This window comes from Corvus moneduloides, chromosome 4, assembly GCF_009650955.1.
Source record: "Corvus moneduloides isolate bCorMon1 chromosome 4, bCorMon1.pri, whole genome shotgun sequence".
Taxonomy (NCBI): domain Eukaryota; kingdom Metazoa; phylum Chordata; class Aves; order Passeriformes; family Corvidae; genus Corvus; species Corvus moneduloides.
In genome coordinates, this window is record NC_045479.1 from 21,283,311 (window position 1) to 21,353,040 (window position 69,730).

A 69,730-nucleotide genomic window follows, 5' to 3' on the forward strand; every position below is an offset into this window, starting at 1 on the left:
TATTGGAATCACCCAGCATTTATGGACTGGGTCTCAAAAGAAAAATCATTGCTACTAAGTGCAGTTCTCTAAGCTATAATATCCATCATGCACAATTGCTTCCTATTTCCCTTCCTTCCTCATTTTCCAGCTATATTTTCTTAGGTACTTCTGCTGTTGAGCCTCCCCACAGTGCACTGCTATCTTGTGATTATTATGTACACGGTGGGACGGAAGGTAGAGCATGTGTGCCCCCTCTGGGTATGGCTTCAGTAAAAACAAGTCTGGCTCCACTTTGTTCTGCAAACCTCCACTCTGTAAATGTATACATCTGAAAAAACCCCCAAACATACCCAGGAACCACAGCCACTGGTAAGTAACCTGGCTTTCTTCCTCTTGGCTGCATAAAACTCCCCTCTGCCTGTCCTTTGAGAATAGCAGCCACTTTCACAAAACTTCCCTCAGAATCTGGAGGAAGACTGACTGTCAAACTGCAGCCGATTCACGCGTGGGAGAACAAGGATTTCTTGAACACTGTTAAGAGAAGATGGCCAGCAAAGCAAATACAGCCCAGCAAAAAGGCAAGCATGCCAAAATGCAGGATTGCAGTTAGGACTAGGATGTCCATGTCACAGGGTGCTACAAGGAAGAGCTAGAAGGAAACAACTTTGGTCTTGGTATGTTTATGTCTACATTAGGACAAAACACAGCATACTGGTGAAATGAACGGGGTAGTGAAGAAGTAGTAGTATTTTGACAGATTTTTATTTGTCTCTCATGCCAGAACCACAGAAGAATCAGGATAAAAAATTATGAAAATGCCACAGTGGTGTTGTCTAGTGACATGTGGATGGAGTAACAAGGCCATTTGATCTGCCAAGATGAAGTTCATCTGCCGAGTTGAGAAACGCTCGTTCCTCTACCTCAGCTTCCCATCCGTGTACTCTGCACTGAATCAAGATTCCAGTGATGGAAACAGCAGTGATTTCTGCATGTTAATAAGAGTACCTTCCTGTACATTCCAGCTGGCATTTTATCCATTTCCTCTGATTTAATGAGTTACCTCGTGTAGGAGGGCAAAAAGCAGCCGCTCCTGAGGAGACGCCGAGCCCTCACGACTCCCTGCACCTCCCTGTTGCCATTGACTCTGTGCACTGGTCTCTTTTCGTTGGATAAGATTTAGGGACCAGTAACAAAAAAGGCCTTCCTAAACTTCTCATTTCGGTGGGTTGCCGCTGGGATATTTCAGTGGAAGTGAACAGCGGGCAGGGCAGGTCTCTCCTAGCGCGTTAGGGAGGCCGTGACCCAGTGCAGGGAGCGGAGGGCTTGAAGGTTGTACTCGGTGATCTCCGAGGCTTTATTCCAACCTAACTGATGCCGCGGATCTGCGCGAATCCCGGATACGGGGCGGTGCCAGCGCCCCATCCCCGTGAGGCGACAGCGCCCGGCCCCGCCCCTGCAGGCCCCGCCCCATCCGCGTGGGCTCGCCCCGGCGCCCGGGGATGACGTCACGCGGCGGGACCGCCTCCTCCGCCGCTCCTCGGCGCTGCGGGCGGGCCCTGCTCTCGTGACGTCACTCGGGCGCGCCCGGCCGCTCGCACGTGTGGCGGTGAGCGGGGCGCTGCCGCCATGAGCTGCCCGGTGCCTTGCGCCGCCTGGGTGCGGCGCGGCGTGGCCAAGGAGACGCCCGACAAGGTGGGGCCGGGGCTGGGATCGCGCTGAGGGACCCCCGCCCGCCCCCGCAGCCGCCTTCACCCCTCTGTGTCCGCCCCGCAGGTGCAGCTCAGCGAGGAGGAGCTGAAGGGTCTCATCGAGGAGGCGCAGGAAAGGCTGGGGTGAGCCGGGGCAGCGGGAGGGACGCGCCGCGTCTCCGGGCTCTGCTGGTACGCGGCTGGAGCCCCCCGGGCCCGGCCGCTCACAGAGCTATGGAGGGGAGGGGGCGTCCCGGGCGCGGGGGGAGCGCAGGCCGGGGGCTCCAGGAGCGGCCCGGGGAGCAGCAGCGAGGAGCGGAGACCGGCAGCAGCCAGCACGAGTTCCTCCTGGGACTCCTCCTGGGACTCCTCCTGGGACTCCTCCTGGAGCTCCCCGTGCCGAGGGAGCCTGGCTTCCGGGAGGGTGGGCGGTCCGGGGGGCGAGCGGGGGAACATCGGATGGAGCCGATCCTGCCGTCGTCGTGGCCATGACAACACGGTTGCGTTCCCATGGGGTTCCTCAGGTGTCAGCTGCGGGCGGTCAGGCTGGAGCAGCATTTCGGAGCCTGGCGCTCTCTGGAGCTGCTGTTCCCGCCTACAGTGAGAATTAAGGCGCTGGGTTTGTACCCGTGGATGCTTTGGAGACGTGGCAAACCGAGATGAGAGTCCCAAACTGACTGGGAAAAAGTGGTGCTGAGGGTGGGACAGGACATTCTAGGTCTGGAGGCCACGGTGGAGATCAGAGTGATGTGGTATTTGTGCTTTGGTAAAAAGGGCAAAACATCACTCAGGGGTGTGTTTATGGTTCACAGGTAAAACTAGAGACATCACAGCTCTCCCCTCAGCACTGAGAGCCCTTAGTTATGTAGCTGTGTTAAGTTTTGTCACTCTGCTTTTAAGAAGAATGTATTTACAAAAACCATAAGTGACATATTAAGGAAAAACGATCTACAGAAGACAAGAAAGAAAGTCTCTCTTTGGTCTAGAAAAAATAAGGGATTGGGATCTCACTTCATCTTCTGGGCTTTTTCTGATAGATCTGTTCATAGATTAAGGCTTCTGAGTGTTTTGGCTGTGTAGGGTGTGTGGTTGTGCCACGGTGTGTGTGGTTGAACAGATGCAACAGGTAGCAGAAAAAGTTTTTGTAGTTGGATGAGTATTATCCACCCCATTTCTGTTGGATGTATCAGTGACACTCTTGCTGAATGGAGTGTATCATCCCAGAATGTCTTTTATTCTGGTTTTTTTCTGGTTTTGGTTATTTGATGGTTTCAAAATTATCTTAAACACTTGGAAGATTCTCACTTTATGTTATTTACTTAACTGATTAATGTTCCTGTTTTCTGTGGACTTGTTTCCCCTTTCTATGTGTAAACTTTTGGAGTTTTGAGTGATTTCCTTTCTTTTGCAATTTCAAAAGCATGGAAGGATTTGAGGTGTTGTTTTTTATGCATTCTGTAAAACTTCAGGATGGAAATTTGAAGACCATCTGAAACAACTGATCTATTTATAATTTGTTGTACTTTGTAGAATTTTTTGCAACACTTCACTTTTTTCCCTGTGCAAAGATCACAAATCAAACTTGGATTTAGTTATTTTATTTAATTATCTTGCTACTTGTCTCTAGTTATGTTGTTAATGTGAAGTGTTTATTTTACTGAGCAAATCAGGAAAATTAGGTTTCTGCTATTTAATTTAGAAACTGTATCTGAGAACTGCCTTGGCTCGTTACCGCTTGGGAATTTTGCGGGCCGAAGGACAGAAATACAGTGTGTTCATGAGGGATGAGTTCCTGTGGAGCATGCTCCCTTGGGACACCTTGGCTCTTTTGTTAGCTTCTCAGCCAGTGCTTAATGTACACTGTTTAATGTCTTGAACTCCTTGCATGCAGAATTGTTGCCACAAAGTTCTGAGTTTTTTTAGATGTTGCATCATTTACCCCATAAGAATAATTCACAGTATGTCCTTATCTAATGAATTCTATATTATTTTTACTTCACTTAAGTATGGGAAGTATGAGGAAATGAGGTCTTAAAAAGCTTGAAGAAGTGTAGAAATCCTCACGTGTGACAGTGCCTGTGAATGAGGGAAAAAAGGAAGGAATGACATGGACACGTGAATGCACAGAAGTGAGGCGGAGAGCATTATATCCACAAAAAACCTGTAAGAGAAAGGGACTTAGACACACCATTTACCTTGTTGAGGAAAACTTATGCCACATTTTGTCACAACAACTTTCAAGGAATAACTTTCTCTGAGTGCCTTGTATTTTGAGAAAAGATACAGAAGGAGTGAATGGATTTGGAAATTTTTGGCGTAAAGACTTGACACCCATGTGAGCAGCTAGAACTGCGTGCTGCAGCAGCACTGTGGAAGCATTCTGCGTGTCTTCTCAGGGCTGTGTATCTTTCCACAGGGATGCTGCTGGTGACAGTGGTGAAAGCCAGACAGCACATGACACGAATGCACCCGTTCCTGGCAGCAGCACTAAGTCTTCCCAAAACAATGAGGAGCTGTCTGATCATGAACTGGATGAGTACGATTTGGACAATTACGATGAGGAGGAATACACGGGTAAGAAAAATCTGTGTGTCAGATGTGCAGAGTGTAAGTGAAGAAGCTTTCCACTTCTTGTCGTACTTAAGACCTTAATATCCTAAAGCTAGACAGTGTTAAGTTTCAGATGCTGGAAATTCACATTTGCTTGTCCTATCCTGGGAAGTCATTTAGTGAGGGAAGCAGTTCAGTGTCCCCCTCCCTGACACAAGAACCAAGAGCATGTTGGAAAGGTCACTGTATCTGCTGTAGTGCTGGAGCAGAGCAGCAGAAGTCCCTGAAAGCAATTTATCTCACTGAGGTTTGGAACTTGGAAGTCCATTTAGCTCACTCCTGATGTTTTGCTATACAGGTAACACAGGTATTGGTACAGGAGTTTCTAACTTTGCCTGTTACTGACATGTATAAAAAACGTTCTGAAATTCCCATCCAGGTGTTTTAAAACTTGGAGACTCTTTGGCAACTCTGGCAGTATATGGGAGCAATGAAAACGATCCTTACATCACTCTAAAAACCACTGTAAGTACTTAAAGAATGTTAAATACCTTAAAAAGCATAAACTTAAAAATCAGTTAAATTTTCCACTCTGCCTCGAGGTGTGTAAGTGCTTGCAGTCCTTTTTCAAAGGTGTGCCAGATTTTTTATTGGATGGTGCTCTTTTCTTTTAAGGAGTGGTCTTTGTGCAGTTCCTTCTTTCTGTCCCTTTTGCATTTAAGTGAGAGGTTAAGGTGAACTGGCTCCTTTACTTAAACCATGCACTTCTGTACATGGAGAGGTTTTTCACCTGCCTAGTAGGACACAGAAAACACTTGAAGAAATAACAAGTCTCAAGCCACTAGTGGCCAAAATTAGAAAATTTCCCTGATTGCAAGAGTCTTGCACCTTCCACCAGTTTGTGTTAAAAAATCAGGCTAAGGTGGACTCAGGCAATGTGTCAAATTAAGGATTTGGCATGAGGAAATACCCCTCCATTAAGCCTAGATGGACAGCATTTTATATATATGTCCTTATATATATGTATATATAGATATGTGTATATATATGTAAAATACTGTGTTGTTGGCTGCTTCTATCTGTATTAGTTTCCACTATGAGATGGGGAGCATCTTTGCAGAAGCTGGGTTTGTAGATATACAGAAAATGAACACCTTTTTCTCAAGCCCTTCTTCCTATGCTCAAGTTCTTTCCCCAAATTCTGAAAGTTCCTCAGCGTGAATTTTCTGTTGTCTTTTGGTATTTGCTACTGGAACTGTTGAAGACTAAGTATTGTATAACCTTAAGTTAATTCAGAGAATTGCAGGACTTGATTGAATTCAAATGTTGAAGTATGCTTGAAGTGAATAAAAAAGAAATAAAAAGCTTGCAATGAGAAGTCCGAAAAGTCTTGTATGTGTTGCAGATTGGAAGGATGGTGCTCTGCATAAGATTATTGACTTATGGACAGTTCTTAATTTTTCACTAACAAAAATTCCCAAGTTCCTTCCACTCCTCATTAACAGTGAAAATTAGATGAGAGGTTACATCTGTTCTGGTACAGCTGAATGCCCAGCAGAGCTGTAGGCAGCCCTTTTTGGGAAATATTTTCCAGGAAGTAGACAGTGGAATTATTTCCTGTATGTGAGGAGCAGCTGCAGCATCGTTATTGGGTAAAATGCTGTTATATTATGTAAGTGGTCAAGGCACAGGAGCACAAGGGAAATAACCTTTGTGGGCTCCTGGTGGTGATTTTCTTTTCAGCAATCAGGTGTATCATGATAGCCTTGAAATATGGTTTCATTTTTGATAATTAAACACCTCTACAAATCCACCTAGGTTCACATAAAAGTCCTTCAATCTAATTTAATGACTATTTACTCTCCCCAGGATCAGGTCTGGTTCCTGCCTTTCTCTGTTTAGCACCATAAGATGGTTTTAGGTGGGTGGGCATCGAGGTGTTGGATTTTGAGTGTTCAGTTGTGGTTCAAATTTACTGATTCCACCTTTTGAACATGTGTAGTTTTGGTTTTTTATGTGCAGTGCTTCACGGCCCTTGTCCTCTCCTTTTTGCTGTTCAGGAGCAATATGAACAGGAGGACTTCTTGATTAAGCCCAGTGACAATCTTGTCCTTTGTGGAAGAGTTGATAAAGACTGCTGTAGTTTGGAGGTCCATGGTGAGTAAAATAGGGTTTGTTCTTTACAGTGAACATGGGGAATGTCTTGCCTAGCATGTGCCATGTGGCTGTGTTGAAGAGGGAGTGGGCTGGCTTTGGGAAGGATTTTTCTCCCCTTCTGCCTTGTGTTTTGTCCTTTTCCACGTCATGGTGCTTTAGCTGCTTTCCAGGGCTGCAGTATTTGCTGTGCTGTGCTGTTACTTAGGATAAATAACATATAAAGGATAGCTTGCCTCTTTCAGCCTGCATAGCAAGTCCTTTCCTTATTTCATTTCTTAAAACATTTAGAAAATACTATGGCATTTTTAGTCTCTGAACATAACACTCTTCATTCTGGTCTTGCTTTCCATATCCTGCAAGCATCCTCTAGTGGTTTGTTGTTTTGGGGTTTTTTCTTTAGCTTTCTCCTTGCTTCTTTAAATGGGCTTCCCACTGCTAGGACTAGAAGAACCAGCGCCCTTACCATCATGGTTTAGAAGAGATAGGGCCTGAATACTGCTTGTTCTAGCCATAGGTTTAATTTTGCTGTGTAAAAGATTTTTCTGTTGCAGCCAATGAATACTACTGAATGTGCTGAAATTACCATCTTTTCTTACTGTGGTTCTTTTTGGGAATGTTTCTGGCTGCTTGTGCTGTGGTCCATGTTTCTGTAGGCAAAGTATTTCATTTTAACCAACCAACATTACCAAAATGCGTGAAAGCATCTCTTCAGATACCAGCATGTGGCATTTTCTGTGTCTGGAGGGGTTTACAAATTTTATTAACTGTAAGTTTATACCCAATATAAACTTACAAAACAATAGCAAAGGCTTCTGCAGTTTCTAAAATTGCATAACCTTGTCTTAGTTGATTACTAAGACAACTTATTTAACTGGAGACTTCAGTTAGTATCTGAACATCTGTCACATGCACTTAGAAGTAGCACTGTGATTTTGTGTGTGACAGTAAGATGTCATTAAAATAATGAACAGGTTTTCTCTGCTGTCCAATTGGTAAATTATTTTATTATAAGGAGAAAAATAGCTGGCTGCAGGGAATTTGTGTTTAGTATATGGCTGCTTTACCAAACTTTTCCTGTATCTCAGTTACCACCTGCTAAAGGTAAGTCCTTCTGACCTCTTCACCTTCCTCTGGTTTGTCCTTTTATCTTCGTTTTCCCTTCAATTTAATATGGAGTAATTTTTTAAATTGCTAATCCTGTAAAATGAATGTATCCTGATGTAGAAAGTGCTGGATGTGGAGCATGTATTATGAAGAGACCTTACCAACAAAGTGGTTTGGTATGCTGGGGATAAAGTATTGAACCTTTACTGAACTTGTCACTTCTTTAGCTGAAGTACACGGGAGAATGTTTATTTTGTGTAATTCTCTGCAGTATGACATTTGTACCTGGAGGGTCTGGCCTCTGCTGTAAAACTCTGAACACTCTGTGAATTTACCTTCTACATCTCCTTGACAATTTAGTTCTTGCCACAACTGCCTTTTGTAAAGTGACCTGTTTAGAGTTGTTTGCTTTCCCTCTTCACCGATGTCTTGCATAACTTTAATTATTTTTCAGTTTATAATCATGAAGAGGACTCATTTTATGTACATCATGACATTATCTTGCCTGCTTACCCTCTGAGTCTGGAGTGGTTGAATTTTGATCCTAGTCCAGATGAATCAACAGGTAAATTACAAAGGATACTCTAAGTGTCCAGTTAAAGAATTTTTGCTTGAAAAGCATGTAAGTGTAATGTTGTCACTAAATAATTTCTTCCTGTGGTACAAAGAGAAATAAAATCAAGATGTTATATCAAGATAATACTGACTTGAGATAACGAAGATGTGAATATTAGGTATTTTTGCTTGGTGATACAGTCATCTTAGTCATGCTGCTGTAACATGATTTTACTAAAATACTGATTTTATTAGAAACAGTTAGCAGACCAGAGCAATCTCTAAAATTGCTTTATTTTCTGTTTGCAAATGAAAGGTTGCTTTTGTTCCATCTCTTTATGTCCAATGCTGTTAATGAAATGTAAACTGTAGCAAAATTTATATATATTTATGTATTTAGTAACATTTTTCCTGTGTTTCACAGACACTTTTTTTTTCCATAGTACAGGGGATGTGGTTTAGTTTTGGTTTGTTTTTTCCTTTAAAAACAAACTAAACATGCAACTTTATACAGCTTATTTGAATAGTTACTTGTACTGAAGGGGAAGGAGAGCAAGCAAATTTTTTTCTGTCAACATCTTCTGTCAGCTGATATTTTTAAGTTGCTCCTTGCCAGTTATAAACATAAAAATGTTCAAATAGAAGATTCTGGCACACAAGTTTTACTTAACCAAAGAAATAAGCAACAGCTGGGTTGCCAAATATGCTGTTTCATAACTAAATAAATGTGGTTGCATTTGGGTTTTTGTTTGTAGGAAATTATGTTGCAGTGGGTAACATGACCCCAGTCATTGACATTTGGGACCTTGATGTAGTAGAATCCTTGGAACCAGTCTTTTCTCTTGGAGGCAAGAAAGAGAAAAAGAAGAAAAAGAAAGGAAAGAAAGTAAGTGTTGCAAAATTGTTTACCTGGTGGGATGGAGGAGATTTAGAGCAGGGATAATGCCTTTTTTTTCCACCCTACAATATTTGAAATGCTAATTGTTCTCTAAATAACTAAAGCCTGGAATTAAGAGCAGAACAGGAATGGGGTGGTGTCCCAGTAAACTTTGAATCTCAACTATTTAAAATTAGAAGTTGCAGGAACTGGCAGTTACAAGGACCCAAAGCTCAGTTAATTGGGAGGAGAGAGAGGGATCTGCCAGGAGTGCTTAGAAAGAAGCTGAAGAAGTTGCACATTAGCTGGAAATAATGAGGTTTCTTTTACTAGCCTGAAGGGAGTAACCAGTTCTGTAAACCCAGCAGCTGGAGCAATCTGCAGTCTGGGGTAGGAGGCAGGGTGCAGGTGGCGCAGAGAGAGTTCTCTCAAAAGCTGTGTTGCAGCAAGTGAGAGTAATTTAATATGAAGTTGTTTGTGAAGGCTTTAGGGAATTCATACTAATGTGGACTAATGCTTGATTTGCATTGAAGCTGTAATTTTCCAAAGTCTGTTTATGTCATTTGTGTGTACAGAGTTTATCTTCAGAAGGGACTGTGGAAGGACATACTGATGCTGTGCTCGATCTTTCATGGAATAAACAAAGCAGGTAAAAGAATACTTGAATAACAGTGGATATTACAAAATTGCAGTCTTAATTAGGCATACAATTTTCACACAAAATCCAAAAACGTGAAAGCACTGCTGAAATTAATGCATTCTTAAAAATACACCCCTGTTTTTTTCACTAGAGCTCTTGATTTAGATTTTTTTTTTAGAATACTTGTATATTGCTGCAGGTCACTTTTGATTTGCAGGTTGTCCAGATGAAGGCAGAGCAAAGGTGGGTGTGAACCATTTGATAAATTGTCTGCTTTTCACTTGTTCAAACTGGAGAAGCAGAAGGGCTGCCCTGAGCTATGCTGATCTGCCAGTGGCCTAAACCACCTTTCAACAGAGACAAGTAGATTTATAGAAGGAAGTCCTTGCTATTCTGTTTTTTTTCCTTCTGGCTTTTGCCCCAAAGCTGTGAACAGAAAAGAGAGTGTAAAAGCCCTAATAGCACAGTTACAGAAATGCCTCTAGGCAGAGAAATTCCCTGTGGCCTGAATGAACTAGAAATGAAGTGCTGCTATTGAAGCAAGACAAGGCTGGCCCATCTTGGGGCAGAGGTCAAGGACAATGTGCTGACTGAAGTAAAGATGCTGCTGGTTTTTTAGCACTTAAGTGGTTGTTAACAGTTCATCTGTCAGAGGATCCTCAGCAGGGGTCTTGAAACTGCTTCAGTCAGACACAGGCTGGGTTTTTTTTTTTTAATTTATTTTCCTGCTGTCATAAGTGCCTCTGCCTTTGAAGAGGTACACAGTCAACTGCATATTCTGATGAGCAGGTGTGAGCCTTCACTTGTAATGCTTTCTTATCTAGATACTGATGAAAAAAACACCCACACAGATCTCAGTAAATGTATATAAATTGCACTCTTAATTTACAGGGTAGTGTCTGTTGTTTTTAAATTACACAGGTATGCACAGAGTGTGCACAGTGATCTGTCCATCACTCTTCCAAAAGAGTAGCTTTCATGTACCTAGGAATGGTTGTCTGGTGATAATATAGAGACAAGTATTAAAAAAAAATATGGCTTCAATAGTTCAAAATGCATAATTCTGTAATGTGCTGAGTTACAAATTCATTGGTACTGGTAGATCTTTCAGGAAATTAAACCAGCCCTGAAGTGGGCAGCTTATGGACAAAACAAGGAACTCTTTGGAGCAGCTTATATATAAAATGTTTTATTGTTGTTTCTTTCTCTTAAGCAAGGCATGTTGTGACAGCTCTCTACAAATAACCTTCTGCCTTTAGGTCACAGTGGTGTTACTGTGAAATGTTCTTACAGCCTTCACTATGCATTTTCTTAACTTTCCCTTGTAACGTTGCTTGGGAAAACAGCATTTCCAGGAGAATGTTAACTCTTTCAGTCAGAAACACTTGGTTAATATAAAAAGGGGAGGGGGGAGCAGTTTCAATCAGAAACAACATGTTGAGGTAATAAATCTGATTTTAAGAGTAGTGAAGTGATTGTAGGAATTGAAATGTGTGTTTTACAGGCATTTGGGGACCTTTTTTTGGTTTTTTTTCTGATCAAAGTTTTAAGCTGTGTTTATTGTTCTTAACATAATTGGTCAAATTTAAGTTGAAATGTGGGGTTTGTAAACGAACTGAAATTTTAGTGGTTACTTTCAGCAGTCCACAAAGGGCGTAGTGTTGGGTCTTCAGTAGGTGTATAAACAGATATTAGAGAGCAAAATATTTCACAAACAGGTTTGTCAGGCTCTTGGCTGCTTGCATATGCAAACAGAATGAAGTAGCATAGGTAATGTTTAAAAATACTATTTAATGTCAAAGGAAAGAATGTGCTTCAAAGCCTTTATTACTTTGTTTTGTTAGAGAAATTTTCGAGTAAATGGTATTTTAAGTAATGCCAGGGGAAATAGAAGCAGAACTGTCATTGTTGTAAGTGTTCTACTAATGTAATGTAGCCTATTTGTAATCTTTACTTATAATTTAGAATTGCCTTCAGGGAGTTATCCCTCAGGCTTGAGAGAAATAATCTATAGACCACAGTGTACTTGTTCTCAGAATTGGGCTCTGTGTGTATTTTGGATTTTTGTATCTGTAGAAAGAGTTTTAAAACTGATTTTTGATCCATTCTCAGGAACGTTTTAGCAAGTGCCTCTGCTGACAACACAGTGATTTTGTGGGACATGGCTGTGGGTAAGCCAGCAGCCAGCCTGACACTACATACAGACAAGGTATGGAATAATTCCTGTGTTTCTTCCACTGTAGAATACAGAGAAAAATGTAACTGCAGTTTTTCATTAGCTGCTTGGTAGTGAACCCTCAGAACAACAATGCTCTAATTTTCTAACTGTGCAGAATTGTTTGAATTTATGAATTAGTTGCTTTTGCAAACAGCACTGTATTTGCTTTTAAAAATGTTATTTAATTTATCTTTTAGAAAGTTAACAAATACTTGTTACAGTTTTCAAAATACCTTTTGTGTGACAGCCCTAATGGTGGGGAATACAGTATTTCTGGTATAAGCTGCAAAAATAGATGTCTGAGCATAGGTCAAACTGTAGCTCTCTCTTAAGGGAACAATGAGTGTCAGTTACAGTTTGTTCTAGGTGAAAAAGGTTTAAAATAAATGATACTAAAATACCATAGTGATGGGTACTTCAGAAATGAATTAATCTCAAATTAATCTCAGTAATTAAAATGTGAAAGCTAGTTACAGCTGTAACCTTATTTTGCTGCTAACAAAGTCACTGCCCTTGACAAACTCCTGATTTTCATTTTTTAACATCTGCTTTTTTCCCCAAACGGGAAGCAGATAATCTTTTACCTCCTCCAGCTTTTTTTTAAAAATTATTATTAATATCTAGGGCAGAAAGGGGGCATGGGGTTCTGTTCAGTCAAATTATATTGGAAAATACCTTGTTTTCACGAGGTGGGGTTATTTGAAGTAATGTGCATCTCTTGTGCTGTTTTTTGAGCAATCTCAGCATCAAGTAGCTTAATAAGAGGGTTTTTTGGGGAGGACTGTGTGCTGGCTTGGGGGAGGGGATGGTTGTGCTTTGCTCCAAGAAAGTTCCTGTCTATGTGTGTTATATAAAATCTTGCATTATCTAGGTGCAGACATTGCAATTCCACCCGTTTGAAGCCCAGACCCTCGTTTCTGGATCGTTCGATAAGTATGTCAGGGTAATGTTTTCACACGTTGCACTTAGGGAGGCTATTCCTATTCAGTTAAGCCTTGTGTTTTCTTTCTTTTTTTTATTTTTTATAACTCTGCCAGTTTGAATAATGCTGTTATTTTTTTCCAGCAAGGAAGCCAGGTTGGTATGTGGCCAGGATGTGGTTTTCCTTACCTCTTTTTCAGAGGTAGCAAATGCTTTAACCATCTGGACTGACATTTTCTGTGCCAGGTGTCTGCTTGCTCCAAACCGAATTTATTTCTTAATTTGGCCTTATGGCATTTCCTTCATTGGGAATGTGTCACTGTTTATTCCTGTGAAAATTTGCCCAGGTTTTGCCAGCCAGTAAGGCCAGGGTGGAGGCATGAGGCACATTAAAATCCCAGTTCTCTCCTTCCAGCCTCTATAGGCACAGCCACAGTGTAATGAGCTGTCTCCTGTGATTGCAGCCTGGAGATGCTGGGAAATGGTTTGTGTCTGCACACTTGGACTACTCTGTAGCTGCCAGTTCTTGTAAGTCCTGCCAGCCAGAAAACTTCCTCTCTGTTCTCCCATCTCAATGGGATAACTTTAAAATTTTGTTCTATCACCATGATTTTCTTACGTTGATTTTTTAATTCTGCTTTTAAGGCTTTGACCTTATGTTAAAATAATTCACAGACTTGCCAGTCTTTAGCCAAGCCTTCGAGTTCTCTGGCTTCTGTTATGCTCTTGCTGCATCTGCTGCAGTGGAAGTATTGCAGGAGGACCTTTTGCTGTTGTTAGGAAGCTGCTTCTGTCTTTTTCCTGCCTCTCAACTTCCTTTGATAAAAGGAAGCATTAAGTCCAAACAGTAACCAGCTGCTGATCGTTTTTGCTGCCCCTTTGGTACCATGGACACTTCCAAACCACTGCGCTATCCATAAACTAATAGACTGCCCTTGTGGATTTTTCCTGCAAAGCCTTGCAGGACCACAGGCAATTCAGTGAACATTGGGAGATGTCTTCATAGGCTGAAAATCAGACTGTTAAAGAAACTGCTGTGTGTAAAATGTCTGGTAAAAGAGCTGGGAAACCTCCATCACGTTTAATTATAGGATAGAGTGGGAGGGGGTTACACTGAGGACGTTGATTGTGGTGAGATGGTGCTGGAGTGACATGACCACTCCTCCCTTGCATTTCCACCCAAGAGGTTTTTGAACTGGGACAGATTCTGCAGCCACCCAGCTGAGCACGTGCCTGTAAAGAATCCCAGAGGATCCACTAACTCCCATCCACTCTTTCTCCATTGTGGAGTGTTTCTCTTAACTATTTGTAAAGATTGTTGGGTTTTTAAAAATTATTTCTTTTTATTAAGCATATTTGAAAATGTATGAATATCTATGACAAAATTATTTCCTAATTAGTGCATCATTACATGACTTTACTGAAGTCTGTTCATAATTAAATTATATATTTGCATAATTATGGTCTGCTATGTGATAAGTATCTTATGTATTGAGTAAATTCAAGCTCTGCTTAGTTTCAATAGAGCGGCTGTTGGTAACCAAGATGAAACTCTGAAGCATATGGAAAAATCCCATGCTTATCTGCAAGATTTTAATCTGTTACTGAATTGGAAGACTAAGTAGTGAAGTTGTTTCCATTTAATATTTTAATTATAGTTTACATGGAGCTTCTGTAGATGCCAGTGGGAAAACAAACTATGCCATAAAGTGTTCTGCCCTGATTTTTTTTTTTTTTTTTAATTTTATTTCCTGTCCCTTTGTCCCCTAGATCAGCGGTGCTGTACGACTGCAGAAACCCCCAGGAGAGCCATCGAGTGTGGCGCTTTAGTGGTCAGGTTGAGAGAGTAATTTGGAATCATTTTTCACCTTGTCATTTCTTGGTGAGCACGTGCTTTTCTGCTCTGGTTGATTGTTGCCATGTCATTTAACGTGTATTTTAGTGTTCATAATGTTTCTGGATCAGAATGGAGCCGATGGACATTTGGATGCTTTGTGTTGCTTATGATAAAAATGTGGTCTGGGGGAGGATGTTTTTAGGTATTTTTTTCAGTATCTCTAGACCAGCTACTTACTTGGCATCTTCACTGTGACAGTAGAAAAGCTATTGATGCTGGTGCTTTTTCACTTCAGAGGTGGCATCTTAGTCATGTTGTTACAGTGTTCAGTGGCTCGGATATATTTTCCTTTGCGTAGTTGCTGTTGTGTTTCATGTAATGAAGCAATTGCAGGTGAGAAGTAGCTCATTAGAACGGCGATCCTGAATATTAATTCAGTGTTTCAAGTCAGCGCTAGAGGGCACTGTCCTCCCGGCTGGTACGGAGCGATCCACTCCTTTAGGCCGGAAAAGTCCTCTGAGATCGCGTCTAAATGTTAACCCAGAACTGCCAAGTCCACCACTAAACCATGTCCATAAGTGCCTGATATGCATGGCTTTTAAATACCTCCAGGGGTGGGAATTCCACCACTTCCCTGAACAGTGCTTGACGACCCTTTCAGTAAAGACATTTTTGCTAATGTCCAATCTAAACTACCCTGGTGCACCTTGAGGCCATGTTCTCTTGTCCTATTGCTTGCTACCTGGGAGAAGAGACCAACAGCCACTGAGAGTATAAAGTAAAAATATCTTGGTTTTACTGAGTTTCTTATAATAAAACTTTTTAACAGCGTTTAAAAACAAATCTTCTCTATTATCTCAGTGGCTGTAGAGTTCTCTGTCGCTGTGTGCACACAGCCAACAGAAGTGGCTGCTCAGCTCTGTTGGGTTTATGATGTGGATCTCTCCGGTATAATCACACTTAGCTTTGCACAGAACTATTAGGCAGCCAGCGATGGCTCCAAAAGCTTTGAACTGACAGTGAAGAGACTGAAGGCTCTGCATTTCATTGCCTGACCTGAGGGCCAAGCTTAGTGGGGCAACTCTCTTCAAAATACACTTTAAGAAATTTGCATGGGATTAAGACTTCGTGTCATCAGCGCAGCATAATTGAGGTTCACAGAACAGCTTGGGCACCAGCTGGGTGGAGTCTGACTTTGGGAGGCAGGCCTGGGAACAGTGTAACATGTCCTAGGGAGAAGCATCTGCCTCAGATCCCAGGGATTTACCAGAGGGTGGGTGTTACTTCATTGGAGTTTTTCCCCAAGCGAGTGACTGTGGCTGTTTGTTTTTTAAATGTGGTTTCCTTAGGCAAGCACAGACGATGGCTTTGTGTACTGCCTGGATGCTCGCTCTGATAAGCCCCTGTTTACTCTGAAAGCTCACGATGAAGAGGTGTCAGGTAAATTGCCTGTGTGTCCTTCTGTGTCCTGTTTGTCCCCAGTGGGCAAGGCACCTCTGAAGGATGCCTTAAGTCAGTAGGACTGAGGTGGTAGTGATTCCTTGTTTAACAAGTAAGTTGTGCATACTAATTGTGGTATCTGGCATGTGAAGCAAATCTCTGCTGAGGGGATTGGGAGGCGAAATAGGCCTGCATGGTTCCCTTGGCGCTCACTACAGGGACCAGTGGCAGCATGGAACTTTCATTAATGTTTTACTCCTTTGTTCTGGAATGGAGTTTAGTGTGAGGAGAATATTGGGGTTGTTCTCATGTCTTCACTTCAAAATGTATCCTTGTCTCTGTGAAATGGGGATTGCTGTTGCTCTCTTCATCTTCCAGGGCTACAACTAAGCAGTCAGATAAAAGGGTGCCTTGTGACATCATCTGCTGACAAATATGTGAAAATTTGGGATATCCTGGGAGACAGACCAAGTTTAGTCCATTCCAGGGATATGAAAATGGTATAGTAATTTTTATTTCTTGATTCTAAAAAGTTTTATATATAAACTATGTCTGCTTATTCTTTTTCTGTCTAGTTTGAATCTTGTTTTACTTAACGTCTCATAGGGAAAAATTAATAACATCTGTATATTCTGGCTAAATCATTCTCATTATAGTGCAATATTCCACATGGAATTGGCAGACTGCTTCCAAGCCTCAGACCCAAATTCCAGATACAATGCTCTGAGTAGAACTATGGCTGCATCAGCTTGCATCTATGACATTCAAGACAAAGATGTGATTAACTGTTCCTAATTAGTAGCTCTTGACTTTCATTTTGTGTCTTTACAAAGGAAGTTTTAGAAACTTAGGATTACACTTGTTAAAACTTGCTTGGTGAAAGTATTTTCAGGTGACAAATTCATTTGAGAATTTAAAAAAAAATTCTCTTCTTTCTCTTTCTTTCTTTCTTTCTTTCTTTCTTTCTTTCTTTCTTCCTTTCTCCCACCGTGCCAGGGAGTTCTCTTCTGTGCAGCTTGCTGCCCTGACTTCCCGTTTGTGTTTGCCTTTGGAGGAGAGCGGGAAGGGCTGCGTGTTTGGGATATAAGCAAGATCTCTGCAGGTAATGTTCTCATTTCTTTGAACGCTGTGGTTCTCCCCTTGCTTGCAGGGTGTATTTGTATTCAGTAATGTATTGTGACTCTGACAGAAAACTGTAGGTTAGTATTTTTCAATACTCCAAGACTGGCTGTATGGTCACATTTTCAGCTTCAAAAAATGTGGAGTTTTTTTAAATTGGAGAACTGCATGACATGATTTAACACCTGATTTCTTATAATACCTATGTTTTATTTTTTCATAATGTCCTTGGTGTGATATGGTATCATATTTTTTGAGTACTTACGGGAAGAAAAGTGAGCACTGGTTTTGGTCTAACTGGTTTTGATTGATACCTGTAACTAAGCAGCATGATTTTTTGGAGAAGGCTTTTAAGAGCCTGTTGGGAACCAGAGACTAAAACCAGAAATAAATTATTTAAATTCAATGATGTGCTCTTCAAACCTCATCAATTTTACAGTACTTAGGTACAGGAATGATGCAGAGGGAAACCTCTAGATGCTCTGGGGGAAAAATAACAGGGCTTGTAATTGAAGTATCATAGGCAGGCAATTGTTCTAACCTTTAAGCTTCAACTCCTTACTTGGGGTAAGGGGAAAAGCTTTGAAACCACACCAGGTTAGGCTTTCCATCCCATGGTGCTCACCAGGCTGTACCTGCTGTACTCCTCTTTCCCCTGGGAGAGTGACATGTAAGCAATCCCGTTTGTGTTGCAGTGAATGAAGTTTTTGGAAACAGAGAGAGGCTCATCCTGGCTACTGCAAACTCTGTGGCTTCCAGCTCCAGGGCCGGCAGTAGCAGCAACGATTTGGAGACAGCAATGGAATCATGATGGACCAAACATCAGCAAATCAAAGTAATTAATGGGACTACAACTAATGTGTATTGTACAAAGGCCCCTGCTTGGTGAGAGTTCATGGAAATTACTCTGGTGTCTTGCAGTCTGCAGGCTTCTTCATCTCAGAAGAAGATGGTGGTGTGGTTAAGCTCTAAGCGCCTGCCTCTATTACCAGCTCTGAAAGATTAAAGCACTTGCTTTAGCCTGAGATAATGATCCCTGAAACAGGGGCTACCGTATGTAAAGCAGATACATAAAATGAAACAGTCACTAGAAAAGCATTCTGTGAGTACAGAAGTTTGATGAATCCTGCAAAGACAGTTTTGTCTTTCACCTTCCAAGGGCATAAGGAAAAATATTTCACACAACAGTTGTGCAATAAATAAACAAAACCTGAGTTGAATTCGATTACAAGTGTAAATAGATAATTTATCCTTCATTTGATGCTAGGTTTACAGATTTTAAAATATCTTCCATGTAACTTTTTAAGAGTAGTTCTCAGGCAGTAAGTTGGAGTCTCCAAGCAGCATCCTGGAATGTATTTCTAACACTGATGTCACCAATATCAAACCAGAAATACCCTGGCTCTATCCCACAAGGACTGGGGGTTTCTTTTTCCAGGTTCCACAGCACCTGAAGCTTAGTGATGTTGCACATAGTATTGGGTTTTTCTTCACACTCCAGACGTGTTTCAAGAGAATTTGAACTGAAATAAGGAGCTGCTACTCAAGGAAGATGAGCGGCTGTCAAGATACAAAGTGAGGGTTGGGATCGCAGCTGGTCCCTGTTACTGGTGAAAAGCTGTGTTATGTTCTTAACTCTGCCCAGGCATTTCTGCCTGACACCTGAAGGCACAGAGGAACATAGTGAGTATCAAACCACCAACTTAAACGCTCTGTTTCCAGAATCACAAGCCTAATCAAGGGATGTGACTGAAACAGTTTCCTTGGGTTTATCATGTAACACCCACCTGCTTTACCTCAGGAACTTAATTGATGCTCTTACCTTCCCTTGAGCACTTGCCCTCTGCACACACTGAAGGTGTCTGCAGAGTGTTCCTGCTGCAAAAACACCCTGGGTATTAAATCCACTGATCCCAAAGCAGCTGTAGGATCATACTCATGGCTGCCAAGCTCTTCCCACTGCTTTCCACCCTAACTCACTGTAGTTCATTCTGGTGAGGTAAAGCAGGTACATTGTATCCCTGCAAACTGCAGATGGGGAAAAGGCAGGTCTGTAACTTTCATTCCTTGCCCTTGAGGGCAATTGGCTTCTTCTAAAGCTACTTCAGCTGTTTCTAGTCTGGTGAAGGTGTTCAGCATGGCTCTGCAGGAACCAAGAATATTCTGGATGTGTTGGGATTCCTGCTTCCATCCTGTCTCTGCCAAGCAGTAGTGAATGATGTGGGGCCAACAAATGAACAAATGCTTTGGTAAAGCTTGTGTAAGTACCAGAACCACCTCTGTTCAACTGCTCTCCATTGAAAATCTTCCCAGTTTTTCATAGCTTTAATTTTAAATAAATGCTTTGTGTTAAGCTCTTTGAGGGTAAGTGATTTATCTCTACCTCTAGTAATGTAATTGGCACTGTAGCTCTCAAAGTCACTTTTTGGTTTTGGAACAAGTTGCATTACTGGAAGCAACACACGTTTCCCTTGACTTACCAAGATCCCAGAACCTCCCTCTGGAGCTTTTTAGTCACATACTGATGTGAGGTAAGCATTTTCAGGTTTCAAGAACCCTGGGAGCTCTCTAGGAACTGCAGTGTACAGGGAGAGGTACAGCTGAGCTTGGGCCATTTAGGGCCAGAAGCAGAGCCTCTTTCCCAAGGGAACCTCCCCTTCCCTTGTTAGAGAACAGAGCACAGCTGAATCTTCTTTTGCAGCACAGCCAGAGGAGTGACACAGCAACTTTACAGTTCTTTAGCTGCCCCAGGTCATGGAGGTTCTCCTACACAGACCATGTCCCAGGAAAGCTTGGGAGAGGCAGATGATTAAAAAGTGGTGTTATTTCTCATAGCATCAATGTCAGAAATAGAATGTTTTCAGCATATGTAAATATTAAAAAAGAACATTAGAGAAGAGCCACATTTTTAATTATTTCAAAAGAAAACAACCAAATGTAATAATCTTCATTCCATAAATAATATTAGCAGCAAACCCTCCCATGATTCTAGGTGGTAAAAGGTTTACAGCACAAGGAATAGCATATACTGTAAACACTGCCTGATCATCTGTAAGCCCCTGTATCTTACTGAGTTCATACAGTCTTTATCTCTTCACCTGCTTCCATGGGCTGAGAACTTGAGGGAGAAGAAGAGGCGATAACTGTTCTCCAAAAACCAAGTTTGATTTTTCTGTAGTGGGGTAATTACTTTGTTTGCCAAGTGCTGATTTCACTGGCCTTTTTTTTTTTTTTTTTTTTAAACCAGGTGGTTTTGTTTTAAGAAGGAAACCTGAGCATTGATAAGTCTTTGCTTTGTGCCAAACCACATCCTTCAGTTAAAAAGTTCTAAAATACATCACTGGCCACCACCATTTTTTGTTTGTTTCTCTTCATGTCAGAGCTTGGGCAGTTAAGGACAGTTGGCTTACAGGTCACTGCAATCCCTCAGCTACGTTTCTGGTTTGTGGCTCTTTGCTCAGAGGGCTATGCAAGGTGTGTCACGTGTCCCAGCACTGGATGGACTAATCTGAGTGATTTGGAAAAGAAGTATGCACAGAGTGTGTGAAAAAAACCTTGCCTCACATTTCCTTCTTTGCAACTCTTCACTTGTACGTGCATGATCCAGTCTTGTTCAGTGTTCTGGCTACAGATTATATTAAGTGGTGGTAGGGCAGAGACCAAAACAGAAGGAAAACTCCTCACCTGACATACACTGGTGACTGGGGAAACAAGGAAGAGGGTTTTTTCCTTCCTTAGTTATAATATCCAAGAAAGTTTCCCTCTCTTCTTCATTTGTGTCCAGAGAGAGCGTCACCTGTTGAATAGACTCCATTGTTAATCCTACAGTCTTCAGTCCTCATAGAGTCTATTAATTCCTCCTCTGAATCCTCCTCCTCTTCCTCCTCTGGGGCTGACAGACTGGATGTGGGGCCTTTACATATTTTTAAGTGTCGCGTGAGGTGATATTTGGTTAGATAAGCCTTGGAGCATTTTTCACAGACATAGTCCCTCTTTCCTTCATGTGAATTGAGATGCTTCTTCAGGTGATTTGTCCTCAGGAACAGCTTGTCACACTTGGGGCACTTGATCTGCCGTTCTCTGCAAGACACAAAACAGTGAGTTTGCTCCTGCCACAAGGCAGCTGGTATTAAAATGCTGATTAAGGTCCATGGTTTAGCAAGGACAGATATATTGCTCTTGGATGAAAAGGTCAGTTTCCTTCCCACCCTACATAAGGCGGGGCGGGGAGGGGGCAGGGAAGAACAAATAAGGAAACAAGGCTGCTGCATGTTAACAACCCTCAGTCTGTAAATGCTAAGCAGAGGAGCTTACCAGACTGCAACAAATTCTGTAATGACACTGCAAAATACCTCCCAGCAGTAGTGCTCCTGGCTCAGGCTGTAGGAACAAGCAGCAAAGTGAGTCTGTGTCTGTCTCTCACTCAGTGCTGGCTGCACTACACTGTCTCCTAGGCAGCATGACAGAAGTAGCAACAGATTCCAAGTGAGTACAAAAACCAGATGCTGAAAATGAAATAAGCGAAGGACATAGCTTTGGGCAGGTAGCATTTAAGGGAGGACCTTGGACTGGGAGTAAATGTACAGGATGGAGAGATTCTCAGAGCAAAAGACCTGGCCTGGCAGAGAGCTGTGGGTAGGGATCTGCCTACAGGAGCAGGAGAGCTGCAGGGAGGAAAGGGCTGAGAACAGCTGCACCACACCCCGAGGGCAAACAGGTGGAGTTCACTAACAAGGTACTCGGTGACAATAGCACTGAGAAGTTCATGTCTTTTGTGGTCACACTGGGACGTGGAAACAGTTCTCAGCAAAGAAATGTAAATCAAACGACCCCCTTTCTCTTCAAAATGATGAACGCTCCAGACTGCCATTTCACAACACAAGGAGCACGCTTGGAATTTACTGTGTCACTGAAATATTCCAAACACTAGAACTCCACAACTGCAGCCAGTGAAACAAAGACTTCTGAATTCTCTGTCATTTCAGAGGATGAACCCATCTATGCTCCCTAGGCCAAACTATTTGCAACCTAGAGATTCTGTCTCGGGCTGTTCAGCCTCGTTGTTTCTTGCACTGGCCAGTCACACAGCTCCTGTGAGGTCACTTACTGTGTGTGAGTGAGGACGTGCTGCTTGAGGTCCTGCCTCCGCATGAAGAGCTTCTCACAGTAATCGCACTTGAGGTTCTTCTCCCCAGTGTGGATGACCATGTGCGACTCCAGGTGAGCCTTCTGCGTGAACGATTTGTCACAGAGGGTGCAGCGATAGTTCTTCTGACCTAGGAGCACACATGGACACCCACAGATTGGCACTCAGTGCCCCAAGAAATGCAGTAAGCAAACAAGCCTGACCACTGCTGAAAAATTAAATCTTACCCTGAAGAAAAGCAAATTATTTGTGAACAGGACCTGTTTTCCCCTGCAGTTCCTTCAGACTCAGCATAAAGGCCTACTTAGTTCCAGTCTATATTTAGCTATGCAAAAAACCAGGCATCTGACTTGATCATTCCCAAAGCTTTTCATTCCCTACTCCATATGCCCCCAAGCCAAAAAAACAAAGTCACGATACTGTTTCAAACTACTGATGCCCTAGAGTGATGCACCTTTCTGCACTTTGTCCTTCTAAACACCACTGATTCTTGTTTCTCCAGTGCTTGTGGTCAGCCAGCCTTTCCTGTGAGGCAGGCTCTCTGCTTCTTGTCCACCCCAACTGTTCTGGACAACAAAACACCCCCAGCAGGTCTGTACATTTTTCCACCAAGAGATTCAGGCAAAAACTTGAAAAGACTAGTGTTATCCAAGATGAATTCTTCAGTAAAAACAATGGTAGCTTCCTTTGTAATAGTAACCATGGTAACCATCTAGTTACTGTACATTAGTGCATTCCTATCTCCACTGATTCTCACAGGAATTGTATCTGATGCCTTACTGGAGCCCAATCACATTTGATGCACTGCACTGCCTTTGTCTACAAAAACAAATTCTCTTATCTAGCAAACACACAGGTACAAGCCTCACTGGCCCTTTGATAACTTCTATGTTTTATCCCATTTTTCCACTTATCAGTACTTCTGCTATTCTTTGCCAGAAATAGTTCAAAACCCCAGCATGCTACTGAGTTCAGACTAAGTTTGAATACCACTTGAATCCCACCCCACTGAGTATTCCGTGGTTGTGTATACCACATTTGTACTTGATCAGTTCATTAAAACTCCTGAGTACTGAGCCTACAGCTTCCTATGCTTGACTTGAGAGCACTGAACTCCCAATTTTATTCCCTTTTTCAGCTTTGTAATTTGCATTTTGTAATTCCCAATAGGGAATACTGAAAAGAAAGAGGCAAAAATATCTACACTGTCTATTGCTGGCCTGTAACTTGACCTTCACACTCTCCCCTGTCTTCGCACAGGCATCTGTACGAAGCCCTGAGCCCTCACCTGTGTGGATCTTGAGGTGTGTCCGTAAGTTGCTCGGATCGCTGAAAGCTTTGCTACAGAAATCGCACTTGTGCGGCTTCATGCCCATGTGCCCCATGAAGTGCACGTGCAGCTTGGAAGGGGAGATGAAAGCCTGGGGGCACATGGAGCACTTCCACTTCCTTTCCTTGCCGTGGCCTGGCCCGTGGTTGCTGCTGTGCCCCTGACTGGGGAGGTGGTTGTGAATATGGCTACTCAAATGGGCCTTGAAGTCCGCATAGGAAGCGCATTCCTTCCCGCAGTGGCAGATGTGCACGTCTGGATGTTCAGGGACACCTTTGGGCACAAAAGCATCACTTGCAATGAGGCACAGTAAGACCTAATAGAGCTTGAACAAGGTCCACATTAACATTTTGTCTGTGGTAGCAAAGCCAGGTGCAGAGATTTTCACCTTTGTTCTTTTCAGCTCTGGTGTTGCTTTCCAACTGTTTCAGGTAGATAATGTGAAATGTTTTGAGGGGCCAAACTTTGGAACAGTTTTGAGCACAGCTCCACCAAATCTTAATTATCACAACCCAAGGTGGTGGAGAGCAGGAACATCTTCAGCTCCAAAACTCCCTTAGCCCTGGATGGACAGAATTAAAATGCTTTTTCTTCAAAACTGTGATCTTTTACTCCTGATCAGTGGAATTAAATAGGGAATTGTTTCTTTTAAATGATGGTACTCTGTAGTCATGAAATGTAAAAGGAACCTATGATATGCACCAGTAGGAACTGAGAAGGAACATAATGCACTCCCAAGTCACATAGCCCAGAGATAGCACTGAAAGGGAATTCAAGCTGACCATTCCCTGCAAAACCAACAAAATGAGCTCTTACTTACCAAGCTGTCGTGCGTAGTCCCGGCTGTAATAGAAGAGAAGCTCGTGTTCAGGGGGGATGTCCCGAGAGGTGCAGAAGTAAATTTTTCCATCATGAGGATAAGCTACCAGGTTCTGCTCTTCCCGGTTCCTATAGCAACAACAGCAGTTAGGAATAAAAGCCCTCCAGAAGTAGTGACTTTTTGAGAGAGAAAAAGGAAAGGGGAAAAGGGGAAAAGGAAAGGGGAAGAGGAAAAAGGAAAAGGAAAGGGGAAAAGGAAAGGGGAAAAGGAAAGGGAAAGCAAAGGGGAAAGCAAAGGGGAAGGGGAAAGAAGAATTCCTATAAAAAGGTAATGAGAACCTCAGTGCTTGTCAGCACATTATAAAAACTCTCATGTCTGTCACGTCTGTGACACTCTGTCTTTATTAAAGGAAAGAATCACTAGACCTTGAGAGCCGATCTGCTCCACTGAATGATGCATTTCTCACACCACTTCTGAGAAAATTATTAATAGAAATTGGAGTGGGCTGAGAGAAGTGAGTTTATGATCTCCTAAGAAACTACAAAAATCTATGTATCTTTCATATACATAGATTTTTCATATACATAGATTCATAGAGATAGATACATCCCTCAAAAAATAGAGAATGCATGACAGAAAAAAATATCAGTAATGTCTCAAAGCAAAATTATCTTTAAAAAGTCCTCTTGAACTTTTCCAAGAGGTGGTCATTCATCTTTTGAAGCAGTATCTTGCATATGTTTGTTCCCAGTATCTGAAACCAGCAAAAGCTCTGCCCCACTGCAGTGGGAGATCAAACATTAAACTTCTTGACTCCTACATATGAGAACAGTGAAGTGAACTGCAGGAGAAACCTACTTTGTCACAGAGAAATAGGAAAGGTTCAGCCTTCTCAGTGGACCGTGGATGGAGCAATACTTAGGCCAGCCTGGATAGTTTTCACCACAGACTCCAGAAAGACTGAAAAGGACAGGTCTCACAAGCTGTAAGGGCTTGGAACTTGGCCCAAAGAACTCAGGGACCCTTTGTTAATAAAGTATTAAAATCAAAAGGACAATCAAATGTCAATTTCACAGATGTAACTAAAAGGAATGGGGCAGAGGAAAAGCAGTTACAACCTAATACACACTAAGTTACTATATAAAAAAAACTGGTTTAGAGCTTTAGAACACAGGAAACAATTATGTGGGCAGGTTTGGGGCTGTTCTATGACCATGTGTACCGGTTCTCCTGTAACATTCTTCACTGGGTGTTGTGTTTCACTGTCTCCACCGGGTAACTCCTGAAGCCTCCCTTGGCCCTGAGCTCATTACCCATGTGGGCAGGCAGTGCAGCAGTGCACATTTTCCAGCAGAGCTTCCTACGAGCCTGCAGCTCTGACTCAAAGCTACTTAGCACAGTACCAGTGGCTCTCACCTGGCTTTGCGTACGAACATCATCCAGTTACATTCATTTTCATCAGTTGTGATTATACAGAACTCCAGGACACCATTGTGATAGATCTACCAGGAAAAAAAAATGCAATCTTAGGACAAAACACAGCAATAAATGCAGTGAAAGCCAGCCTCTTTCTTTAAGAGAGGATGTGTTTACCTAGAACAAGCTAGGAAGTCTCCATTGCCATTGCCAACACCACAGCCCTGTTTTCACTCCTTACTTTCCCTTCACACAGGAACCTTGACCTCTGCTACCCAGGAGGCCAGAAAAGCTGTTTATCAGCATCTTTCTCACCTTTAGCTCCCAGCAGAAATGCATCTGGCTGCTTTTCTTACAAACCAAGTCTTGTGAATAACAGTATCTGGGCAAACAGTACATGTTTTATTTCTATAAATCAGATTTACTTTCTGAAAACTGAATGATGGTGAAAAGAAAGCTTTAAATTTGCTTTCCTAAAACAAAGTATTCATCACCTGGGGGAACTTTCAATGAACAGAGGCACAAAACAAACAAACAACTGCTGCCTAGTAATTCATATACAGTCTCTGCTGCAACTCCACACAAATACTGAAACTACATATAGCCCTTTAAAAGAGAATGCATTAAAGAAGCTTTTTGTACTTCAGGACTGACTACCAGCATACTGCAAGGTATACAGCTCTGCTGTGCTGATACTAAGCATTAAACAATTAAACTGCATTACTTTTGGCAAGGATGATAATATTAAAGTTGCTGTCATGTGGTAACTTTCACCAGATAAAGGCATGGTGGCAGGTTCTTTGAGCCACAGAACCCACTGACCTTCCAGATGTGACTGGCTGCTTTGTCTGTCCAGTCGGCCACCTCCAGAGAATGGCTCTGCTGCCCGATCAAAGGTCCAAAACAAGTCCTCACAGGAATGGTTTCTCGTGTCCACACACCTATCATTAGAAGACCAAAACCTGAAGAAATCAATTATTTAAACAACTAATCACGCATAATAAAGAAGTGGGAGGTTTATGAGACAATGCTCCAGAGGTAATATCTATGCGTAAGATCATCAAAGCTTCTACTTCACATGTGGAACACACCTATGGCAGAAACAAGAACCACCACCACCACATGACACTACTGGGAGCCGCTTTGGTGGAATTACAAATATTTATTTGGTCAAAAGCAAGTAATTTACTTTTCAGTAAGCTATAAAACTAACATCCTAGCCACTTGGACCAATTAAAGTTCTCAAGGCACTTTCTGCAGAAGCAGAAAATACTAGTTTCAGTAACTACATTTTGCCTACCTAATCCCCAGGAATTTCCAGAATTGTTGCTGGGCATTGTTAAGCAGCTTCTGCATTTCTCCCCAGAGGCAGCTGTATTTCTGTCATGGGCAGAGGGATTCCTGCGTGTATATTATTTATTATTAAACATTTATATATGTATATATAGGTCTACATGAATACACTGAATAGCTCTTAGGAATAAACTGGAAACTAGTGCAGCTTGAAAAGAACAGATGTAATCTACTCTCAACAAGCAGCATCACTGAGCAAGCCAATAATCACATTCTTCTCTAGCCTTCAGATCCTTAGGGTATTGCACTGTACTCTTCGATTTCCAGGTGACAGTGACGTGAAATACAGTAACAAGGTCCACATCCAATGACAAGGTCACAGTCTACATGCCAAATGCAAATAAAGGGGGGAAAAAAACAGAGGCACTCATGATCAATGAGTCTCCAATGAGAGCACCCAGAAGGTGGCAAACCAAGCTGATGAACGAGCAGACAAAAATCTCCTCTATTACTTCTAATTGTTACCTTCCCCCAAACTGCAATTGCTGCAACGTTTTCTTATCAAAGCTGTGCCTGGGCTGTTTAGCACAATAAAAATAAACACCATACCTTGCTTGTGCTTGACCATATGAAGTGCCACACTCTGTGGCAGCAGCCCTATGGTACAGCTGAAGTGTAAGCAGTAACCAGACCACAAGGAGCTCTGGGTTAATGTAAGTCAGGGTGATTACAGAAGACGGAAGCATCTCTCTATTGCGGTGTTTCTTTCCCACATTAATCTCCCTACGGTTTTGGATTTCAGGCAGTGAGTGTATTTTGAACTGCTGCAGGGAAGTGCACAGTAATGTGATCCTTACCCGCTTCAGCTCCCATGATAGACTGCCGGAGGAGCAGCTGCTTTGGCAGGGACAGCCTGGCTCGGCTCTCGATTGGGCTATCGGGGACAAAGGTGACGGGCCCGTGATCCGGGCAGTCTGATGGATACGCCTTGTCACACAGCGTGCACCCTGCAGGACAGGAGGGGACAGCAGGCATTAAAAACATACAACAGCTCCTACAGTGCAATCAGCTCCCTACCGAAGTGCTTCAGCTCAGCTCCTGCCAGAGGCTGCTTCTATCAGGTTCCACTTGGCCACTTACTAGCTTTTACTCAGAAGAATATGGACCATGTTGTTACAGTCAGGTGGGCACTGACATACATGTCACTGTTTCTATCCAATTCAGATCAAATGTGAGCATCTCCACCTACCTTCCTGATGGTAAATTAATGACCCAGACTCCAGACTATCTCTTCAGGCAAATCTAGCAATGGGACAGAGCCCACTCTTCATCAAAGCTACTGCAAAATGGATGATAGCCTCTCCAGTGCTGGTGGTAATGGTGGTGATGGAAGAGCCATTTTCACTCTGATCACAAGTGAAATGAACTCTACTGGCAGAAAAATCTAAGACAAACAAAACCAAACACCTTCTCACTGGTTACATTTTTGGAATTTACCAGAAAACTTCGTGCATGTAGAACTTTGATGATATCCACACAGATGGACCAGTAAGGTTGTCTTTCTAAAATTTTTCAAATTTGAACCACAAATCCCCTTACCTCCATTTAAATTCAGACAGTGTGTAGATCACAGCAGCAAAAACCCGACCTCACTGCTGCTTTTGAAGGTCTCACTGCAGTAAACTCATGCAGTGTGAGTATGCCACTGAATGCAACAAAAACAAAAGCCCGGGAAGAATCAGTAGCATCACTTAACCAATCTGTCATTCAGCAGAAGTACTGTTATAAAAGAAACCAGTGAAAGTCTTCAGTCTAATAAATCTGGGGGAAAGTACAGCATAAAATGCTCTCTACAGCATTACAGTTTCATCTGGAAAAACTATGTTGTTTTAGTTCTCTATGGATGGAGCAACCAACACCTACTCAGCAACCACTCTACTGATAAATCATTATTCTTCTGAAGAAGAAAGATGTTCAAGTAATAAATCAGGATCTCCACTAAGACCTTCTTTGGCCTCTTGATGATCCAGCTCCTGTATAAAAGACCTATCACAGAAGTAGCCTTCAGCAGGCCTAAACAGCAGCTCCATCCTTACATGCTTAATGATAATTTCCAGATACTTCCTTCATGGTACTAGGGTACCTCATATGAAGTACAGTTTGAGTAACTACAACATTAACAGATAGGAAGGTACTCCAAAAATTGTTAGGTAGAGCCTACATAAGCATTGTTTCATGTGCACAGGTGACATGTAGCAGTAAAGCAACAACAACAGCCAGATCTGAGTAATGAGAACCACTATGTGAAACAGCTGCTTTTAAGCACTGCCTAGCACACCCCCCTCTGGGTCTGTGGACATGCTCCAAGGAGGGGCAGAGGAAGAAAGGTTCTAGGCATGGGACATTTCCACGTGGAGAAGTTCAACCATTCATACATTTTTAAGAAGTTGAAAAATAAAACCCCTCACATTCTACAGAAAGTGAAATGTACTGTCCTTAACAAATAAAAATAATAATTTTTAAAAAGGAAAAAAAAAAAGAAATCAGTGATTACTTCTCTGATTTGGATACCCAGAACTGTCAACAAAGATGACAAAAAAAACCCCAAACAACTTATTGAAAGTTTTGCAAACATCTGGGACTGTAGCAAAGGCGCACTTTTTATCTCCTGCTTAAGAACAGTAACAAGTTTTCTGAAAAAGGCCCTGACTTCTGCCATCTCAGTGAGGAAAAACCACTAAAGGGCTCTAAAACAACTCCTTGTCCTTGCAGTTACCTGTCTAGACACAAAGTCCTGTTTATTCAGGTGAAATTTAAAAACAACAACAAAAAGTTAAAATTTAAACCTCCCCAAGTCAAGAATCTGTTTTGCAAATCACATGCAAGCACAAGGCACGCAGCAGCCATTTTAATATCCTACCATAGGGGAGCATTGTCTGGAGAACAGCTTAGGACTATGTTAAGTATAGCAACAAAAAGTTGGCACATCACATCTCACTTTTAGGAGAATAAGAGAAGTCATTTCACCACAAGCATGTTGGACATCACAGTATTTGGATCATTATTTGTTCAGCATGCAACAGATGCTTGTAGGAACCTCTGAGTGCATCAATTGTAAAGCTCTTCCTTGAGGAGTTGCAAATTCACCATAGTTCTATGCCCACCTGATTTTATCACACAGAATGAAACCTTAGTAAATTAATCCAAATGTCTGACTGACTAGGTCCTTGGCACTAAACTGCACCTCTCCCCTTGTTAACCAAGGCACTGTATCTTTCAATTTCTTCAAATATGTTCTGCAGGCAAAGCATTAGGTTCTGGCAGTTGTAGGGCCAGACTGGATGAAGAGCAGAACTCAGCAATGCTACCACAGCTAATAAAAATGAATATAAAAGCTGGCCTTATGCTTCAGTGGCACCAAGCCAGACATCCTGCAGGGGAAAGTTCAAATCTCTCTCTCAGCAAATGCGAACTTCTCGGTTCTCAAACACCACTCCTTGAACGATTACAGGATTGACAGTACAATACCCAGTGCTCCTCTCTTCCTATGAGATCCACTAACCTCTGGACTAAAGTCCTTTGATGAGAATAATTAGAAATATTATCAAGTTCCTTCCCTCTCTGCTCTTTTTTTTCCTGTTGAGAACGACACTTTCATGATGATTGTTCATGGTTTAATAAAAATTTTTCAAAATCACATAATGTCATACTCAACAATTACACCCATTTGATGAAAAGTGTGGCTTGTGGTGATGTTTGTTGTGTATTTTTAATGGAGCAAGAAGAGTCACTTGTGATGGGACTTTAAAAAAAACAGAAGTCTCATTGCAAAGGATATCAAGCATATCCACCAAATCAAGAGCTTCATCAAGATTCAGTTTCCAACCTCATGGCAACATGGGAAATGCATACAAAGAGAATTACGCTAAAACATCCTACTACGTCTTCTACTACTGCCAACTACTGTTATTTCAGCACAGTTAATCTGGCACTGCAGATGTTTCAACTTTTGGACTTGCTAAATAACTGGTTTTTTCTCCGTAAATCTGTAAGACTTGCAACGAGAGTCCTGCCATACCAGACAATAGCTACATGACAAACCCTACCCCAGAAAAGCAGGAAATGTCCACTCACATATGGTAAACAAGGTTGCCATGTTCTCCTTGTTGGAATTGGAGTCTTCCATTTGCAGAGATGATGGTACAAAGGCAAGATTGTCTGCAGACACATCGACATGACTTGGCCCCATGGCTACTTCCTGACTTATGGAAGACACCGCCACGGGCTCCAGGCTGAGGCCCACTTCATGCAAGGCTACTGAGTCCAGGGAAGCGAGGTTGTGTGAGGTAGGGAGCGCCACGCTCACAGAGTTGGTGCTCATGGCCACAGTATGAATGGGGTCATTTAGTGTGCTGTCCGATATCCCTGTCACCCGCCCGGCAATGTGGTCGGGCTCCATGACGACAGGGAGTTCCAAAGTGCTACCGTGAATGGGAATGACACCGCCGTGTCCCACAGCGTCTGATGTCAAGTTACTCCCCACTGTGTCTACGGCTAAAGGTTCGTGGCTCCGGGAGCCATTCGGGATCTGCGCATGATCCCCAGCTACATCATCCATTGTAAGCTCCTCTGTCATCCCATCTGTAGAGATGGGGCTGGTTACCCTGGAAACGCTCTCCATGGTGATTGTAGTATCCAGCGCTACCTCGTGGCTGTCACCAGGATGCAGATTTTGAGGACCGTGTGTGTTCACTGTGCGGGAGTCCATGGAGACAATCCCTGGTTCCAGTCCCACGGTCCCACTGGGCTGGTAGGGATCCAGGGCTGAGGGATTGTTGGAGACTGACAATGCTGGATTGCTGTCAACATTTATAGTGTTGGGATGGATGTATTGAGGGGGCGGTCTGTCAGCCAAGTAAGATAAGATACCTGATAGGAAGAGAGAGAGAAAGAGAAGGGAGTGAGATCACATCAGTTTTTAAATCTTGAATAAAAATCAGTCAAAGCACAGTACACTGAAACCCAGATCCCTGAAGACATGTTCTCTACGTTATCTCCAATAAAAATCCACTAATTCTAAAACATGGCTCACAAACATATGCTAGCCAAACACTCTTGTCAAAGTACCACTCAACAACTAATTCAGAGCCTCCATCCAACAGACCAAGTCTCTAGTTAAATCTCAAACTCTAAACAGCCAAGTTTCTGGCAGAATTCCACCTAGACTGCTCAGTACAAAGACAAATGAGAATGAGGCTCTTCACATTTTAGGCCTAATTTTTCATTCCCAAGAAATAGCTCACAAAGGATGGAGGACTGCTAGTGGAATCTATAATTTGGTAATTCCTGGTTCATCTTTGCTAGAAGCAGAAACAATTCTCCAAGACACACAGTTTTTGCTTAGGCATTTAAGTTTTAAAATGATACTTCCTTCCTCTAAGACGAAGTGGCACAACTGTCCATCTCAGAGGTCATCAACTGCAATTCTGAAGGACAAACACAAGTTCTCTCACAGATTTCATGAGTCATCTGCTATCTTTCCTTACATGAAAGCATGTTGTTTCTCCTAAAACAATAGTTTGATTGAATTTAAATCAGAAACCCTACCATCCTTTCTGGTAGTTCTGGGAAGCTTCTCAACATCAAACAACCTTTGAACTTATGATATGAAGAAACACTAAACTGTATTTACATACTAAAAACAAACAAAAAAATCTTTGGAAGAACTACAACAGCACATTCAAGGAAACATTATTTCCAGCAGAGACAGAGGCAGATTTTGCAGATTCTGCAAGATCTGAGTCAGCATGTTTCTTTTTAGCCTTCAACCCTATGAGCCACTTGTTCTGTGAGAGTTTTCCATTCAAATATGTTTGTTATTATAAGGATGCAAGCACAGACTCTTTCTGCAGCACAAGTAGCCAAAACATGAACAGTTTCATTTAATCAGCTGCATCAAATATTTCTGCATGCAATGCTGCCTTGTGGCTTGAACACGGAGGATCCTTGAAGGCAGCAAGGTGACTGACAGAAGAACCCTATGAAACACCAGACTAAACATCACAGGAAGATAATTCCAGCTCAAAAGAATGGCAAATACCTTTGGTCCTCGTGCACAGTCTCCTTGTCTACTCTTTGGCCACTAAACAGGCAGGCATGCAATGCAGTAGGAAAGGTTACTCCTAAGCAGCTGGAAAGTTCAGCCATCAGGCAACAGGTAGCTGCACGGGCTGCTACAGTTTATTCCTAACCCAGGTTGAACCAACAACACTTGCTGAGTCACCTTGAAGAAGTTTAACTACGCCTTGCACCCTGTGAAACTTAGCTACCAAACAAAACCAGGACTGCATTTAAAGCTCCTATTTCTGTGTTTTCATACACTAACACGTAAAATTCTGCATTTATACTCCAAAGCACGTGTGAGAAAGGAATCAAGATAGAAGTCAGTGCGTCAGGCCTTTGGAAGCCAACCTTGAAGGAAAATGAAGAAAAATTGTGCCATGGGCTAAATGGGTGCGAAAGTCCCCAACGCCGCAGCTGATGTCTTGCCCTCTTTGAGCTTTGAACTACTGTGACCTCCCACTATGCACATATTAAATATTGCTTCAGACTACAGGTGAAGAAAAGTAGAAGCAACTTTCAAGCTACAAGCCATTGGAGACAGAAACCAGGCATGCTTTGTTTTCTGTTAATCCTAAAATCAAAGCAGGAGGAGCAATCAAAGGTTAGGTTTAAATAGAAAATGCCCTCCAATTCTTTTCATACACAAATATAGAAACAGATACCTGAAAATAAAGGTGCGTAAATGATACAACAGTCTCCAGACAAACTCAGGGAAACAAGAGCTCTGCAAAACTGTCAGTCACACCTGCTTCAGGACAGAAACAGACAGCTCTTAAAACAGCTTCTCTTTCTGTTCCCATCCATCAGTGCCAGAGCACTTACCAGGTAGAATGTGTCTGAAATAGCTGCTCTCCAGGTGAGGGTATGGTGGTGGAGGTAGGGTGTAGTTTCTCTCTGGTATACCACACATCACTCCTCGATCCCCAATACCCATTGGGAGCATCAGAGACAGAGCAGAGGGCAGGGAACTCAAGGAGGGGCCCAGGTTTGGAATTGCAACAGGCAAGCCTGCAAGAGAAAACGCCCACTTAAATTCAGTGGAACTACCCGAGTTTATGAACACATGAGCTAACAAAGACATTACTAATTCCCCAGGAGCTCTTGCCCTACGGAAATACAGCATAGTACTGTCCAAGTAAGGTGCCAGACATCAAAGAAGGGATCAGTTATCACAGCACTGAGAGGCATGCCTGAATATGGCTAGATCATTTTGGGTATGTTTTGTAGGGCTTGCTTGTACTTGACAATTGTAATAGACTTCTGTCTGTGCAGCCCCTGGAAAGAAGAACTATGAAAACAGGTTTGCTTTACAGGTGAAAAATTATTATTTTCACCTGAGAGAAATGAGACATAGATGGAGACAGATTTTCAGCTACAGTTCTGATTTCAAAGGATTCTGATACTACTCACCCACAGTGCAAATCACCCCATTAGAACAAAACGAGGCTCCCACTAAGGTGTAAGCCTGACAAGCACTCATGCCTTTTGCTTTGCTCACATAAACAACAATTTACGGTTTCCCCTTCCCCAGCTCTACATCATTTCACTACCTAAGATATGACTTGCTATCAGAGCAGGCACTGCTGCCCACTTATGAACATTGCTGTGACAGCAGAACACAGAGCAGGAGCTGCAATACCCCCTGTGGGCCCTTCCCCCATTACCTGGTGCTGGTATGGCGTTGTGAGTGGGTGATGCTGCCAAGCCCAGGTGACTTCCCGACACCGGCAGGGCATTGCTCACAGAGGAGGAGGTCAGCTGGTCCATCCCTACAGGACTCAAGTTCATTTCATTCATTCTGGAGACAGGGAACAGAGAGGGGAGCAGGAAGAAGAAACAGATGCAAAAGCATTCCTGATTACTGACTGTACTGTGGTGAGGAAGGGTTGAGCAAACAAACTCAAAATCTGATATTGGCATATAAAAACCCTGCCTTAAAAAGCTATGCATAAAACACATCAGCCATTCACACTGTCACCACATCATGGTCAATACATATTGATCATATTAGATAGCAATAATCAGGATTAAAAAACAGTTCAGAAAGACAAATCAGACCATAGCTTTTTCCTTGCCATCCAGAAAACAAAGTCTTACTCCTAGTAGTAAAAGCCACTGTGATTAAACTCTTGTGAACACAGATCCATTTACAAGCTGAATGTCACAAATACTCAGACAACAGCACCTGATTTGTATTTCACGACTTCTGGACACCACATCCACATTCAAAACCCAGACTCTGGGGGAAAGATCACTTCCAACTGGTAATGGACACAAAACCTCTAATTCACCGTCAGTTTGAACCAGGCCGATAGTGACAAGAGGTGCCACTGCAGAGCAGCCATAGCACAGTTTCAATAGACTGCCTCAGTCTGGTTCTACACGCTCCCATCGCATTAAAAACTGGCACCATGGATGACATGGTATTTCAGAGCGATCAATGCTCAAGTGGGCACACACAACACGAGGAGCTGCAGGAACCACCCAACACACTAAATCCCCAGCCTTGGTAGAAACCATGTCAGCTTGGAGCACATGAGTCCTTTGGGGTCTCAAGCTGCACGTGCAGCCCAAACCAGTCCACGGGGATGGGGACACCAAGGGAGACATGGTCTACTCACACTTGTCACAACTTTTCAAGCCCTGCCTGACCTATGCTGTGCCCACCCTGGCCCTCCTACCCACACGCCAGGTTTAACCAGCAGCTCTTAGGGCCAGACAGACCCCCTCTGCTCCCCCTCAGCAGTCACACACACAACATCCTCCCGGCTGACCCAGGCCTCCTACACGGCCTTTGCCAGCAGCAGGCCCAAGCTCTGCAGTACTGATGGAGAGCTGGAGCTTGGGCTGCCACTCCGATATGGAAAGGTACCACTCATCCAGGAAAAACAGCCGAATCCACCGAACTCACACAAGTGAACAGCACAAGATCTTAGCCTGGAAGAGGGCCGTAAGGAACATCGAGTCCACTCGCAGCTCCTCGCAGACCACCTGCCACCCGGACGGCTGAGCCGCAAACGGAGTCGCCGACTTCCACCTCGGCTCTGGCCACCTTTGGCACCACGCACTCTCCCACCGCTGCCTGCCGCCAGGGACGGCTCTGCACGGACGGGGGCGAGGGCTCCGGCTGCCCGGCGGGGCAGGGCATTTCCCCCCGGCCCGGGCGGCTGCTGAGGATGGTGATGCCCGACGGAGGGAACCACCACCCTCGCCCCGGGGCCGAGCCTCGGGGCCTCAGGAAGGCGCCGAACGCTTGAGGGATCCCCTCCCCTGCTCGCCCCCTCGGCCGGGGTGCTCCCCGCGGTGCCGCCCGCCTCGCCCGGTGCTCCGCGGCGCTCACCTGGGGTGCATGGGGCCCGGCGGCGGAGCGCCCGCAGCCGCATCAGGGCCCTGAGCCCCGGCCCGCCGCCTGCCCCCGGCCCCGGCTCCGGCCCCAGCCACGGCCCGGCCGCAACCCCCACCGCCGCCGCCGCCTCATGGGCGGGACCCGGGCGGCGCGGGCCCGGCGCGGGCGGGGAGGCGGAGGGAGGCGGTGATGGCGGAGGGAGGGGGCCGGGGCCGCTTCCGCCGCCGAGCGCCGGAGCCAGGAAGCGGCGCCACCGCCCCGGGGCTCGGCCGCTGCCCGCCCGCCCCGCGCCATTGCCTGGCCCCGAGCCCTGCCCGAAGCTTCCCGCGCCGCCTCTTCCACGGTGCGGTGCTTGCTCTGGTTTTCCACACAGTATTCCCACACAGTATTCCCAGCTATCTCACTGCTTTCTCGTTACACCCTCGCATCTGCTGTCATTAGAGGGGTTGCGTTATGTGTCCTCCGGTACCATCAGCCCGTACGTGCCCAGCTGCCTTCTGGACGCCGCTCAGTTATGGTTGATCATATGTGCAATTCTGGCTCAGGTGACATTGCAAAGGAATCTGTTGATGTGCCCAAGCAGTTCTGTAGCTCGCTTTCGCCTGCGACACGTGGATAGACACCATATACGCTGCTCAAATCCATCGCCACGTTCCTTCAGTGCCGGCGTGAACAGCTGTTTCCTGAACACTGTAATGGGGTTTGGTTATCTGCTTGTGCGTGACACTTAACTAATGTCTCTTTAAATGAGCCATCCCTCGATAGGGTGTCTGCACAGGAGGAGATTCAAAGTATTTTTCTGTCTGCTCTCTTTTGATCTAAAGGACCTAAATGTAGGATGTGTAAGGATCATTCCATGATCTAAAGAGCCTGAATGTAGAAGTCATTCTAGTTCAGTACAAACCTATCGGTTCTTCCAGGGGTGGAAACATACTCTCCTCCTCTGGCTTTGTCAGAAAGTTAAACACCTTGCATTACACTGGTTCTTCAAGCTCTCTCTCTCTAGCTGAAGGAGAGAAGCAGTTTGCTGCAGAGAGTGTTTCATCCCATCCTGAAGTAGGTGTCCGAGATGTGTGAGAAGAATTCCTTTTGGTGCTGCCTTTCTGTTTCTATGGCCTGTGACTGGGGCCTGCATATTTAGTCTAAATATGTAACATCTAAAGGAGTACATTTAGGTAAAGTAAGTCCAGGTCTCTGTCATTTGTGACCAAAAGAATGACCGTATTTAGTTTACCACAAATCCCACAACCTCTCTTCCACCAAGCCAAATAATCCTTACCTTAACCACAACTGAGTGACTATCTGAATTGGTCCACAAACATTATTTCAGCAAGTCAAAAAAGAATATACTAAGTCCTCAGGTTTTTATGGTCTACTAATCGTGTGATGGGGGCTTTAGGTGAGCTTAATTTTTGTGTGTGTAGTCCCACATATTCACATGTTGGTGCTAATACTTCACATCTTTCTTAGAAACTACTAGAGAATGACTACGAGCCCAAAAGTCTCTCTCTTCACTTTGCATTCCCTAATACATCGGAGATGACAGGAGACCTTCCATTTTCAGTTCTCATCCTTAAAACTTCACGGTCACACTCAGTACGTCTCAGTTCTGTCCTGAAATGCTGGGTTATCCCAAGCCCTCAGCTTGTCTTAATTCCAACTATAATACTGTAATTCTACAGCAGAAGTGCCCTGGCACTGAAATCCTTGCACTATTTCAACTATCTGAGCTGAAAGTAATACTTCAAGCCTATGAGCCAGATTGGACGTAGTCATACGTAGATAAGAGTGGTTTTTCCTACTGTCAGGCATGAGTCCTCTGAGATTCCAGCTTTTTTTGTAGTCACTTTACTCCCTTGAACTAGTGATATCTTAACTACCAGTTTAAAGCACTAGTATCAAAGGAAGCCAGTAATAATATGAAGTGTCACTGAATGAGAAATTAATCTGTGTCTACAGAGATGTACACTGCATGCCCAAGGTATTGTGATAAAACACATTTGGGAACTGTTTCTTCTGCAAGGGAAGATATTTTTTTTATATACCAAACGCTTTTATTATATGTGAAGTGTTTTGATAAGACAACTGCACTGTGTCTCCTGGAAGCCTGGTTTATTGACATTTATAGTGGTACTTGCTGTGTGAGGAACAAATTGCTGAGCTATTTTTCAAGTCGTCTTCAGATCCTCGAGACATATTGACAGATAAGGGAGACTCTGAAACCACAGGGGAAGGAGATGCACTAAGCACGATTCAGTCCTTCCCTGCAGCGTGAACCAAAGGCCCTTCTGGGCCGTGCCCACGTCTCGGTACGATCAGTTCTCTTCTGCTAATGCAAACCTGCCCTTGGGTTCTTTCTCACACCAAGCAGAATAACACTGGAATGAAGATTATGCAAAAAGCCATTTTTACCAGCAAAAATCCAAATTTCTCATCTCCTTTTAGTGGCTTGTCAGCACTTTGCAGGCCTGTATTTTGGTGATAGTCACAGTAAGAAGCCTAGGTAGTCTATGTGCAGCTTTCACTTTTAGGTGTAGGGTTGGAAAGAGATGACCCATGCTTAAGGATAAAACAGGACAAGAGAGACACAAACCTACTCAATCCTGTATTCCTGTAGCTCAGTCTCAAGCAAAGTTACTACTATAATTGTGTGAGAGCAGTTAACAAGAGAACCTGTTAATTACATATTTTTGTATCTGTTAGTAAATTGTGGCAGCCTAGAAAAGCTATGATATGTATAATAGATACTCGAATTTGGCATAATTACAGCACAATAAAATATAAGAAATGCACAATATTATGATAGTTTCAGTATAAGAAATGCACAGTGTTGTGAGAGTTTCTTTTTAAATTCCTGGTGTATTTTCTTCTTCCTTTTCAGTAATGTGTTCACAGATAGAAGAGTTGAGACATCTTCTGTTGGGAAATTAGTGGACTTGCATGTGTTCAGCTGACTCTCATGTTTCTACTATAATATTTCCACCAATGACTTTCTTTTCAGAGACAGAGGGACACAGGGTCAAGGAGAATCTGTTTCTTTGAGCAATTCAGAGTAATTCAAATCACTGTGTGATGTCAATAGTGTTATTCATGGTTATGGTTCATGTGGGAATGGGAACATGTTGAGGGTTCTTTTGTACAAAGATCACATACTCATAGATATTGTGTTAGGATACATGCAATTAAAACCACAACTAAGTTATATCTGGCAGGAAGATGCCTTAATGTTTTATTTTTATAGATATGTCAAGATTATTTTCTATTCATTTTGGCTGGGTAATTAAGTGCTCATAGTGAAGTAAAAGAGAAGTGAAAAAAAAAGGGAACCTGTTTGAATGCCACAGATGGTAGAGTGTGTAAGGAATGTTCCAGCATCCCCATTTAGACTTTGTATTTACAAACAAAACAAAACAACAACAAAGCCAAAACCCCAAAACCTAAACCAAAGCTAAACATACAATGTGTGCATAAAGAGCATGAACTCTGCCATTGTAGAGCAGCAAACACCTGATTTGTACCGCCTGGAAAGCAAACCAGGCCATCTGCTTTGTATCAGCACGGCAGATACTGCTTTCTGGAGTCAAAGCTTCATCCAGACAAAGGTGTGAAGAGGACTTAATTGGAGAAGCAGTGTAAGAAAGAAGATCAAAGGCTTACCTTAAATGAGGAACATTATCCATGTAGTCTTAAGCTACTCTTAAAATTGAAAGGAACATGTATTAGCCTTTCCCTTTGGTGGTCCAGTCCTGCTACTTTCACTGTGTCTGCATGTGCAGACATGTTGAGACTTGGTGCAGAAGTCAGTACAGGAACAATAAATTGCTTTAATCCTGCTCAGGCTCTCGACAAGGAGCTGCAGTGGGATGTAAGATGTGTTGGCCTTGCTCTGGCTCTCTGCCCAGGGGCAAATCCCTTTCCGAGCAAGTGACATTAGATTGTCAACAAGATTCCACATTCATCAAAAGCCTGTGGCATATTTTCTAATTTCTCTTGCACACAAACAAATTCAGACTTCAGAGTCTGTTTGATATGAGATCAGCTTCAATAATTCAGGTCAACAATTAACATTTACCTGTTATTTTTCTTCGTGTATTTCTCTAAAGGATTAGCAACGTGGATTCTTCTGTCAGAAGAGCAGATGTCTTTAGCACCGGTGCAATTCTGACACTCTGGGAAGTGCTGGTGGCCTGCATTTACAGTAAACATAGAAAAGAGGTCTGGTAGCAGGGCACAGTGTATTTGCATGACAGAACTGAAATGTAACCCTGCCTTTTGAACATGGCCAGGCTGCTGGCAAGGTCATAGAGAGCTGTGAAATGAGCTGGCAGCTGAGCCCCCCAGGAGGCATGCTTCTATTTCCTTACAGGAATACTGCCAGAGAGCAGCATTTTAAATCTGATGATAACACAGATCAAATGGCCTTTGCCTGCTTCAGGTATTTGCTTAGAGGTCAACATCTTCTTTGTTTTAAGAAAACTGGAAGTCCTGGCCTAACCTAGCGCTATAGTGAAGGAGCTGTTTTCCTTTAAGCATTCATTTCTGAAAACATTTCTGGACAATGGACTTTAGAGTGCAAGTAATATTGAAAAGTCCGTCCTGATCAACTGTTTCCAAAGGTTCTTTTAAAAGGCAGAAAGACTCTCACTTATTTGATCTGAAATGAGCTGTACATACCATGGGGTGTTCCCCAGTAATTTTTGCTCTGGCTTTTGGGCCACTTTGGTGCTGATTCTACCCTGACATAAACCAGACTCCAAGGTTGTTCTCACTCATGTCTGTCTGGAATGGTCTGCCTGTACGTTCATTGTTCTTTGAAGAGTACTACTCTTTTTCTGAAGCTGAAGAATAGGCCAGCAGAGACACAAAGGCTAGCTTGAAAATGTGTGCTACTCACATCATTGCTGCTAGTTTCTAACTCAGCAGAGACATACATAGATGTGTCTCAGAGTGGAGAATGTTGTTTCAGTTGCTGACACTTCTGAGGCAGTTTCACATGAAACACTGAACGGGGTGGAAACTTTCACTTTGAGCAAAAGAACAGTTTTAATAGAGTCTACATACGTGTACCTTTTCATGTCTGTCCCTTCCCACAGCTCTCCCAGACCAAACATTCAACTCCCCAAGCTGATGATGGCCAAAAAAGGAGATTCAGTTAACTGTGAAAATGTGTTTTCAACAAAAAAACTGTAACTATGGAGCTCTTGAACAACAACATGGGAAAAGTCAAAGACTGTCAAGTTGCCGCAGGGGAAGATCTTAACACAGGGGGGTGTCTCAGAGGAAAGGCACAGACAAGGACATTATGACGTTATACTGCCCAAAGTCCTTATCTTTTGTCCACCTCTTTCCTTTGGCAAGCTGCAGGCAAACTGGAGGACACAGCACAGACCTGGCAGGGTCAAGAGGGACTTTCAGCTCCCCCATTAAAGCAGTGTGTAGGGTCCATCAGGTAAGCCAATATCTGTGTAAACGTCTAGTAATACCTGCGCATGGGGCTATCAGGGCATCACCTTTGTGTTTGTTTATCTGAGGCAGGTGCTCATAGGGATGACCAGAACTTTCCTAGAATGAGCAGAAACACACAAAATATTGAAAACTGTTTGAAAATGCTAAAATGCTTATGTTCAATTTGAGAAACACACTTCTTGAGAAAACCTCTCTTGGGGTGAAGAAGGCAGTTTTCCTCTTATGCTTGCACGTAGTACATTCTTGATCTGACAAGACTTGCAACCACAAGAGAGCACTCTTTCCTTTGAAGATGTCTCAGCTTCCCCAGAAAGCTACAGATAAGCCATATAAGTTTTGCAAACTGCTTGTGAGCTGGTTCAGTTAGACCAGAGCAGCCGAAACAACAAAGCTTGCAGTTGTCTTTTGGACTTCATTGTGAAAAGCCTTTGGGTAGTTTTCAGATGTCAGAAGATCCTTGGTTCCTGAAAGTGAGGAGTTCTGCCAAAACTTTGAAGATCCCTGTAAACTTTGCAAATTACCCATCTTTTGGAGACAATTATATCAAACGATATCATGGATTACAATACATGAGAAGTGTTTAGAGCCTGGAAGATTATTTATGTTTGGCATTAACTCTTATGGTCGTAATTTCAAGTGGAGAGAAAAGGAATACGCAGGAACCCTCTTATTATCTTTTGAAATATGAAGATCACAGGAGAAGAAGGGTTTAAATTGTGGAGTGATGGCCCTCAAAACCTGTCTGTACATTAACTGGCATCCTACACCTATAAAAACAAGGCTCTCCAGGCACAGTGTGGACCTCATGAGTTGTTAGCCTTGCTTTGAGATCTGAGTTTTTATACACCACAGGAGGAAACTGCAGCCTGTGGGGAAGAGTACCTATACAAATGTTGGATTAATACATTGGAAGCCAAATTCAGGAACTAACACGCCACTGGTGAGGACAAAAAGAAGCATGGACAGCACCAAAGATGATAATAAACTATTGAAGAGGATTGCATTTCCAGGAGCTGTGTCCCTGGCTAACAGCCACATGCACCTCCACGGGGTACCCCGGAGAGAGCCCTTTGGGGTTCCCTTCCATCTGGACCCATCTTACTGGGAGCAAGCCTATAGTGGGCACACAGGTTGCATCTCCTACATCCCATTCCCTGGCTACATGGGCATCTATGACTGCTCCTTCGAGCCTGCCTTCATTCGGAAGAGGAACGAGAGGGAGAGGCAGAGGGTGCGCTGTGTGAATGAAGGCTACACGCGCCTGAGGGAGCACCTGCCCAAGGAATTTGCTGACAGGCGCCTCAGCAAAGTGGAGACCCTGAGAGCTGCCATAAGCTACATCAAACACCTGCAGAGCTTGCTGGACTGCCATCCCTTAGGCTCTGCCAGTAAAGAAACGCTCTCTGCCCAGGAGCGCCCGGGAACTCCCAGTGCGGCTTCCCTGCAGGAGTGCAACAGTGATGGAGAGTCTAAATCTTCTTCGGCGTCATCCCCCTACAGTGAGTTTGAGGAGACGGGCAGCTAGGTCTCCTCTCTGGAGACAGAAAGCTTGAAGTTTGGCTGGAAAACAATTTCAAACCCTGGGGACTTTTCTGCAGATGAAAATTAATACCGGGGAAACGAAAAACTGATGGGGAAAAAAAGGTATTTTCCGTCTGTTAAAGGACTTTAAATGTTTGTTGTATCAAACTTAGACGTGATTTGTAAGCAAGCAGATATCTCTCAGGTTGCTTCAGCTGTGTTACTAAGCTTCCTTTGGACTGTTGAACCGGAGCAACATTTGCATTCTACTTTTCATTCAGCTTTTATTCTGTTCTATTTTCTTTTGCCTTTCACTTAAGACGGTAAAACTGGATAAATCCATTTCAGGAAATCCCCCTCCCCTTTCTCCTGCTTTGTCCAGTAAGTTTTATTGTCTGTTTTTCCTGACTGCCAACCTGAGAGGCACTGCATTGCAAGCACTTGGACTGGGGAAGGTAAGATTTAGATAAAATATCTTTCCCTAAATATTTCAGAAAACTCACAGAAATACTTCTATTTATGAAACAACAATTTTCCAAGTAAAAACAAGGCTATATTTGGAACTTAACTTCTTTTACAGCATCTTCTAAAGTGAAAGAAACAGCTCATACATTGGACACTGTCTATTTGGTGATTATTCTAAGGATAATTTTCAGGAATATAAAGCTGGACACTTTCATTCCAATCAGTGCTACAAAGAGGGAAACAGAGTTCTGTAAAACAGCACCTTCAAAAGCAAAACTTCACTCCAGATACTGAAAAAATGCTGCCAGCTTTTTTCCTACTTTCCTTAAATCTGAGTTCATGGACAAAATAGTGTGGATTGTGTCTTTTTGGCAGGTCAGAAATGATATGCTTAGAAATATAACCTATAAGGTTATATTATATTATAGACACTGGTGTGAACAAAAAGAGAAATGTTGAGTATATCAGTTTACATCTGCATGAAAATGTAGGTATTTCTCCTTTCGTTTAGAATATTGTATTACTTTTTCAAAGGATGCAACTTCTAAAATTAATACCTCAAAATCTATGGAATACCTTTAATTTGGGTTGCATCTACTTAAAAGGAGAATTTCTGTCCAATTTGCTCTAAAATCTGCCTTTCCCCGAGGCATTTAGCTATGTGCTTAAATCCCATTCTGAATATGGGGTAAACTTCTTACCCATCCACTTTCCACATACCTTTCAAACTTTTGCTTTTTTGGCCTTGTGTTGATGAAATGGTTTTGTATCTTTTTATCTTTCCTTCATGTCCTGCTGACTGAACACCTGAAAAATACTCATGTATAAATAAGAACAAATACTGATCAAATACCTCAAAATGTGTCCATAAATTTCCTTTAAATAAAAAATGTGATTAATCCTGGCTCTGTCTTTTTCACTTTTAATTGAAAACAAACAGGACAGCTCTGTTTGCAGGAGTAATACATTTTCAGGAAAAAATAAAGAAAATAGAAAGGAGGTAAATATGAACTGCTACCTATTTAACTACATTTTTAATCTAGATTTTTAAATGTAGATGAGGTCTGTGTTGTGGGCACCTAGTAAAAATTATTTGGTACAAAAATACTCATCTGCTTTCTAGAAGACTGTTCTCAGCATTTGTACACTTTTAGCTTCTGTGTCCATGGCAGTCACAGGTGCTGTTCTTCACCCTTTACATGGGAGCTGGCTCCACTTTCTAATGACTGTTTTCTGAAGGGCTGCTACTTTTTCAGAGGCTGTTTCCCAGACTCAGAAATAGAGGTTTAATTACCTGGACAGTTCAGATCCAGAGCCAATGCACTCATTTCTGGCTGTATAGTGTTTGTATTTCTCACCCAAGAAAGAAGAGGACAGCAAGGTAGAGGTCTGAATTTCTGATTGGGTTCCATTGTCTCCTGGCTTTTCTTCTTTCTGTTGTGTTTCTCTGGCAAGAAATTCAAGCTGTCTGTCTCTTTGACTCAGTGTTGAGATTTCTGGAAATGTGGTATTGCTGCTGGTAATTCTGTGAGTAAGCCTGAATTGCACTTCTCCCTCAAAGCAGAGATTAAATCTTTGTTATCTATGAAAAACACACACTCCCGCAGAGTACCAGAGGCAAATTCTGTGAAACACATTTCTTTGGAAAGCACTCTGAAGATGAAGAGCAGTTAATATACATATCATGACAATAAATAGCCAAATCAAACCACCAAAAATAAAAATTGCCAGAATGACCATTACTTCCTGGGCAGGACACATCAGAGAAGGCCACAAATCAATCTTTAGGTCAGATTGCTATCACAGAGGTCTGACCCCAACAGAGATATCAATCCAGGAGCCTCAGTCCTCTGATTCCCAAACCTCAGAGAGGTGGTGCAGTGAGCCACCTTCTCCAGGAGCAGCTGGCTGGAGAAGGGGACTGGGCTGTGACTCTGCCCCTTTTCCTCTCTCATGTGGAATGTTCCTCAATATTCCTATCTAATGGAGTGGAAATTATCCCACCCTGGGCCTGTGCTTGACCATCACTGCTTTAGGGTGTCTAGCTACTTTTTTTCAGCCTATACATCTTTAACAGCTCTGGAGATGTCCTTAAAATACCTCCCAGTCCAACCTCAATGCTGAAGATGCAAAAACCAGAATGCCACATGTATTTTAGTTTAATTTTAAAAGAATTAATTTCTGGATGAAAAGGAAGTTCTTTCGGTGGGAAAAATCTGTCACAGATTGAAGCACTCTCCTGAGGAAAGCTGTACATTGTTATTTCTCACAGTTCCTGCTGTTTCGCAAACCTCTTGCACAATTTTAGCACAAGCAAGTAGAAAACAAGATTTCCTAAATATGGATTGGTGCTTCTGTCCAGGCATCAGCAAAGGTTTAAAGTGAATGCCACATTTCAAAAGCTTTATTAAGCTATTTCTGTCTAGACAAAGGTTTTTTCCAAAGCTTCTAAAGTGTATCATTATCATACTTATAAAGCAGACAATGATCCAACTCGTCACCATGAAAATTGTAGTTCTAATTAAAATGTTGACCAGAAGGATTCTCTCCACGTGGGACGATTACTATTTACAAGTAAGATGAACGCTGCTATCTGTAGGCAACCATGCTACAGCTTTATCCAACTTTGCACACCAAAAGCAGACACTTTAATCTATCAAATCTGGAAAAAACAACATCTGAAGTCTTCCCTCTACTGCCATTAAATTACAAATCCATTTGCTTCTTGATATTATCAGCCTTTTAAAGATGTGTTATCCCAGCCATGGTATTGCTTTTAATCCTCTAATAGCTGTTTAGCCGATTTCTTTGTAAAAGCCCATCCACAATCCTTTCATGTTCTATTACCCAGTGTCAATAATGTGGCCAAAGAAAACCAGAAGGCACTATAGAAAAGTCATGTTCAGACAGTAAAGCAATCAGGGCCAATTTATCTCACTGGAATAAATGAGCAGGGAATGTTCACACACACACACACAGAGTGTCTTTGAAAACATTTGTCTCCAGCATACTTAGGCAGGAAGCAAAACAAGATCCAAAACATTTTGAAGAGAGACTCTGAAGTGGTACTAACAGGAGAGCCCTGCTGAAGTAAGCTGAGGTAAATGCAATATCTGAGTAAGGTTTTAGTAAGCCTCTCCAAAACAGAGTCTAAGCAAATATAACTTCAGCAGGTGCTTCTTGCTAACCCTCAGAATATAGAGAGATGGCTACAGAGTAGAAATAAATTTGTTCTAGGCAAATGGGGAGCAGAAAAATTGCAAGACTGCAGCTGCACCCAGATCTTCCATGAGGCTGTCCTGTTACACATCTGGAAGCTCTGAAAATGCAAGATGAGCAGCATTTTCCATCAACCTGAAGGTGTGCTTGTAAGTAAAAATCCACTATAAATGCTCACTCATGTATTTCCCAGATGATTCTTACACAATTCTTTCCTACTTTGTTGCGGCTATATCCACGAACAGAGCAGTGGAAAAGTTCTTCAAGTTGCCCTTGCTGACAGAACAAATTAGAGGCATGAAGACCCCCTCGAAAATTTTGGAGACCCCTTAGCTCACTTCAGATATGACTGAAGACAGAGGTCTCAAAGACATGAAATTCCTACACGGTCCATGAGCACTGGTGGCACCAGAGTAGAAAAATGTGCCAATTTAGAGTCCTTACAGAGGGCAAAGCTAACACTGCCCCACGTGATGGTCAGCCAACGCACAGGCACCAGCCAGCCATGAGCAGGCACATGTGCTTTGTGCCACCTCTTGCCTGTTCTATGGGGCTAGTTAGAAAAAAAAAAGTATTTTGTAGGATTTTTTTTTTTTAACTTGGGAGGGGAGACCTACACAAGTAGTCTGTGGAAGGCTGAAGAGTTGAAAATGTGGGGTAGGTAGTGGGCAGTGAAGCCTTGGAGCTTATATAGCACAAAGCCAAGCCAAGCTGCATTTACTGTGCTGCTCACAAAGCAGCTTGCTTGTCCCCATGATTTTATTTTGATGCGGTGTGGTTCTGGGCATACATAGCAGATTTTTGTGTTCCAGGGCTATGAGATGTCAGCACTGAATCCTAACCAATCTCTTCCATCTGCACTGAGATCACAAAGAGAACAAGTAGTTACAAATAAATGGAATTTTCACATCTTTTCATGTGTGCGCTTCATTGCAGCCTTTTACTATGCTAGGCTGCTCTCTTTAAAATGCTTTTTAAATGTAAAAAGCACTGAAGAAGTTCCAGGTTCAGCTGCAGACAGCTTATCCCAAGGGATCACTCATGCAGAGGTGATGTGTGCATCCCCAAACCCAGAGGCACTAAAGCACACTGGGGCTTCACGAATGAAACTGATAATAAACTGTGTAATGCATAAATGAGATAAGCCAGAGGTACAAGCACAGGAGGGTGTGTTGTGGTGCTTGTGCATGGGAAAAGGAGGAAGCATGGAAGAGGGGAGGGAGAGAAGAAAGTAGTTTCGAGGTGCAGCACACTGATTGATACCATATCAGCTGCATGGTTCCAACAAGGGAAACAGGAACAAATTAGATATGACATCTTTGGGGAGGATTAATGCCTGGGAAAAAAACCAAACTGCACCCCCAACTTAATACATTTGCCTGCACCTCAGACTCACCACCTTCATTTGCCTACCATTGCTTCTTGTTCACTTTTTCTTGTTCATCATTGCAAAATACCTCCAAGTGTGTTTTTTATCGAAGTGCTGAGCAGTTGTGAGCAGGCTGTGCTCTATCTGGGGAGTGAGGGGAAGATTACAGTGCTCAGCCCAACTGCTGTCAGGAGCCAAGTGATAAACCCAGATTACCTCAGGCCTGGGTTTTGCCTCTGTTTCAATAACAGCATGGCCCACCTCTTGGCCTCTGTGCTAGGAACACCAGTACATCCTGCCCCACTGGAAAATATCACCAGACTGCCCCTGTAATGCTTTACCAGGAGCTGGTTGCATGGGTTTCTTGTCCCCTGTGTGAGCGGAAGCACCCAGGACCCCTGTGCTTATAGATAAACCTGCCTTTGAAAGTTACCCAGCTCTGGTATTGCAGAGCTGGCAGCTATTCTGTTCTATTCTATTCTATTCCATTCCATTCCCTTATATTACAGTTACAGTGAGGGTGGTGGGGACAGATAAATCTCTCTGCCAGGCTGTCATGACAATGATGCCAGTGGCATCCTCCTTGCCATGAGCATTCACTGCTGACTAATGCAGACCACTGCTGAAGCCAGGCAAAACGCTGTGAAAAGCCCTGTTCTGTTCCACTCTTGCCTGCCTCAGCCCCCCAACCCCAGCAGTTTGCTCCGAACACACCTGGGTAGTGCTGCAGCCCTGGTTCACAGGGGCAACACCCCACTGCAAGCAGTGGTGCAGATCCCAAGGGCCCTGTTAGGACAGATCAAAGCTGTCAGCGTGACAAGCAGTACAAATGCAAGGAATTTGCCTCTGTTTATGTGCAGTGTGCTCCATAGCTTTGCATTTTGAAGCACTATGAAAGCTTTAAAATTTCCATTTACGTTAACAAGCCCATAAAGCGTAAGGTTATTAAGTGGTGTTTATATTACCCTGTCTGAGAAGCTCATTCAGTTACCAGCTGGTTCGATTTTCACTAAAAGCAAGTTTCATGAGGGCACAGAGTTGGAGCTGCATGTGTTGGGGGAGCTTGCTTTGAAAGGACCAAACAGCAGCCATGCCACCCCCACGAAACAGCTGAATTGCTCTGCAGTACGAGTGGTCAGTGCCTTCAGAGGTGACTGAAATTAGTTGGCTCTGTGATTGAAAAACATGTCGCATTTAAACATTTTTATATTTACTTTTGACAAAACCCTTTGAGCATTGGTTAGTTTCTGCAGACTTTACTGGAATTTCACTGAGGTCACTGTCTTAAGGAGTACATTTCAGATTTGCGTCTTTGGTGAAAAAGTCGCAGTTTAGGTCTTTTCATCACAGTAATCACCACAAAACCTAATAAAGCTATTGTGTGTCTGGAGTGATGGGTGTCAGAAGCTGTCTGGGCAGGAGATGGTCATGCAGAGTGAGGATTGGGTGAGAGCAGCACAGCCAGAGGGGCATTTGCAGAGAGAAGCTGAACAGGAACAGTTGGACAAAAAGAGTTTAGGTAGAGTTAGAGGAGATGCCTATTGACATGTCGGAAAAGGATCCCAAGGTTTCATCCACATAGGCCTCCTGGGAAGGTGGCACTAAGAGCACATTCACAGCCTCAGGATTATATTTTTCCCAAGAACAATGTCTAGTGGGGTCTCTGGCCAGACTTTCCATGGCTGAACCATGGGGTAAGAAGAGCCCCTCTGAGAAAGCCACTGGTGAGTTTCCCACATGGTTCTTAATTGCAAGACATGAAGTAAGAGTTTAGCAGTGAAGCCTGGCTGCAGGTGTGGGCACAGATATGTGTGGGGCAAATGCCACAGAGCAGCTCCTACAGCAGGCACCAAGGTCTGAGAGGAGGGGCTTGGAGCGTGGGGCGGGTGGCATCTGGTACCAGTGCCTGCTATCACCTGTGACTCTGGTGTGACAATGGCAGCAGCAACCCATGTCCAGGACTCATCAGGATGATGTATTTTATTTTACACCTGAAGTTTTACAGATAAGTTTTACTCTGGAAATCTGTAAATGAGGCCATTTTTAGTTTGGAAGAATGTAATTGGAAATAATGTAAAAAAAAAAATGTTTGTGTTGAGCCATGCCCACAAAACAGAGGCAGTTTTGGGTTTATTTTATTTTTTTCTGCAAGCACTCCCTTTTTTCAGCTAGCCCTAACCTTTAATGCTGAGAACAAAGTGTACAAGCGTATGCTGAAATATTGACAGTAACTTCACTGTAACAATTAGGAAAGTGACTTGGCAGATCAGAAGGCTTAAGGCTTTCACACAATGAAATGTGTGAATGGGAATTCCTGAGACTTACTTAAAATTTACTTCGAGAGGTCTAAGAAAAGGCAGTTTGTAGGGCAGAGTAAAAAAAGTTCAAAAGGTTTGAAGAGATTTTTGAGATTTGTGAAAGAGCACATGCTAACTTTTAATGAGACTCATAGGGATGGAGCTCTTTGGAGAATAGGTTTCATGGAGAAATTTCCAGTGCCTCTTCATCTCAGTCAGGTTTTATATAAAAATATCGCAACACAAATGCTCCAAAGGGAAGGGGTGTATAAACCAGGCTACCAGGCAGAACTAGGAGTATGTTCCACCTGGTACATTATGGATGTAAGGCAACACTTACACGGTTAAATTATATCCCTCTTTCCTGAATTTTTTTATCCTAGATTCAGTGGGACAAACTTACCTCCTCATGAAAGATCTGGCAGCTCCCTCTGCGTCCTGAACCCTATCCAACTGATAATTATACTTGTTTGAAATCGGGGAGCTGGGAAGTAGCCTCCAGCCACTCAACAAAGGCTCCTCCAGTGCTCTGAGGAGGCGGTGCCGACACTTCCCTTCTCCTTGTCTGCCTCCTGCTGAAACACAGCCTGAAAAACTCCTGAAGCCTCTAAGGCTTTTCCAGAGATCTGGTGGAACCAGACCTGGTATCTCATGGAGTATCATCACATGCAAAGACAAAGAAACACCCCCACAGGCATAGTTAATGCAGACAAACCTTAATGGCTTTTTTTTCCCCCTTCTCCCTCCAGTTATAAATGTATAATTAATCTCAGTTCAAATTTACATGTTTGATCTATTTCCTTTAGGCTTCAGATGTCTTTGAAGGAAAGGGAAGACCCTGTGAATTGATCTGAAGTGCCTGAGATAGGCTCAGTGTTTACATGGACAGAGCCCCATGCCCAGTGCTGGTCAGGCATGGAGAGCTCGCTCCCAGCTTGCAGCCCTGGGGCAGCAGGGCAGTGGCTGAGGTGCTTCCCAAGCTGGGATGCAGGAGCCCCTTCACCCCAAAAAACCATTTCCCTAGGGCTCCTGTGAGCAGTGAGGACACCCACAGACAGGTGATGGGAATCTTCTGCGGACAAAAGCCAGAGCAGGAGCCAACCCTCCTGTGAACAGACCCTCTGAGCCCTTGCTCCCACAGCGTAACAGAAATGAAAGGTGTAGCGATGAAGGATGTATCCACTTCAAACAGGGAAATTTCCATTTGAAGTGCTGGCTTGAGTCAAATCCTCCCCAGCAGCACTTTGTTCCCCTCACTAGCGTGTATCAATTTCTTCTGACAACAGTTCCATGGCTTCGGGATAAAAAGCCCAACTCCATTGCTATTATATTTTACAACTACAGACAGACCACAGCGATTAAAATTCTTAGGCTGAGTCACCAAAGATGGGGAGGGGGGGAGATGGGTCCACCAGGCACTGTGAAAGGTGCATTGAACACAATCCAAAGTGAATCCAGCCTTTCATCCCTGGCGGTGCCATGGATGCTGGGGAGGGTAGCAAAGGCAGAGCTGGGGGGACACTGTCATGAGGGGCCCTGTGTGCTGGGGAGATGGACTCTGGCACTGACTCAGGGCTGGGGGCTCTTCACTTCTTATGGCACAATACTAATGGCTCGTTTCCATGGCAAACAGGGGTAGCTGAAGAACAAAATAATTTCCAGTTGATCCATAAGGGTTTTGTTTGGTTTTGTTTTCCCACTGGAACCAAAGGCCTCCCTTAAATGCTTTCTTCCCTGACGTGCAGTATTTTGGTTTGATCTTCAGATTTTTGAAGTTTTTCAAGTAGGACTGTGAAGTGTGGAGTAAAGTGAAATGAAAGTCCATGTTCTGACATGCATTGCTGAATGTTTCCTGACTGAAGGCATCCATCTAACACTGTCCCTTTCCCTGAGAGAGCAACCCGATGCTCTCTCAGCTTCTGTCCCTTAGCACACAAAGACGGCCAAAGCAAGGTGGCACGTTCAGCTCTTCACACAGGCACAGAGGAATTTAGGCGCTCACTAACACGGAACTCAAGATGAGGGTCTGGCTCAGAGTCTCTGTGTTCTAGCCAGGCTCTGAAAAAATTACTCTAAATTTTCCAGTGACTACTTGAAACTCTGAACAGCTTACACTCTCTCCTACTTCCAGTTTAGATTGTGACAGGAATGAACCCATCCCTCCCTCCAGAAGCACTGAAGCCTCAGGAGAAGACAGCATGCACTGAGCATGGGACAGCTGAGGCCATGTTCCACAGAGAGGTACCACTATGATCGGCAGCACTCATAGGTACAGAAGGATCTGGTCCCTGAATCACAGATTCATATTTAAATAGGAAAGACCAATAAAAAGTGAGATTAAAGGAAGTGATTTTTATTCCAATTTGCAGATAAGACACCAAGACATAGGAAGATAAAGTGACTTGGTACAGGCTGGAAAAGTCCATGATGGACTTGAATGTCTGAACCTTAAGCTGAACTTTTCTTTCCAGGACCAGTCTGTGATGGAAGACTCACTTTCTGCCAGAGAAGCAAGGGGAAAGGAGACAGCAATGGTGCTCTTGACTGCTATTGATAATCATCAAATTGTTGGAATTTCTGCCCGAGAGACAAGGAAACGAATATTGGCACAAACAAAGCTCTGTGCTTCTCTGTCAAGATAAAAATTCTGCTTCATCCACTGACCATTAATGGAAGAGCTCATGGGGTTTGGCCCAAAGAGCAGCCAGCAGCCTGCTAGTCTCCTGAACTAACCTAACAGGATTTGTGAAGGCCTTGCCCAGGTCACCCCACAGGCTTGGGACTGAGGTGGGGGACAGGAGCAGTGCATAGCTCCTGGCACACCATGCTTGGGAGCAGGGTTCTCCCTCCCTGCTCGCCCCTCTGAGGCCTGACTGCTGCCCCATGGGCACTGCAGTCCCCCTGAGACCCCCTCCCTGGGGAGGGATTTTGTGCCATGGAGGTGCCCACTGGGGCTACTGTGGTAGGAGAGCACCCAGCACAGCCTGCACCCAAAGGCACCCTCCTGCCAGCACAGCCCTGTGTCTTGGCAAAGTTTTCTCCTCCTCTGCAGGGCTTAGTTCTTCCACCATGAAAGTGGTGTATATCTCCAGCCCTGCAGATACACACAACTTGTGTCAGGAAGATGGACAAAATCCTTTCTGGGCTAGGCTCAAAATACAGATACTCAAAATACTCAAAATGGAGGAGAAAATCCCTTTAGCAACAGCTACAGTATAAATACCTTCCAGGGAAAGAATAATTTACGATGATACCATTTTAGTCCTCATCAAAGAAGTGGTTAAACACTTGGCAGGGAAACACTGGAGGAACTCATCAGCCTACCTATAGTTTTAAAGGTTGCTAACTTGTCTGTGAATGACACAAATTTAAAGCACCACAATAACAAGCGTTAGTCAAAAATAAAACAACCGGGGTTTTGATTTGTTAAGATTAAAAGCACAAACAGGTTACAATTCTTAAGAGCTAAGAGCTGGGTAACCAGGTGATTTGTTCGAATAGGCTCCAATACAAGGCTGACTCAAACACCTCAGCATGTGAGGGCAGCCCAGCCCCTGCGTGTCTTTTGCTAAGCTAGTAAATGTTAAATTAAGTGCTGGCAGATGATTCCATTTCCCTTTCCTGGTCATAATCTCTGCAATTAAGACTAGTGATTATTTTGGTTTCTTAATTTATATATACAACATGACCCAAAGCGGTCTCCTGGGGTTTGGGAACAAGGATGCAGCAAGACAGGGATGTGCTCAGCACTATGAAAGCCAGCAGCAGCAGCTCAGGCTGGGGATGGCTGGTTGCCTGAGGAGACCAAGCTGCACGTCTGCCATGGGAGACCATAGGCATTTCTGTACCCTCTGGTCTCCCACCTTACACATCACTCAGCATGACCCCCAACCTCCTGCTACATACTGCAAACAAAAACCCCAGAGAAACCACAATTATTGGTGTTTGTGCATGCCAGGAGGTAATCATCCTCTTCTTCCTCCCATGGTGCAGGGGACAAAGCACCTGTACCCAGTATCTCTCTGACTGGGGACCTCCAAAGCTCCTGCTTTTCCACTGTACACCTCCCATTGCCACCTTTCCAGACAGAAGACCAGAAGCGCTGGTGATCAAAACCCCTCGGGCTAGGAGAGGGCTCAAGAGAGCAAAGCTAATGCCAGGTACAGGCAGGGCCTGCTGCTTCACTGAAGCTTTCCTGCGAGCAGGGAGCATGCTGGCACACGCTGCAGGAGGGATATTGCTCTGTCTGATCGCTTTGAAGACTGGGGTGGTTGAGGGAGAGAAGCGGCCAGTTAAGTGTGTTTATGTTTGAGAGGAACAAAGGAGAGCGGAGGAGAGAGTGGGGGTGCCTGCGCCAGAGATGTGTCAGAGATCACTTGTTCCTCCTGGGCCAGAACACCAGCCTGGGACCACCAGCGTAGGGGGAGGCGGTGTGTGCGGAGCTGCGTTTAAAGCAGGGAGGGGAAAGTCAGAGCAGAGGGAAGAGAAATCCCAAGAGACTTAGGGTGGTGACAAACACGATACCAGGTGATAAATGTCAGACACCAGGCTCTCAACCAGCAAGATGTGTGGCACGGTGCAAATATACCACAGCAGCTTACCTTGCTGGAGTCTGGTTTCCCTGGGGAGAGGCTGAATTAGGGAAGTTAGGCACCTGGAGAACACAAAGTGTGACCAAGTCAAGGGAGGCCGTCACCTGCACCCCAGCTTTGCCATCTGTTACAACAAATGAAGCCCCCATTTGCAACACTGCTGGAGGAACCGCCTTCCCAGGGATCTCACTCAGCCCAGGGCTGAGCGCTGCCCCTTCCACCTTGTGCTGCACCCCACAAACAGCACCCTCAGCTTGGGGTGCAATCCAAGGGCTTTCTCAAAGAGTTGCCCAAAGGCAACCAAACCCTGAAGTGCAGACTTAATGCAGACAGCCTGTGCAAGCCAACAAACCTTCTGCTGCAGGCCACAGATGACTGAATTAACTGAACTTAGGCAGGGAATAGGTGAGTGCCTGTGGTTGGATGCAAGTGTGCAGCAGTTCCAAGGGCAGATGTAGACCACGATAACTGTGGTATCTCAAGGAAAAAAGGCCCTAACACTCATTCACCGAGGCTTTTTTAGTCTTTTGGGGAGGAAAGTGTGTCATTAACAGGTATTTCAGAGTTCTCAGTAATCTTCCATGGAAGCAGAGGTGGTTCAATAATCACACTGGTTCTTCAGTGTTGCCAAAATGCTCCTGCAGATACACCCGTATTTCAGCACATGAATTTTAACACTGCACGCCTTCCCTACCTAAAACTTCTTTATAATTTATTTTTTAAAATGCAGAATAAAAAAAGTTGGTGGACAGTCCTATTTGCAGAAAAAGAGACTTGAATTGGAAAAAAATACTGGTTCAAACAAAGAACTGGGAGACATCTGACATTTTTCCTTACTTTTTTAGGTGGTTAGGAAACCAGCACTCCACTCCATACAGCACAACATATAACCAAAACCAGCACTAGCTTTGTAACAAGAAACCAAAATTGACAGCACTTCTTGCAGTCTTGAATGCTAATGCATAATCACTGATGATCAGAGGACTTAAGGCTGACATCCCATCCATATGACAGCACCTCCACAGTACTCATGATTTCTGCTTGTAAAAAACTGAGATTTGTCTCTTAATGGTAAGGGTAGGTAAAAGTTGAAAGGAGAACTGTGTTTGTGAAATGCTTCTTATTTTTAAATGTGAGTTTTTTAAAGGTTCCCTTACATTCCACTTCAAAGAGGCTAAAGTACTCATAGACAGAAACTTCTGCATGGAACATACACTTCTGCAGAAGATTTGAGAGCAAGCTGTCTTTCAGTCACTGGAGGCTAATTCACATTTCTAGGTGAAATGATTCTTGTTTTAAATTCAGCAAGTGTCTCAGATCTCTGAAATGGCAATCTGGAGCTGTTCCACCGAAGAAAGGAGGGAAAAGCAAGAAGCTGTAAGTTCAGACCCACAAGAACTCACAGCAGTGCCTGTAAGTGCTGCTTCTGAACCTGCACAAACACAGTATTTGAACCTAAGAAACCCGTAAGAACAAAGTGATTACGACAGTGAAATACCATTATGCCTTCTAAGATCCTGAACTTGAAGGGATGTTTCATCAAAAGGCACTGCAGTCCATCAATCACTATCTGCTCCCCTTACACGAGTCTTTGGCAGGGCTCCACTCTTGCTTTGGGGTGTTGATTCCCTCCAGCCGCCCTCTTGTGCCGGCATCCAGCCTTGCAGGCAGGCGCCATCCCCTGTCCAGCGAGGCGGGCTCAGCACGGCCGAGAGAAAGTCACAGCATCACACTCCTGTCATAACCAAGTTGGGAAAACAGCACTGCATTGCCCTTCCTTGTATCCTGCAAAAACTCTGCCATCTGCGCATTACTTAGCAAGATCCATCACCTGAAGCCACAAAACAATGCGTTTCAAGCTCATATATGACTGAAACATGTTGTCTGCTTTTAAGTACACAGAATAAACATGACACAGATACACTGCCGTGTCCATCTCCCATTTTATTGTAATCCCCCAAAATGATCCAGTGGGGATGGTCAGCTTCCCCTCCAGCCTTGGTTAATGAATGTAAAAGAAACACTGTGAGGCCCATTGCATTGGGCCTCACCCTGAAATTGGGTTCCCTTAAATCAGAGCTGTGGGACACAGTGAGCAGCACTACCCAACCCAACTTTCACATGCTTAGAGCTTTTTAAAACGTTGGATCAGCACATCTCTAAGTTAAGTTACAACTTTTACTAGGCAAACAAAACCTCTCAAGGCCACATACTCCATTCTACTCAGCTTTTCCAAAAGATGTGGAATACCTACTTGTCCTGAGCCAAGTTCACCAGGTGCTGTGTTAAACGGGAGAGGCTGGGTAAGACTGTATCTCAACCTTAGCTAGTTCCTCTCAACCCGAGCTGGAGACCACTCCCAACTCCAGATTTCTTACCCAATTGCCACAAAACATGCAACAGTATAGACTATGCATAAAGGTCCCTGCAAACAGGGCAGCCTCCCCCTGCCCACAAGTGCAAATACCCTGTCTATCAGAGTACTTCCACATGCAGAAAGAGCTCCAGGCACTCAGGTGTGGAGACAGCAGATCTGGTTCATACACCACCTTCACTGATGGAGGTGGTCTTGCAGCACAGCACTTAGTAACAACTCAGGCAAGCCTGAAGTCCTGCCTGAGCAGGGAAATGGAGGAAGGAAGGACTGCATACAAAAACCAAGACTTGTTTCTTTGCCCTGTCCTCACAAGAAAAGAACGCCATATAACAAGGAGGAGGGGCATTAATTATGGCTAGGAGTGGTTAAAAATAGGTGTATCTTCAGCTGTTGTGTTTCCAGAACAGGAATGTGATATTTGAGCATCCTACAGAGTCCAAGAGGTGTGGGAAGATGGTAATTCTAGTCAGTTTTGTGTAAGGCCTGGAGACATCGGTGCCTTGTTGGCTCCTAGCCTTTTATAACAGCGATAGGTCTCAGTTTAATGGCTTTCTTGCTGATGCCAGCTTCGTGGCAGGTGTTAACCACATCAGTCACGTTCTTGTAAGACTCTGGTGCCTGGAGGGGGGGGGGGGAAAAAAAAAAAAGACAAAACTATAAACAACCAATAGTCACAGGAAGTCAGATGTAGGCTTTTGAAATCCACTCTTCAAAAAATAATTGTAAATAGAGGGTGTAGAAGTAGGTGAACATATTGATACATACACCTTATATATCTAAGAAATCTGTAAGACACTTAGCTTTCCAAATAAGCTCTCATCATATTTCAGATAAAATACTAGCTATTTTAATCTAGTTTTTCAGATAATCAGTGCCCCAGCATGTGAAAATGTCAAGCCTCATTATCTAGTAGGAAGTGACTCCAACTGCTTTACAGACAGCCTTTATCTTCAATGACCCTTAGTGTCAGCAGTCAGGGTTTAATTCTAGAGCTTCTCCCTCTGCCTCCATTCTGACAAGGAAGCTGCCCTTAAATAGAGATTTTAATGTATCAACATGTTCATGTAACACCAACACCCATAAAAGCATAGTGCCAAGTGATTAACACACTTTCATGAGTGAGGTTGTGAACAGAAAAGGCATGCTCATGTTAATGCAGAGCAACTGGAAGTCGTATTATTCAAAGTTTTCTGACCATTCAGAGCTCTATTCTTGAGCAAATATAGGAGTTCATCTTAAAAGAAGATCTTTCAAGCTGCTACTAATCTACATGAAAGCTGCAGTGGAAGGTAAATTTAAAGCAGGGAGAACATCATTCAAGAAGAAAATCCATAAAACATAGCTACTTTTGTAGATGCTCACACAAAGATAGCAATTATCCCTATCACTAGGCAGAAGAGGAAAAAACATACCCCAAAACCTGTCAATCAGGCATCTCCCCTTTCAGCATGCTTTTAGGATAGAGAACACTTCACATCATTTCCCAAAAAATTTGATAGCTCTATCAGAAATCACACAAGCTGCATATTTACAGTACTGGCAACCACTTAAAAATTGTGCTGCAGAAAATCAGGTCAGGGAGGGTCATTCAGCCGGGAGCAAGACCCCCTCTTCCTTCTAAGATAATGAAGCACTAAACTCACTTCTTCCATGACCAGTTTGGGAGAAGCAACACGGATGGCAATGCCCATGTCAGCCAGCTTGTCCAGTACATCCTGGAAGTCCAAGTTACGTCGAGATTTGGCTCGAGACAGTGCACGGCCCTAGGCAACATGTTTTGTTAGTGCTATTTTTGTAGCAGTTTGGAAAAACAACACTCCTTATCAAAGAAAAACATTATTACGTTAAAAGCAAACAGAATGACTGAGAGCATAGACCACAGTAAATCTCAATACAGGAAATTAATTTAGCCTTCATGTCACAGGCTCCTGCAAAATCACACCTCTGGTACTACAGCTAGGAAAGTTTCATTTGTATAACACACTAGTCTGCAAGTGTCTTTTTACCCAAACCAAACAGTGTTCAAGACTTGGAATTTACTGGAAGATACTTCTCTTCCTCAATTATTGTCTCATATTGTCATGAATAACGAGGGAGGAAATACCTCCTTCTAATTACTGAGGAGTTTTATATAGACAGCCTCAGCACACTTAACCCCTCCTGTTAGCTCAGAGATATCAGAATTTGGTAAAAGGCGCTTACTCTCCACACCTTCATCCTAACATCTGCCCTATAAAAAGCAGCATCCCCTAGATTTTCTGCAGAAGTAGTCAAAACTACTCAGTAAGGGACAAAGACTTCTACCTTGCAGTCCTCCTGGCCAGGGACTACTGGCAAGGCTACTCTCTGCTTGTATGACCAACAGATGAATCACACATTAGATGACCCCTGAACAACTTTGTTCTCTGGATGAGAGTCTCATCCCACCCCCTCCCCAAAACAACTTCTTGACTTACAGCTCCATGGCAAGTAGTTCCAAAGGTCTCAGTCATGCCTTGCTCTGTGCCAGTGAGGACATAGCTACAGGTGCCCATCGTGCCACCGATCAAAACGGGCTGTCCAGTCAGCTGCGGATGAAAAGCATTCATTCGTAAAAAAAACCTGAAAAAACTCAATTAAAGTCTGAGAGGAACCCTATCTCCAGAAAAGGAGGTCAGATTAACATTCCCTGAGAGCATCCCTGGCTGTCTCAGGTGCTTGGAAGCAAGGATTCTAGAAAACTAACTGCACTGAAAAATGCAGACCAGTAGATCAAAAGCCTTGTGTCCAACAGACAGACAAGGCAAACCACTGAAGCCTACCCTAGGCATAAATGACTTCTTTCCTTTCATCATCTTCCAACCACTTTGGGTGTGGAGCAGAAGCAGGAGCTCAGTGTCCCAAAGATCTAATGCACAGACAAGCAGAATACTGCCATCCCACCAGGGTTCCAGTGCTGTTACCTTAAAAAATGAACTCACAGCATTTAGCCATCTGTTAGGGACTCTACAACTGTCTGATTAATCCAGAACTCTCTTTCTATTCCCTTCTCCCAAAGCTACACTTACTTGATAATCAACAGCAATAAGAGGATGGTGAGGAGGGAAGGCCCTGGTTGATCCCTTTCTGTGCACCAGCAGAGTCCGCTCCTTTCCATCCACTACATGCTGTTCCACCTTGGCAATGTTGTGAGACACATCATAGATAACGTGCATGTCCAGGTCATCTGGGGTTGTGTTGAAGACTTTGGCAAAGGCCTAAAAAGAGAGCAAATCAGGATGTGAGATACAAAGGCATCATAATTCAGCCACAGTGGAATTGAATACAACACCGCTGAGAATGACAGAATTGGACTGCCTAGATTGCTTCTCTGCCCGCTGGCAGCTTCCTGCTGTAAATCAGTCAGGTATCAACTAGACAAATTCTTGCAACTCTGAAAAGTTGGCTTTAGCAACAAAACCCCCCAGTTTTAGCAACAAAACCCCCAATTTTCTTGTATCCTCTTTTTCCAGCTCAAGGCGTTTTCAAAATACTGCTTAAGCAGCTTCTGCCAAGTACAATCCAGTGATCTTGAGAGGTTTTAGATGGATTGTCATGACTGCAGCTTTGTGCAAGTCTCTCCAGAAAAAAAGTTTAAGAAACATAAAAATGAAATGAAGTTAAATAGTCCAGCTACTCTTTGTTCTCTGTGTCTGGGATAAAGCAGATGTGCAGCAAAACTATTTGCATCAGAGACAACTCTGCTCCTACCTGTCGTGTTAGGAAGGTCATGGAAGAGCGGTTAACCCAGGCATAGTTGCCAGCAGCTGCCATTCCCTTCAAGTAATCCTGTCCCTCTGCAGAGGCAATCCTGGCACATGCCAGCTGGCGATCATTCACTATGATTTTGTCCCGTTTCATAGCTTTTTCCATAGCCACCAGTGCATCTGGGAATAAACACAGTAACTCTAAGTGACTTCCTAATTTTGCTGCAATCTTTGAGATTAAGATGGATGTCTATAATTTATATTCTAAAACTGAACTCATCTGTCCAATGGCCAAACCCAAGGCTACTTCTCAGATGCAAAAGCAAATCTGTGGCAGAACGTCATAAATTGTTTGCAAACAGATAACACCTGACCAGGCAATTCAGGATGCTCTCAGCATTTCACTGTGAGAGGTGCTCTTTGGTGCTGGAGTTCGCTGTCAGTGACAAGACCATGCTGAAGAGTTCGCCTCACTCCAGGTAGCTATGCCAGTCAGATCATACCTGTGGCAACCTGGTGGCCCAGCCCTCTGCTTCCACTGTGGATCATCACGCACACCTGCCCTTTGTGGTCAATGCCCATTTTCTTGGCAGCATATTCGTTGTAAATCTCATCCACCACCTGGATCTCGGCGTAATGATTTCCAGCTCCCAGGGTCCCCAGCTGCCAATCACAACACACTGATCAGACAGGACAGGGAAAGCAGCCTCGGGGAGCAGAGGGGAGAGCTACGGCAACAGGCAATAGGGCAAATTGCTACAGCAAAGTTTTGGGTTTAGAAAAGGTTTTTCAGGAAAAAAATATCCCCATATAAACTTCAAGGAAGTAGAATACAGTAGCACCACCACTTTCCTTTTTGTTCAAATTTTAAACTACCTGTGCTGTTGGAATAAGACTGTGATTAAACAAAAGGACCAGGATCTACGCACAGACTGTGCCGCCACTTTTTTACAACTTACTTGGCCTGGTTGAAGGATGGGAAGAGTATAGAGTATTGAGACTTCAGTTTGTATAGACAAGGCAGACAGTCTTCTACCCGGTTATAACTCCACAAAGAAATTACAACATCTTGTTAATTAGGTACTTAGACCTTTCCAGTAGATTAAAAGAAGATATTCCATTTCCAAGCCCAAATTTTTTCAACTCCGTAACAGATGATTGCTTATTTGCAAGGCAAATGTGAAAACTGGGGACAAAACACTATTTGGAGGTTAAATGCTGTAATTTGGCACCACCCCAATTAATAAAGAATAGTATCAATTAATATCAAGAATATACCAGAAAGCTTTACAAATGTGTCATTAGTATAGCCATGTCAAACTGTTCCACAGAGAGCAATGACATACTATATCTAGAAATGAAATCCAACCTTCAACTGTGATTCAGTTATGAGCTAGTTCCATTTATTATTGTATCTTTTCTTGCCCTGCTATTAACTCGTTGAACAAACAAGCACAGAAGTTGTACATTAACTTGCCTATCTCTTCAAAACAAAATACATCTGGAAATGGAAATGCCACCCAATATAACTTCCAGTACCAGGTGTTAGCAGATGAAAACCTGATGGCCCCAGGGACCTTGGGTACGTCCAGTTTTATTCTCCTCTGTTGCAGTTCTGTCAAGAATTATTCAGAACTGACCTCACCATCTCCCCTTTCCCCCTGCCTGGAAATGCTAGACAGAGTATCAAGACACAGAATTAGAGAACTACTCTCTAACCTTTATATTTGAGCCCTGGGAGCATGCACAGCCCTCCTGAAACAACATTACCTGAGGCAGGCCCCTTTTCTTTGCCCTTGAAGAGACTTTGTTGGGGTCGGCCTGCAGCATTCTTCCATATTCCTCACAGTGCTCCTTGTCCTCTGCCCAGGCATAGCCCTCCCGGAGAGACCAGTCCACACCCATCTCCAGTGCCTCTTCCAAATCCCTGCAATTATCAAGCACTTACATAAGATGATTATCCTTGGATATACTCAAAACTCCACTGGATATGGCCTTAAGCAACTTGATGCAATTTTTTTGTTAGACCTATCCTTAGACTTAGATCCTTCCTGCAAGGAGTTAGTTCAGATGACCTCAAAAGATCCCATCCAACCTAAATTATTCTATGATGTTATGGTCAGGCTCCTACTCTCCTAACAAGTCCATCTTCTTAATACTTCATGATATATAATACTTCACTAGCTCTACGAATACATTAACTTTTGATAAGTCATCACTTTTTCCTCTTTGCTGGGTGGGAAATATCTTATTTTCTATTATCCTATCTCTCATCCCTTTCACAAAATACCTTTATGTTCATGGAATTTTTCTGTCAGAAGAAATGAGAACCCAGCAAGAACTTTTAAAGGGTTAAATGTGGGAAGAAAGAGCTGACTGTGCATTGATGATTATGCTAGTCCTGGTAAAAGCACATATGCAGAAAGAAGGGAAAGCATTTTAGAATTACTTTTTCCTTCTTAAAAGTCCCACACTGATGAATCTTGAATCAAAACAAACAATAGAGATGTCCCCTCCAGTGATGTGTGCACAAAGTCATTCTCTTACTTGGCATTCATGGGGATGACGCCTTTGGAGCCGACACCCACAGGAATGTGGTCAAACATAGCCTGGGCGAGCTGTTCTTTCACAGGCTGCACATCACTTTCATCCAGATTTGTCCGCAGCAAGCGGACACCACAGTTGATGTCAAATCCGACACCCCCTACAAGTGGAGAAAAAGCCATGTCAGGGAGCATGTACTGAATGCTATAATCTCACTCCTTTTTTTGGGACACAATACTGGGGGAAAAAAAGCAGAACTGCAGTAAGCTTTGTTTTAACAGATTTACATGAAGCCTCAGACTTCGAGACATAGCTGCACGACTGCCTACAGAGCTCTCAGTTCACAAAGTTACTCCAGCAAGTTGACAAAGAGAAGTGGACACAATCATAAAACACATTGCCCATAGGAAGTAGAGAGAATGTTCCTGTTCTGCCTAAGGTCAGAAGAAAAGTGACAGATCTTAGAATGGCTTCCTCATGTAAAACGCTCTTGAAAGCAATCCCTGAAAGTAAGTTCTTTTTTGAATCTTCACTAGAATAAATAATAAATAGTTATAAGAAGTAATAAATATTACAAGGAATATTAAACTTCAGCTCTCATTGTTTTGCTTAACTCTTACTATTTATAATAGTAAATACTACAAGGCAGGGCCTAATGTGAAAAATAATCATGCCACCTTAATATGAAGGTTCTGATATTACTAATGTTTGAGGAGAAATACCAAACTAAGAGACCAAGTGTTCCTGATTGACTCTGGCCCAAGAACTGATCAAAGCAAAACTGAAACATGAGTATCATGTTTCATGACAACCACACAAGCTTCAGACTGTCAGTAACCAAAGAGCTGGGTGTTTACTAAGAAGACAGACATATTTTAAGGTCACGTTTTAAGTAAAACAGTAGAAATACCCTCAAAAGATGTTTACAAACACTGCTTAAAAAACTAGTCAGTTCTTTATCAACCTGGTGAAACCCAAAGGCTTGTGCTCTCCCTTCAAAACTGAGGGATATCATGAGTCCAAGACACAAACACAAGGCCAATTCTCCCTCTACTGTTTAGCTGTTCTCAGTGTAAATACCTGCTCAATAAAGAATAAAGATTCTAAGTGCAAGAATTAAGCATCCCTTAACTCCCTATAATTCTCGTATTTTTTGCTTTGTTTCTGAATGTAAAGTACTGTAAAGTCCTGCCATTTTGAAAAGTACTTTTATGCCATCCCAGGTATTTCTCAGAGCAGGTTAAGTCAGTCATCCTTACCTGGTGAAACCACTGCTTCGGGATCACTCATATCAAAGGCAGCCATGTTTCCAATAGCAAATCCATAGCCAGAATGGACATCTGGAAGGCCTATTGATCTCTGAAAGGCAATTTTAAAGCTTTATGAAACTGCATGCTGCAGAGTCACCTTGGTTATACTTTGTCTTGTGGCAGTGGTTGTCACATTTGCAAAGAACTATACCAAAAGAGAATGGATGTTCAGATGTAGGCGGAGTGAACATGTCAATTCAGGTGGGTATCTAATCTCCTGCACTTACAGAACAGTCAAAGAAAGCAGAGAGCAGATCTGAAGCAAATGACACCCAGAAAGTTGTCAGAAACTGGAACTTTTCAATATCTATTAAACTGCTATCACACACTGAAGTGAACAGTACTTTTGAATGGGATTATTTGCTTCTTCTGCCTTTCCTTGCCACCTCCAAGAAATCCTTGCTTTGGAAATAAAAAGTGAAGATTTGAATATGCAGATGATTGTAGCATCTCTTCTACAAACTACCTGCCAAAATTCCCATTTTAGCAGGTTGTTATTATTCGACCTTCCTCCATTTAGGGCTGACCCCTAAGGCATTTAACAGCATGATGGTCTGTCTGCCTTCTACTGCATCCATAAATTCAAAACCTCTGCCAAAAGAGACAATTTAAAAAATTCTGTTATTTGTTACTTGTTAATATATGCAATATCAAATGTGAAAAGGGTCCTTTCCACATCATTGCACTTCTCGAATAGAGTGACAGGTAAGCATTTTCCTTCTCCATCATTCTATCTGATGCTTTGCTTTCAAAAAGGCACGGGATGAGGGAAAGCAGTGTTGAGTGCATGGGAGGCCTCCTTACTCACATCAGGCCAGCAACAATAATACAGACAACAGTACCACCTCCTGCTCTCTCCACACTTCTCCATGTATTCCAGAGCAGACGAAATTCAAAACCAACAAGCAGTCAGTATAAACAGTGGGGAAAAGTGGCTCAAGAAACTGAAACAGCATGAAAAGCTTCATGCCAAAGACAAGCGATGAAGTAAGTGGGTACTTCCCTTTCTGATAACTTAGTTTTGCAGCCTGCCCTTGCAAGCTCTCTCTACTCAGACACAGGTTCCTAACACACAAACTGCCTTGAGAGAAACTTTGGTCCATACTTCTTCTTCTAAGAGAGTTCCCATTTGGAATGCAATAATCTCAGGCAAATGGGAACAGCAAAACTGCAGGTTTTCAGAGCAGTTACTCACATGAACAATGCCAGGTAATGCTGCCACATTCCCGATCTGTTTCATAGCAGGCAAGAAGCCCCCCGCACCTGAAAAAGATTTTTTTAAAAAAAAGTAAACTGATAATTTACCATGATAATCACAATGAAACAGTTTCTAAAGAGGGTTTGTAAAACACTGACAAAAGAGAACTCAGCCACTGACAAGCCCTCAAATCTGGTGTAAAGCACCTGGGATTGTGCACAATCTGCAGTTTCATTAAATGTGGTGTTTATTTCACTAAAGTCCAACTTCTGCTGCGTTCATACCAATAGAGTGGGGTGTGTGCTAACAACAGCAGTGTGCTCCCACCGGCCCAGCCAGCAGCTCGGATCCAGCCCTGCACTCCAGCCCCACAGAGAACAGGTCCAGGCACTGCAAACTCTGAGAGCCGGCACTCAGGGAACACTCCTGAGCACAGGGTGCAGCCGGCAGTGCTGGGCCCACCCGCCACAGCTGGGCACAGCACACGCTACAGCTGCCGTGAGCCTGCGCTGCTCCCGGGGCTGCAGTGGCACACACGGCAGGATAACTGGCTCCTGTCTGCCGCCTCTCCAGACCCACCCGCGGGCACACACACCGGGCCTGGGGCAGAGCACACGGCCTCTTCCCCCAGGCAACCAGTGACAGAACAACAGGACAGTCTTAACTTGTGCCAGGGGAGGTTTAGGTTGGACATTAGGAGGAATTCCTTCACGGTAAGCGTGATTACACATTGGAATGAGCTGCCTAGGGAGGTGGTGGAGTCACCGTCCCTGGAGGTGTTCAAGGAAAGGCTGGACGTGGCACTCAGGGCCAGGGTCTAGCTGGCGTGGTGGTGCTCGGTCACAGGCTGGACTCGATGATCCCAGAGGTCTTTTCCAAACCGACTGATTCTGTGATTGTGTGTCACCCCCGGGTCAGGGGGTCCGCACCCCGTTCCCCGCCGGACCCACCTCCGCCGCGGCAGGCATTGCGCAGTTCCTCGAACATCAGCTTCTCCAGCGGGTCGTTCACGTAGAAAACGCCCTCCACCTGTGGGGAGAACCGTCAGCTGCCCGGGCCGCCCCGACCCCGACCCCGACCCCGCGCCTGAGCCCGCGCCCCTTCCCCCGCCCCGGTCACCCAGGCCCCCTCCCACGCACACGCATGTTCGGCACGAAGCCCTTCTTGATCCGCCAGCAGTTCTTGTCGATCTTGTCCAGGTACTGCAGCTCATCGTTGTAGCTGCGGCTCATGGCGGCGGCGCTCCCGCTCGCAGACGCCGATGGCAGCGCCGGGCCGGCGGCAGGAACTGACGCGCTCCCGCGGCAGCGGCGGACAGGAGCCGCCGAGGCTCAAACCTCCCCCGCAGCCCTGCCTCCTGGCGCCGCCCTCCGCCCGCCCGCCCCTCAGCCGTGCCGAGGGCTGGCCCGCCCCCAGCGATGCCCCGGCCTGCCGCGGTGCTGGCGCGGCTGGGGGAGCCCGGGCTGGGCGCCCGGCACCCGCGGGCCAGGGTGCGAGAGGGAGCGCAGGGCGTCGCGTTTGTACCTGGCTGCCTCCTCCCTCGTACCACGTACGGCTGGGGCTGGTTTGCGTGGAAGAAACCCAAGTGTTTTTTTCAAGTCTCTGTGCTTGCTAATCCCCGGGGCAGAGTAGCTTTGGCCGGTGGGGTTTTTAGGTACCGCGCTGCAGCACGTGGGATGAGCTCTCTCAGCTCCAGACAGGCAAAAGCTGCCTGCACCTCATCACTGAATGCGTTCCTCAGCATGAGGGAAACAGGTGTTTGGGAGGCCAGAGCCGGCTTCCCGTCCGGGTTTGGCCAAAGCACAAGCGCCTGTAGGCAGGCATGGCCTTCTGCAGAACTGTGTTCACATTTGCACACTAATAAAGTATTGGATAAAAAGGAGGAGAAAGAAAGAGGGTAAGATAACATACTCAAATGAAGTAAGAAAAGTATCTCACTTTCAATTCAGATAAAGATGTCAGAGAATTAGATTTAGAGGACTTACCCAGAAACACTGAAGGAGTTAAATGTATCTAACCTGGTTAAACAGCACTGAACAGGGCACACGACAGGCACAAGGATTTGAAGAGTTGCAGGGAGAGAGGGAGAGTAGTAATGCCACTTTGTCTCTGTTCCCACTTCTGCATCTTAAGATTTATGTTAAGACACTGCAAAGACTGGGGACAGTTCCCAGTCTGACAGTTCCATGGTTCTAGAGAGGGCTCACTCCATACTTCATGCATTGCATACAGAAGGGAAGTGTTTAAGATTGTTACAGTAGAAACATATTAGCAGCTGTATCTGCCCTAGCAGAATTTTGACAATGTACTTTTCCCCATTTTAAGAGATTGCAGTATCTTTCTGGAAGCATATAGACAAAATTGTATTTCAAAAGAGTCATTAATCTTAAAAACATTTTTGTATCAGTTAAACTATAGAATAAATAAATGTCAAGCATGTGTTACATGTTTTCCCTTGGGTCTGCTTTTACCACCATTATACCAGCTAACCATTCCATCAGCTTTTTTTGATTCCCAGCACCCCCTCTTGCCCCTAACCAGGATGGGGGTTGTCAGAGCTCAAGTTAAACATTTCAGCAGAACTGGACAGTGCTCAGTCTTCAGAGTCACATTATTGTCTTGATTTGAAGTTCATGCTTAACAAGTGGTCTGTCTTCTCCTTTAGTGTTTGTAGTGGACATCAGTCGAAATCAACACGTATCCCTGTGGGGAGAAGAACAGTCATGGACATACTATGAATTAAAATGAACGTGTTGTTTTGCATTTTTTTTTTTTTAATTTCAAATTGATCTTGGTGTTTAACGTCCAAAAATCTACTGAAAACAGCTGAGCCTTGGAAGTACAAGTTTTATACAACTCTGTCCTTTGAACTTTGCAAAAAGGCTCCATCTTTCCCTGGGTGCTATCCCTTTGCACCATGTTAGTGACAGGAAGGAATCTAAAGATCATACAGCCTGCTTAGGAAGGTTCATCTGAGCCTTGAGGCAACTAGGCAATCATCACAAGGTGGGATTATTTTTTACCTAATTTGTGCCACTTAAGAATTAGCCATTTATTCTAAACTTGTCCTTAAAGTTTCCCCCAT

General features: G+C 43.7%; 5 protein-coding genes across 7 annotated transcripts in view; 2 read left to right on the top strand and 3 right to left on the bottom strand.

Moving 5' to 3' along the window:
* Nucleotides 1-1,549: 1,549 nt before the first annotated feature.
* Nucleotides 1,550-19,441, top strand: PWP1 (PWP1 homolog, endonuclein). Its single transcript, XM_032106036.1, has 15 exons — nucleotides 1,550-1,674; nucleotides 1,756-1,814; nucleotides 4,087-4,244; nucleotides 4,660-4,745; nucleotides 6,281-6,377; nucleotides 7,936-8,046; nucleotides 8,792-8,922; nucleotides 9,489-9,562; nucleotides 11,666-11,762; nucleotides 12,643-12,704; nucleotides 14,463-14,574; nucleotides 15,879-15,969; nucleotides 16,348-16,469; nucleotides 16,966-17,071; nucleotides 17,784-19,441. The coding sequence occupies exons 1-15, from the start codon at nucleotides 1,609-1,611 to the stop codon at nucleotides 17,897-17,899; spliced, it is 1,488 nt and encodes a 495-aa protein (XP_031961927.1). The 5' UTR covers nucleotides 1,550-1,608; the 3' UTR covers nucleotides 17,900-19,441.
* Nucleotides 19,442-19,977: 536 nt separating this feature from the next.
* Nucleotides 19,978-36,641, bottom strand: PRDM4 (PR/SET domain 4). Of its 3 annotated transcripts, none has more exons than XM_032106033.1 (11): nucleotides 36,128-36,482; nucleotides 34,881-35,014; nucleotides 34,039-34,224; nucleotides 31,228-32,022; nucleotides 27,951-28,100; nucleotides 26,623-26,762; nucleotides 25,801-25,886; nucleotides 24,385-24,512; nucleotides 23,523-23,837; nucleotides 22,196-22,364; nucleotides 19,978-21,168 (listed from the first exon to the last, which is right to left on the bottom strand). In XM_032106033.1, exons 1-11 carry the CDS (start codon nucleotides 36,175-36,177, stop codon nucleotides 20,859-20,861), a joined length of 2,463 nt encoding a protein of 820 aa, XP_031961924.1. In that variant the 5' UTR covers nucleotides 36,178-36,482; the 3' UTR covers nucleotides 19,978-20,858. The 3 variants fall into 3 exon arrangements, with proteins under 3 accessions (XP_031961924.1, XP_031961926.1, XP_031961925.1); XM_032106035.1 differs by lacking the exon at nucleotides 36,128-36,482 and adding an exon at nucleotides 36,557-36,641 and having other exon boundaries at nucleotides 20,616-21,168; XM_032106034.1 differs by having other exon boundaries at nucleotides 20,616-21,168; nucleotides 26,623-26,741; nucleotides 36,128-36,481.
* Nucleotides 36,642-42,391: 5,750 nt separating this feature from the next.
* ASCL4 (achaete-scute family bHLH transcription factor 4) lies at nucleotides 42,392-44,010 on the top strand. Its single transcript, XM_032105168.1, has one exon. It carries the CDS (start codon nucleotides 42,987-42,989, stop codon nucleotides 43,551-43,553), a length of 567 nt encoding a protein of 188 aa, XP_031961059.1. The 5' UTR covers nucleotides 42,392-42,986; the 3' UTR covers nucleotides 43,554-44,010.
* A 12,302-nt stretch (nucleotides 44,011-56,312) lies between these two features.
* RTCB (RNA 2',3'-cyclic phosphate and 5'-OH ligase) lies at nucleotides 56,313-67,953 on the bottom strand. Its single transcript, XM_032106812.1, has 12 exons — nucleotides 67,785-67,953; nucleotides 67,596-67,674; nucleotides 66,643-66,710; nucleotides 65,397-65,496; nucleotides 64,141-64,297; nucleotides 63,364-63,520; nucleotides 62,097-62,256; nucleotides 61,598-61,773; nucleotides 60,916-61,104; nucleotides 60,325-60,435; nucleotides 59,512-59,631; nucleotides 56,313-58,486 (listed from the first exon to the last, which is right to left on the bottom strand). The coding sequence occupies exons 1-12, from the start codon at nucleotides 67,875-67,877 to the stop codon at nucleotides 58,379-58,381; spliced, it is 1,518 nt and encodes a 505-aa protein (XP_031962703.1). The 5' UTR covers nucleotides 67,878-67,953; the 3' UTR covers nucleotides 56,313-58,378.
* An 812-nt stretch (nucleotides 67,954-68,765) lies between these two features.
* BPIFC (BPI fold containing family C) overlaps nucleotides 68,766-69,730 on the bottom strand; it is a 15,610-nt gene continuing 14,645 nt past the window's right edge. The window contains exon 16 of the mRNA XM_032106813.1: nucleotides 68,766-69,348. Coding sequence (XP_031962704.1) covers nucleotides 69,307-69,348 — 42 coding nt within the window. The 3' untranslated portion in view covers nucleotides 68,766-69,306. The remainder of the gene's footprint in view (nucleotides 69,349-69,730) is intronic.

Bases quoted from the DNA above. Each gene is read 5' to 3' on its own strand.
- PWP1 (XM_032106036.1), top strand. From the start codon at position 1,609: ATGAGCTGCCCGGTGCCTTGCGCCGCCTGGGTGCGGCGCGGCGTGGCC. The intron at 1,675-1,755 runs GTGGGGCCGGGG...TCCGCCCCGCAG, and splicing joins CCAAGGAGACGCCCGACAAG to GTGCAGCTCAGCGAGGAGGA. The intron at 16,470-16,965 runs GTATAGTAATTT...CCACCGTGCCAG, and splicing joins ATTCCAGGGATATGAAAATG to GGAGTTCTCTTCTGTGCAGC.
- PRDM4 (XM_032106033.1), bottom strand. From the start codon at position 36,177: ATGTTCCTTACGGCCCTCTTCCAGGCTAAGATCTTGTGCTGTTCACTT. The intron at 25,887-26,622 runs GTCAGTGGGTTC...TTTTCCTGGTAG, and splicing joins CAGCCAGTCACATCTGGAAG to ATCTATCACAATGGTGTCCT. The intron at 24,513-25,800 runs GTGAGAGCCACT...TTGTTGCTATAG, and splicing joins ATGTTCGTACGCAAAGCCAG to GAACCGGGAAGAGCAGAACC.
- ASCL4 (XM_032105168.1), top strand. From the start codon at position 42,987: ATGGACAGCACCAAAGATGATAATAAACTATTGAAGAGGATTGCATTT.
- RTCB (XM_032106812.1), bottom strand. From the start codon at position 67,877: ATGAGCCGCAGCTACAACGATGAGCTGCAGTACCTGGACAAGATCGAC. The intron at 60,436-60,915 runs GTAAGTGTAGCT...TTTCATCCGCAG, and splicing joins TTATTGCTGTTGATTATCAA to CTGACTGGACAGCCCGTTTT. The intron at 58,487-59,511 runs GTGAGTTTAGTG...CCCCCCCTCCAG, and splicing joins CCAAACTGGTCATGGAAGAA to GCACCAGAGTCTTACAAGAA.